The following is a 69,295-nucleotide window of genomic DNA, read 5'->3' on the forward strand; positions in this document are numbered from 1 at the left end:
AAGTTTTTTTGTTCTTACTGATCTCACCCAACAAAGATTCCCAGAAACTAATGTGTTAATGTCTCGCAGCACTGTTTGCAGATATCTCCTTTGGTTGACACACAAAATCACTGCCTGTTCACTAAGCTTAGATTTGGAAACAAAATCTAATTTTGACTATTCCAACGCTAAGTTGTGGTTTATTAACACTGAATCACACAGAAACGTGGGGTTTTAGAAAGTTCAGACTCGTTGTATTGCATTTATTAACGATAAACCAACGCAAACAAGAAAACAGCCTCATAAAATTTAAAATATCACAACAAGTACTGGTTCATGAAAAAAACGAGTAATTCATTTATCGCAATTCTCACAGTTCAAAGAAAAACAACATTAATAAACAATACATACACGTATAAGTTAGACTAATATATGTATGTAATAATACTGGTTGAGGTTTTAGATACACATAGAACTGTTGAAAAGATGCAACCATACACCCGTCACTGCCACCAATTCATTGTATATACGTAGTTAAAACATCAAAATGGAACATGAAGTTAGAACGCACCGTGTCAAGTGTTCCTGTATTGTTGTACAATAAATGAGTCAAAATCCACGTTTGTTTTCGTTTAAATATTTTAATAGTTCCCGAGTTGGTTTGGTTTTTCCATAGTTATGTTTAGTAAAGGGTCATGCCAGAACGAGGCCGCTCGTCCTTCGGAAAACCCCTGCGTTATCTATTAACGTCATTAAACCATCGCCGGTCTGATTTCGTATTGTTTACAAATAGGAATGCAGTGGAATTGAAATTATTCGATTGTTTTGGTTCAAAATATATTGCCTTTTGTTGGGGTGGGAAATTTCAGAGGCTAAGTTTTGGAAGAATCAGGATCGGTCGCGTGTACCGGCTACGTCAAAGAAGGGTATAAAGGCCCTGGCTATAGTTATAGCGAACGACGATAGTTTACTACATCAAGTTCTTAAAAGATTCATTTTGGTTATCGAATATTCGAATAATAGAATATTAATTTTGCCATTCGTTTGCATCCCTACTTAATTTCCTTGTAAACAAAACATAATTTAAACCTTATATTTTAATGTCACTACATCCCTATCATAATGCACTCAATGACGGATCTGGCAACTCTTCAACTTCGTCTGGTGCAGCTGGGGTCGGTGGTATTGGAACAACGGTAGACATCCCAAGGACAGGCTCAGTTGTCATGCTGAATTGCTGACGAATTAATTGTATTCTCTGTTGCCTTGAATGTTGAGTTTGGCCAATGTCCTGTATATGTATACCCTCGACATGACCAAGATCCATCGTAAATAATCCAAAATCAGATGCCAAATGTCATTACCAGGTATAAATCATGACTGCAACATTAAACACAACATTAACTACAAAAGTTATGAAACTATTTACAAGTTTCCTTGTTGCTTGCTGTTGCACTGGTTGAATGAATAATCGGAATAATTATGATATTTCCACAGTCGGTGAAATCTTGCAGCTCGTTCCATCTCTGACAGATCTTTTGAAGAAACTGGGCTTCTTAAACTTGAAGCAATGACCTCTTCGTCGTTGACTGACCAGTTGAAATAGTGTGTATCACTTGTCTAATTAGTTTGAAAGTTTGTATAGCATCAGCTCGTATTCACATATTACTTATAGAAGGTAATTTCAGTTCAGCCAATCTTTCATTGTAATGAAAATCTTTGATACAAGGAACTAGTTTGTGTTTTCGGTTCTGTAGTCTTTTAATAGAGGCAATAGTGTATGTTTCTCAAGTATATTTGGTCTGATTTTGGAAGAACTTGCGGCTGCCCCTTGTTTTACTGACACTCTTCTGGCTAAAATTCTATGAACAATGCCTAAATCTAAATGAGAGATTAATCAGTCATTTTCCGATCAACAAAACTGGCGCGTTTTCTTCCATGTCACGTGCTACAATAATCAAACAGCAGCAGTCAATTGCTTATCCCCTTAAAACCTCTCGCAGTGATCAGTTACTTCCCTCCACGTAAAACTAGAATCAATTCCCGTATACCAGAGCGATTATGATATGCGTACAACATAGATTTATCACACACCTCTGATGAATGAAAATGGCTAGAATTTAGGTAATTTCTAAGAAAAATTCAAAGGTTCAAAGTCGTCTGAATCGTAGGCTCAGGCGCCGCATCCCATAACAGTATCAGACGGTGTAATAAGTCAGCGTGTTACTAATGGAGCACGTGGTTTTGAATAGAGAAGTACAGAAAAATGTGCTCTGACATAGAGCTCTACCTCAATTGCTTGCTTTTCGAATTATTATTCCGTTGACATTTTTTGGCAAAATCGCATACTATGCGCTTTTCAAAGGAAATTATCGTTTTATGACGTCGCTCTGTTTGTTCGGCTTTTTATATACTTCATCTAGTATGTTGTTGTTCTTACTAGTCTCACCCCCTTAGATTCCCATGAAGTAATGTTTTGAAGTCTCACAACACTTTTTGCAAATAGTTCCCTTCATTGTCACACATAATTACAAGTCCACATGAACCATTATTCTGGCGATGGTTGTTTTAAGCTTACCTAAGCACGTATCGCTCATTGTAAGCTTTTCCAAACGTTCGCCGTCCGGCTTCCGTCAGACGATGTATGGCGCCCGTCCATCTGGAGTCCGTCTGACGACGACCGGCATCCGTCCGTCCGGCGTCCGTCCGTCAACAATTGCTTCAAACGCAATCTCCTCCTAAAACTTCTAGCAAATCGAGATTAGACTTCACCTGGTCCTGTGTCCTTTCTAAATTGTTCAAAGAAAATATTTCAATGCATAACTCTGGTTGCCATGACAAACGTAAGGAAAAACATATCTCGACAAAAATTGGCCCACAGGTTAGATAGTTGATGTGTTACATTGTCTAGTGGTCCCTTGACAAGTATGTTCAAATTATGCCCCTGTGATAAAAACTTGCCCCGCATCGGGGGTCACAAGCTCTTACATATTTATACAGGGAAACCTTTGAAAATCTTCTTGGACTAAACTGCTATGTCCAGACCCTTGATAATTCGTGTGTAGCATCATATAATAGTTCTTTATCAAGTTTGTTCAAATCGTACCCCTGGGGTCAAAATTTGCACCGCCGCGGTTCCCATTGTCTTTCTTAAAAAGGTAAATCTTTGAAAACCTAATTTTCTCGAACCACATCGCCAATATCTTCGATATTTGTTACGTAGCATCATCTGATGTTATTATTACAAAGGGTGTTATAATTATTTCCCCGGGGTCAAAGCTGGCCCCACCCCTTTTGACGTACTTTTTTTTTGAAGCTACAGCAATGACATTTGGACCATGTGTACAGTTCTGAAAACAAATATCAATCTTGTCATTGGATGACATGGACTGTGAACTTTTGACATACTTTCTTAATTTTGAAGTTTCTGCAATGACATTTGGACCATGTGTACAGTTTAGAAAACAAATATCAATGTTGTGCTTGGATGACCTTCTCCTTTTGATCTACTTTCTTATTCCTGAAATAACAGCAATGAAATTTGGACCATGTGTGTTGTTATGAAAACAACCTTTTCAATGATCAACAACATTCTGATCATTCTTATTGTTCAGTTAATGTAAATAAGTTAAAAATTGTTAGTCTGAATGTATGTGGTCTTTCTTCTAAACTAAAATATCCAGACTTTGATGATTTTATTAAGAAGTATGACATTATTTGCTTGAATGAAACAAAATTAGATGAGTTTGATAATATTGATGTACAAGGTTACAAATTCTTTGGAATTAATAGAAAACAGTTTGTTAAAAAAATCTGGTGGTGTGGGGTATTGGTATGTAATAGGCATTGGAGTATAATTAGCTTTTTTGAAAATTAAAATGAAAACTGTATTTGGTTTCAAATTGATGAATCTATTCTTGATGCTAAATGTGTGTTTGAAGCAATTTACATCCCTCCTGAGGGTTCACCTTATTCAAGTATTGAAATATTTGATCAAATTGAATCTGATATTGTTGATTTTCGATCTGAAGGTCTTTTAGTCTGTATGATAGAAGATTTCAATGCTCGTTCTGGTTTATTGTCTGATTTTATTTCTGTTGATCAACATATTTCGGATGAGTAACTTGATATTGAAACTGAAATACTATTGAATAAGAATAATCTTGATGTTCTAGGTTTTCCTTCAGAAAGATATTCTGAAGATTATACTTGTAATAAATATGGTCGTAGATTTATTGATCTATGTAAATCACTTGATGTGCATATTGCCAATGGCAAATTGTTTAAAGATGCCTTTATTGGTAATTTTACCTGTAAAAATGCAAGTGTTGTTGATTATGTTGTATTATCTCCAGAACTGTTTCCTTGTATTAGAAATTTCGCAATTTTGTCTTTTGATCCTTCATTGTCAGATGTCCATAATCCTGTTTACATAACTGTTGGGGCGGCTCCATTACCTGTTGTTGAATATATTTCCAATGATATTAGCGATGACGCCAATAATGTCAAACCTACTTGGAATCCTGATAGTTTTAATGATTTTATAAATTGTATAGATCAAGAAAGTGTTGAACAACTGTCTTTGTTTATTGTTAGGATTCAAGTAGACGGTCCTTGTACATCAGATTTGATTAATGATATCACTGTAAAAACAGGAAAAATACTTACTGATGCAGCTGATAAATGTAAATTGTTCAAAGTTAAAAAGAAACAAAATAGTTTTAGACTAAGCCATGTTTGATATTGAATCAAAACAAAAATATAGACGTTTTCGCTCACATAATAATTTTCTAAGCTTGAAAAATCATATTAAAGCTTATAAAAAGGTTTTGAATTCTAAATTTAAAGATTACCATGATTGTATAGCTCAGAAATTGAAAAATCTTAGTACTATTGATCATATTTTTCCATGAAAATGTTGATTGATTTTTATTTGGCTAAACGTAAGAGATTGTACTGTGCTTTTGTTGATTATAGAAAAGCTTTTGATAGCATCGATAAAACTGCACTTTGGAGGAAATTGTTAAGCCGTTATATTGATGGTAATGTTCTAAGAGTAATATACAATATTTATGCAAAAGCTAAGTCATGTGTTAAAGTTAATAATGTTTTATCTGATACATTTTGTAGTGTCATAGGTGTCCGGCAAGGGGAAATCTTTCCCCAATATTGTTTTCTATATTTCTGAATGATTTAGTCTCGTATATGTCTAGTCAGTGTGAAGGTCTTAACTTCCTTTCCTTTGCATGTTAATACTGATAAGACTAAAGTTGAATTTTTTCACGAGGTAAATTGAGAAATAAGCCTGTTTTCTACTTTAACAATGCTCTATTAGAGGCAGTAGATGATTTTAGTTATCTTGGTGTAAAGTTCCATTATAATGGTAAGTTTGGCAAAACTAAGAAACATTTGACTGATCAAGCACGTAAAGCTATGTTTAGTGTTATGACTAAAGTTAAGAAACTTTGTTTACCTGTTGATATTCAACTACAGTTATTTGATAGTATGTTAAGTCCTATTTTATTATATGGGTCTGAGGTTTGGGGATATGAGAATATTGCTATTATATCTCAATTTCAACTCAAATTTTACAAATATATGTTAAAATTAAAAATGTCAACTCCCACCTTTATGGTGTTGGGTGAGTTGGGAGCTTGTCCTATTGAAAACAAAGTTTATTCCAGTATGTTGAATTTTTGGAGTACATTAGTCAATGGTAATCAAGATAGAATTAGTTCAATTTTGTATCGAACTATGTATAATTTACATGAAAAGGGTATTCTACATTGTGAATGGATTGTCAAAATTAAAAATAGTCTAGATAACATTGGATGTTCAGAGTATTGGATTATGCAGAGTATACCTAATTTAAAATTATTTTAAGAATAAAGTGAATTCTGCATTGTATGATCAATATCTACAAAATTGGCATAGCAGTGTTTATGATTCTCCTAAACTATAGGATTTATAAAATTGAAATGAAACTGGAGAATTATCTGCAATGTTTGCCAAAAAACTTGGCCATTGATCTTTGTAGATTTAGATGCCTTAATTTTAATTTACCTATAGAAAAGGGTCGTTTCTATCGCATTGAAAGAGGAAAAAGGCTTTGTACACTGTGTGATAGACAAGAATTAGGAGACGAATTTCATTATATTTTTAATTGTAATCACTTTATTTATGAAAGACGTAAATATGTTAATCATAACTTCTATAAATATCCAAACATTTTGAACTATAAAAAGTTATTGTGTAGTACTGATCAAAAATACATTGATAAAGCTAGCACTCTTTGCAAATATAATAATGCTGAATTTTATTTGAATCATCTTCCTTAATTTTATTCTAAAAATTCTTTTCATGATATGCTGATATGTTTTTTTGTTGTTTTTTTTTTTTTTGCTGTTCATTTTCATATTTCTATTTTTTTTGCTGTTTTATGTTTTTGATACCTCTCATGCCCATGTGGGCCAAGAGTATGAATAAAACTTTAAACTTGACGATTTCTATTTGCTACTTAATTGGCGCTGGGTTAGTATAGAAACTTTAGATTTGGCTTTTATTGGTCACAATTGTATTTTAGGGCACCTAAGTTGCAACGGGTTTGATAAGGTTACTTAATTGGCATAATTGGGTGTTTGGGAATGAAATTGTTAGAAATGATAATCATGGTTTTATTGGCCATTGATGGATATTGCCAATATAAAAATGATGGTATGTGACTGTGTGTGCTCTGAAACAACACCTGGATTTACGGGACACTTCGGGAAGCTGTGAATGCAATAGTTAGACATTGTTTTGCATTGAATGGGCAACATCCAGTTTAGAGAGGGTAAATTGGTATGTCTGTAAAGGGCATAGCTGCATTTTTTTCTATGAGTCTGCAACATTCGCGTCAAAGAAGGATTTATTGAACTCTTAAAGAACTTGGATGAAGCTGTTCTGAGGAGGGGATGTATTTGCCACTGACTAGGCTACATTTGAACATAGATTAAATAAATTAAGCAATGTATGGTAGACTCAAACCTTTTTCTGGTTTGTTTTGCACTTTAAAGGCACGATACTGTAGCCACAATGGAGCTGAGTCAGGCTTGGATGGAGCTATCTTGTGGTGTACATGTGTATTTTGTTATAGAAGGATTTTAATAAAAAAACTAATGCATAAGAAAGATATTGAGATTTCTTACGGCAAGCCCATTCATGATTTGAAGTCTACTTTAAACACTTTCATGGTTGCTTTATTTGAAACAAAAGCACGTTGATGTTCTGATTGTATTACACTTAAGGGCCTTCCACTGTGCAAACGTGGGTGGGGGAGGCCAAAAATTAAAACGTTTCAAAAGTTCATGTTTTATTTAGTTTTAAGGAACAAACGGTTTAGGGAGTAAAACATATATCCTTTGCCACAAGGTTTTGGGTTATAAGGATTTGAACAAATTTTACGAAATATTATTTTCAGATTATTCTTTTTTGCATTTGCATTCTTTTTTTTTGGAAAAAAATTGTCGATAATATAACTGTTTTCGAGTTAAATGCCTTGAACTACCTCATGAACATTGTCTTGTGAGTTCTTGATGCTATCTTTATAACTAAGACAGAAAATCATTAAAATAATGCAAAAATAGTGGATGAAAAATCATTTCCTTGTTACAAAATGCAAATATCTGTCTTAAAATAGCTGCAATCAACACAAAGACTCAATATGTTGTTGATTGAATAGTACTGATTATTTTGACACAGTTCATGTTGTATAAAGACATTTCCCATTTCCATAAAAATGCAAATGCTTTTTAATTAGAAATCCAATAAAATCTTTTCGTAAAAAATGCTCAACTCCTAATTCTAGCTATGCATATTCCAACGGATATATGTATTATGATTGCTATATATTGAACCACAAAACTAAATAAAAAAAAGGATTATTATATTATTATAAACATTTTATATATTGGTCTTTCAAACGACTTTTGGACTATGGGATGGCCTTTAATAATTGTGACAAGGAAGGGAAGTAACTGCTGTGACATTTAATCAGCATTGTGAGGTTAAACCATCGACTGCTGTGGTATGACTAAAATACGAAAATAGGTTATTCACAGTTTTCCTTAGACTGGTACCCTATGTTACTTTTTGGTGAAAATCTAACGTCTCTTTTTGGAGAAAAGAGAATGAGGGTACCAGTCTAGCTTCCCTCACATATTGAAGATGAAAAGTAAAAACGCTTTATTGGTCCGTTTAGCAACCACTAATAATTCTTGTAAATATTTTTAAAAGTTAAACCGACCATGAATTACATATGCACAGTAAGTTATTAAACGTTTCATAAATGCGCCAACCATCTTAAAAAATCTGGATGGATCATTATGGACGCAAACCGCAACCGTGAGAACAGCAAGAATGCTCACTGTGATGTGTATTTAAAATATTGAAGAAAGCCATCAAGTTCAGTGTTAAAAAGTAACAAATCCTTAATATATTGTATTATTTTCAAAATTTTATTTCATTGATCTAAACGCTTTCTTATGCCTTATTTAATAAAATTGACCCCCCGCATCCCCCCACCTCAAAAACAAACGCACCCTAATAAAATTATTCATTTTTCTATTCATCTCCAGCTCAACTTTCTTATATTTTAAATGTAAAACAAAATAATAAATGTCATAACTCTTTAATACCTATTTTTTTGCCTATTTTCGCTCATACACTAACACTCCTATTGTCGCCACTTAAAAAAAAACTGAAAAAAATATTATTAAAATATCAGCATACAGTAATATATATTTATTTTTTTAATAACAAAGAAATCTTTTTCATAACTAACTTTTATCTAAAATCCTATTTTCGCGAAAATAAGCCTCATTTAGTTTATGTTGGCTCTAAAATATCTTGAATTATGTGGATGAACGTTACCGTTGTTTCTTCGCCGATTTGTTTAGTTTTTCTTTATTTTTATTTTGGAACTACTTTCTTCGTAGAGTAACAAGTTTTGATTGGTTAATATTGTTGTTTTTATGTTTAGCGCGAACTCAAATTTTCTTCGTGTTTTTTTTCTTTACTTATCTTCATTCTGTATTTGGTTTAAAAGCGGATCGCATCGTTAATTGGAGAAAAATATAAAATTTTCCCTCCATACCATCCCTTTTCTTTTTTCTTCATAAATTCAGGTTTAAATTTTATTTTTTATTATGTGATTTATACATTAATTGTGTTATGATTAATATTATAAAATCATTACATGTTTGATTTAGATTGTGTTTGTGCGAATTATATTTTGTGTTTATATATATGTGACTTAGCATGTTTATGTTTGTATGTTATGATATGTTTGTCGCATGATATTATTTTTTTTCACATTTAGTTTTGCTGGCTTCAGTTATGTTTATCAATGTTGATTGATATCAATTTGTGTGTTATTTACTGTTTGCTTGCTAAATGTTTTGTTGCTAAATGTTCTGTAACCTGTACTGCCTATATCTTGAATAATATTTCTATTAATCTGTCAGACTTGTTTTCCTTTATCTTATAAACTTGTGATTACACATAATTTTCGTATTTAAGGAAAAAATCTTATTTTCGCGAAAATAACCTGTTTTCGTATTTTAGTCATTGTACACACATCGGAACACCTCGGTCTATCTCGAAGTTTGCCGGAGATGGCCGAGTTGTTACATGGTTAGCGCTAAAGATCATACCAATACCCATTCGGGGATCAAGACAAATCGGCCCCTTACCAAATCGGCCTACTACCAAATCGGCCCCTAAGACGTTTCGGCCCTGCCATTTCGTCCCCTTAATTAAAATGACTCGAGATGTTTCGGCCCCTTAGTGATTTTCAACAGAGACATTTCGGCCCCTTAATTTTATTTTATTTTTTATCTTGAATATAAAGAAAAACATTGTAGGTCGTCTCAGGAAGTTTTCTGCCGGTCGGTCAACCCTGCAGTTTTACGTTTTGCTGAGTCTGCTGCTGAGGGAATCCAAAATGGTGAAGGTAAAACATCAACTGGTGTCGGAGGCAGTCCTTGGCCGTCAGCGTCGAGAGCGCTACAGAGACATCGACGCCAGGATCATGGATGAGTGGGACTCATACGATTCGCATGAGGTCACCTGCGAAGAGTTCCTGAAAAATGTTGGTGCCATCTACGGCGGCCGATAGGTGTTTGGTCAAGACTGATGTTAGACAATGGACATGTCATTATACATATTATTAGCAACATAGTTATGTATAACATTTAAAGATTATTTAAAAAAAATAAGTTTAAACATTTCTTCTTCAACTCTATTTCGTTTTATAAAAATATCTCCGAGATTCTCGTGAATAAATCTTTTCAAGTGTACAGATATTTTCTTTAAATCTATTTTTATCCATACCTTTGTATGCAATGCATGTATACAGTATAGCTTTGTCTTTTATTAAAATAAAAAAAATGAAATTACATGTTTTTTTACTAATATTTAGAAATAAAAAAAATAAAATAAAAATAAGGGCCGAAACGTCTCGGTAATCTGGGGCCGAAACGTCTACGTGATGGGGACGATTTGGTAAGGGGCCGAAAAGGCAACCGTTTGAGCTAGGGGCCGATTTGGTAAGGGGCCGATTTGTCTGGTAGCCCCCATTCGGAACTCCTCGGCCATTTTTTTCAAAAACAACCTCGTTGTTTTCGATAAAATGGCCGAGGAGCTCCGAATGACCAATACCGAATCGACACAAGCAAAGATCATACAGATGGAAATACAATTTAAATTGTTGTCTGCCACCATAAATCTAAACATGTACGAAAAATGTTTCTTTTCATTCCTTGGATGTGCAAGAAAATCTTTTATGTATCAGGTAAGTTTAACAAATAAGATACTGAGTAACTGGATTACATGTTTTGTTTTTTAACTTGTCAGCAAGGTTACCAAGTATTGGAAATTACTAGACTTTTAAATTAAATACTGTAGCTATTTTTTAGTTCTGAGTGATGATCAAAAGTCAATTTACCACCTGTTATACTATTTTTTGTCTACAGTCTAAGTGATGATCAATCGCTAGTCAATAATTGTATTTTTTGTCGTTAGTGACTTTTACGTTCTGAGTGGATAGTGGATATCACTATTTTTCTGTCTTTTCCTACTTTTACGTTCTAAGTGATGATCAATAGCTAGTTAATATTACTATTTTTCTGTCGTTTCCTTCTTTTACGTTATGAGTGATGATCAATAGCTAGTTAATATTACTATTTTTCTGTCGTTTCCTACTTTTACATTCTAAGTGATGATCAATAGCCAGTTAATATTACTATTTTTCTGTCGTTTCCTTCTTTTATGTTTTGAGTGATGATCAATAGCAGTCGATATTACTATTTTTCTGTCGTTTCCTTCTTTTACGTTCTGAGTGATGATCATTAGCCGGTCAATATTACTATTTTTCTGTCTTTTCCTACTTTTACGTTCTGAGTGATGATCAATAGCCGGTCGATATTACTATTTTTTGTCGTTTTTGACTTTTAAATTCTGAGTGATGATCAATAGCCAGTTAATATTACTATTTTTTGTCGTTTTTGACTTTCTCGTTCTGAGTGATGATCATTAGCCAATTAATATTACTATTTTTTGTCGTTTTTGACTTTAACGTTCTGAATGATGATCAATAGCTGGTTAATATTACTATATTTTGTCGTTTTTTGACTTTTACGTTCTGAGTGATGATCAATAGCCAGTCGATATTACTATTTTTTGTCGTTTCTGACTTTTACGTTCTGAGTGATGATCATTGGCCAGTCGATATTACTATTTTTTGTCGTTTCTGACTTTTACGTTCTGAGTGATGATCATTAGCCAGTCGATATTACTAATTTTTGTCGTTTTTGACTTTTACGTTCTGAGTGATGATCATTAGCCAGTCGATATTACTATTTTTTGTTGTTTCTGACTTTTACGTTCTGAGTGATGATCATTAGCCAGTCAATAATGAATATTACTATTTTTTGTTGTTTTTTACTTTAACTTTCTGAGTTATAAACAAAAGCCAGTCATTAATGATGTTTTTTTGTTATTTATGAATTTTACGTTCTGAGTGATGATCATTAGCCGGTCAATAATACTATTTTTCTGTATTTTTCTTACTTTTATGTTCTGAATGGTGATATATTTAAGTGCAATATTTGATTTAATTGATTTTATTACAGATTGTATAGTTCCTAGTAATGAGAAATGGCTAGATGTTATACAATATCATACTTCATGATGTCACCAACAATGTCATGTTCTGAGTATTGGGAAATAGTTGGAGACTCAGCAGTGCAGAAACTAGTTTACTCAGGTATGTTAAATGGCTGCTAGGTTGCTGTTTGAAAAAATAGTATGCAGATGTGCAAGTGACATTGTGCAACTTTGGGCGTTGGAGATAATTGTTACAATTTTTGAAGATTTAATACTTTAACTATTCTTATGTTTCTATAGCAACCATGGCTCTCATCCTTAAAGCATTGCAATTGGCTTTTTAAAAAGACCTGATTGTTTGATAATACCTTAATGCATCATTAACTTTTTCTTTATTTATGTTCCATAAAGATTCTATTATCAAAATTAATATTACTAGCTTTAATAATTATTGACATTTCATTTGACTTTTGACATGTCTTTTGAGTGCTTCCTTAGTCATTAATGTGTAATCATTCAGGGCCCTTATCGCATTCTGTAATGGCTCATTCGTCTACAGTATGGCCAAAGGTTTATACTATTCATCCATGTATTTGTAAAAGAAATGTTTGCATTTTAAAGAGTGTCAGTCAAAAAATAAATGAGCATAATAACCTTGAAGTGATCAGTTACAAAAGTTGTTATCTTCCAAGCATGGAATATAGCCACATGCAAGTCATGTTCTGCTCTATATTTACAGAATGTTTGTTCCAACTCACGGATGATATTGTCAGATAAGAGCACATTGGCAAGTTGCAGACGTTGACTTTCTGAATTACAGAAAATAGTTTCAGTCAGGTATTGTACATCATGATTGGCATATATATTAAAAATTTAGTTTTGAACAAAAATTAGCAAAAATGTTTTTTGATAGAGAAATTACAGTGCTTTTCAAGAACATTTTCATTAACAAATTAGACATAAATCTCATTGAGATTTTATTTTACATGTTGCAATGCAAAAACAACCAAAATGGACAGTATATACTTAAGTATACATGAATGGACCAAAACTGCCAAACTAATGGAAATTTGTAGTATTTTTCTTTATATCTTCTTTTGTTTGTGTTTCAGGATACCAGAAAGCATCAGGACTTCCAGGGCATGGCTATAGCTCCTCCTGAAAGAACATTAGAAACACTTGATTATTTGTGTGAAATACTTTGAAATAAAAAAAGACTCTTTCTGCATGATTTAATTCCTAAAGAAAATCAATAAACCTGAAGAATGATTTATATATATATTTATATACCGGTATATGTAAAAATATGTTCCAATAAAAGTGTCAATTATTACATTTATCTTTTTAATTTGAATTGCTATGTCAGTATGGATTAAAACCTCTGAAAAATAAAGACAATGGAAATATTAACAGAATCTGGATTTAAACTAGAGATTTTTTTATAGTCAAGTTAAATGTCCATCCTGGTCACCTTATTTCCATACTTATGTAGCAGATACTTCATTTGCTATGTTTGTATCAGAAACATGAATTTCTGATGCTTCTGAAATTTTAACTTTATTAAACAAAAAAATAACAATTCAAGAGAAATATGTATCATGTATGTGAAATGAAATGATGGCTGCTATTTCTCAGTAGTTAAACATTTATCTGAAAATACAATATTATGTATGTATGTTGGTTTTAAAACAAATCATTATAAAACAGAATATTTCTGAAAAGTATCAAATGATATGAAGCATAATCAAGCATACCAATGTATCATTATCAATTACAAATGAAAAGAAGATCATAGAAAAAACTGTTACCCAAAATTGTTTTCTATAAAATTCAAAATTTGTTTTTTCTTATTCTAAATGTGGGGAACAGTATACAATCACAAACAGTTGAAGCAATAATTTGAAACATGAATAGAAGGTGTACAAAGAAATGTTGTTGAGCCTGCTCCTCATATGAGTGAAGTTGGGAAAATATCCGGCTAATAATACATTTTACCTCTCACAATATGTGATTACGATACCATACATGTAAGGTAGCAAGGACATCTGAACAACGAAGCTAGTGTGAATACTTCTATTTGAATTATATTGTTTAATTCCATTCCTTTGTTGTTATTTTCCTCTTCATCCACTTCATCGAGCTTCACAGTTTCTTGTCTGGTGAATCATCAATGCAGATAGTACATTACATAATTGGTAGGAAAACTAATTTTCACTGCCAACATGATTACTACCGACATCAACATAAAATTCCTGTCAAAGCTGTAACCTTTTATTTATACCTTCCATTCTATCATTTTCTTTGTAAATTTGTTATTATCGATATATTGTCCTTTGTTTGACAAATTTCATTTCCAGTTTCTTTCTAGCATATGTTTCTACATTCTCCAGATCATTAGGCGACTGGTCCATGTTCTTTCTAGCCCTTAGAAGGTGGTTTCGAATGTTTCTGCTGTTCAGAAAAAACTTTTGTTGGCCACACTTATGCCAGGCAGACAAAGTGTCCTGACATTCTCCTTTAGGTGTTTCTTCACACTCCCAGTGTATGTTATGCATCAGACAATTGTAACCACGCCGCCCCCCAGGTCCGGGGAATAGCGGGGACTGACTTTCGGTCCAGCCAACCCTGGGTGCAAATCCCCGTCCTGTGGGGATGAACTGATGGTAAAATCCCCGCCAAATGCCCCCAACCCTGGGGACGCTAGGTAAGGCCCATTCGCCACTATGTTTAGCGCGAAGACAAAACCACGGCATTCACCCTGGCACTGCAGGGCCACCTGGAAGATAAAAACACGGCCCATTTCGAATAGCTTATAAATCTTTGCAAAGACCCTTTCATCCATGGGCTCAGATAGTCCAGCAGCATTTGCAAGGCAATGTCATTTATAACTTTGTATATGATTTCATAGAAGTCTATATTTACCATTTGCCGATATTTGAGGACTAATAATAAAATTAAAATCAATCAGCATGTTTGCACTTGACCCCATCTGTAACATTTACATTTGTTTATTTAAAACTTTTAACCAACAAAATCCTTTACCTTTATATTATTACGAGAGTAAGTTATTTCAATGTATATACATATTTTGTATAAACATGTTGATTATATAGTGTTACTTTCAATATAAACTATCTTTATCATTAACTTCAGTGAAATCCCCGCCCCGCACCCCTATGACCCTAGGATAGGCCAAATTCCACCTTTTATGGCGCAGACAAAACCACTGCATTCCTCCGGCACTGCGGGGCCACATAGAAGTAAAAACATGGCCCATTTCCAGTATACCACCTGACCTGGTGGGGCTGTGGATACAACTGACTGGTGCATAACACATTCACTTGGCACTGCGGAGCTACCTTGAAAGTTAAAACACGGCCAATTTCCAGACTATCCCCAGACCTGGGGGGACCGTGGTTACAACTGACTGATCAAATAATGCATAGATCCTTCCCATAGTACTTTAAAACACTTCCCATACAGACAAGCAAACAAACCCGCTCTCATCACAATTAAGTGATAATAATTTTCTTCCGAGTGGCAGTTATCATAAATTTGGGCTTTTAAATGCTGTTAAAACGTATATGGTTATCTAAAGCATTAGTCTTTTTTAACATCACTCAATGACAGTCTGTCACAACAAAATAATTATAAATGGTGAGCTCAAACATTGAGCTTGACATTCTTGAACCACTGTACAGGCTATTTTTCATCGCCCAGAACTAATCTTTCAGTGAAATCACCATATGGTTGGCTAAAACATTAGCAAAAGCAAGAATGCTTGAATCAAAGTATTGAAATCTTCATATGCCTGAATGTTGGAGTTGATTTTCCGCAACATTGTCAACACTGTAAGCAGCCATGAACGTCGTTTGTAACCTCCTCTTCTAAGAGTTCAAGCTGCAGACAACAGTTTATAAACATTATGATCTTTTGAGCGAATAATGTTATGATCATTAGTGTTTACGTTGTTTACACGTGTGGGAAGGAAAGAGAAAAAGCGCGTTTGTTTACATCCTGGAAACCTAAAGATATCTTAAACAGTGGTAAAATCTTAGTTAACTGTCATTCATATATTTATATAGGATTAAATGAGCGAACTGTCACAATAATTCAATTATTTTAAAGACTGTAAAACCTGTCGATTTCTTGTGAAACACTAACATGATACATCTATTTACCGCCAAATTCTGAAGTAGAGTATACTTATGCACCAGTCAATTGTAACTACGCCCCAACCCCCAAGGTTCGGGGAATAGCGGCGCCTTTGACTTTCGGTCCAGCCAAGCACAGGTAAAATCCCCGCCGTGGGGCGATGGCCTGCTGGTAAAATCGCTGTCAAATGCCCCCGCACCCCAGGTAAGGCCAATTTCCCGCTATTTTTGGCGTGAAGACAAAACCACCACATTCACCTGGCACTGTAGAGCCACCTGGAAGGTAAAAACACAGCTCATTTCCGCAGCTTTCCCCGGTTTATCCCCGACCAAAACAAAAGTTTCCTCGGTCAAAATGGAAATGTATCTGACATGTCCGACTGTCCGACGGACATTCGCATTGACTGCATAAGGCCCAAAAAAAAAATGTTTGGTTAACTTAGGGTTACATCCTTTTCAAAAATAGGTTGGGTATACGTAGGTAGGCTTTTTTTATTTATTTTTTATAAGGCTTTATATAAGAATACATGCAAGCCTGCCACGCAGAGGGTCAGAATTTTCGATCCGTACCGGAAACACATGATTGATATTTTTTTGCATATCTAAAATTATCAATTTATGGAAAAATTGACGTAGAAAACGCACTTGTACATTTCACCAAAAAGCGCATGCGACGTTGTTCACTGACGTCATAAAGCGCAGTAATTTTAAATCACTATTGACGTCAAATAGTTCCTCTAAAAATCACGTTTTTACTAATATTTATTGTCAATTTTATTCAAAAGCTTTGCATACTTATATATTTGATTGTGCTTTATTGAAATGGCATAATTTACTTTTCATAAACCATACAAAAAAAGAAATCAGAAGTGACGCGTTGTTGCGCGTGACTCATCTTACATGGGGGGTAAGACGGGTTTTTCTAGCACTGGTCACATGACCGAAAACACACGTCTGGTATGTAAGAATGTCATTTTCATCATTGGATAATGGTGTTAAAGTAATCTTCTGTCTTAACTGACTATAAAAACGGAAGGGTTGGGGCCTATTCCGTAGGTAGGGTCAGGTAACCCGAACAAAATGTACTTTTTTAGGCCTAAGCATGACGACCAGGAAGTGATCATTCTCCGCTTTACGTTGCGTCCCCGCTTTATGTTGGGTGAAAACATACTCACGTTCAGCAATAGGCCTGTCATCAAGACTAAACAACCTAATGGGGCTGAACAGGTGCCCCCCATATATTTTGGGATCAGTGGGACAAAGGTTGAGGTCCTGGTGACATTGAGCTATTAAAAAATCTGATCAATAATTGAAGGACAATTGGGTCAAGGAAACTCAGCTTTGTAGGCAGTTTGATCATGATTAGCAGATGAACCCTAATAGTTTGGTATCAGTGGGTCAAAGGTAAAGGCTGTGGTGACCTAGAGCTGCAAATTCCTTTCTGATCAATTACTTATGAATGCTTAGGCACAGGACCTCAAACTTTGTAAGCAGGTTTGTCATGATTATCAGATTAAACCTTATTGATTTTATGTCAGTGGGTCAAAGGCCAGTGACCTTGAGCTGAAAATTCCTTTCCGATCAATAACTTGTGAATGCTTAGGCACAGGGACCTCAAACTTGGAAGACAGGTTTGTTATGATTAGCAGATTAAACCCTATGATTTTTTATGGAAGTAGGTCAAAGGTTAAGGTTGTGGTGACATTGAGCTGATAATCTGTCTCTTATCAATAACTGAGAACGTTAGACCCCGTTATCTCAAACTTGGTACACGCAGGTTATTCATGACCAGCAGTTGAACCCTAATGATTAAAGGTCAGTTGGTGAAAGGTGAAGGTGATCTTGGGCTGATAATCTGTTTCCGATCAATAATTAAAGAATGCTCGGTCCCTGTGACCTCTAAGTTTGTAGGCAGGTTAATCATAACCAGTAGATGACCCCTATTTTCTTAGGTCAGGTTGTCAAAGATCAAGTTAATGAACCTCTTGAGTTGAAAATTTGTTTCTGATCAATGACTAACAGTAGAATGCTTGGGCCCAGAGACCTCAAACTTGGTGGGATGATTGGTCTTGACCAACAGATTAAATCTAGAGATTTTGAAGTCTGAGAGGGAAAGGTAAGGTTAAAAACTGATGACACTTGAATCCTGGCAAAATTTTCTCAAACATTATGGCACAATCCTTGACATTTTGTTAATATTTCATTAATTTAAGCATCATTTTTTAAGGGAAAAGCATACTTACCATATAAACAATATTAAGATTATATTTCCTTTGTTAGTTTGGAAATAATTAAACAAATGATAAGAAGTTGTGCGTCAGGCTTGTCCTTGAAACTGCTCTTATATTTACATTTTTTGAGAACAGGTATGGCAAGGCCAGTGTGAAGGTTGCATGTAGCTTCCATTTTCAATTAATCTATCATTAACAATTTGACCAAAGTCACATAATATGTAATCCATCAGTAACCTTATAACTAATATTGGTCCAGCAGGAAGTGGGTATTGATTAGTACCAGATATACTATCTGATAAATGTTATTGGGTATATATTAGTAAGTGTATGATAGTCTGATACTTGCTAATACATGTTGTTTACAATGTAGTTAGTGAAGGTCACCTGCTATGTTATTCAATGGTAAAACCTGCTATGGAATATATTGATATATTGAGGATTAATAATATATTATATAGAGTTCTCTTAGAGCTACAAAATGTCACTGTGTGATGATGCAACCGCAAGTAAATTGGTTTTGGATTATTGGAGAAACTTGCCAACCACTGTGACAGTTTCAGGTCAGACTGTACATGTACGAATGTATTAATGCTGGATTGTTTACATTGGTAGGTTGTTTTGTTTGTTTTCTTTTTATGTAGGTCACTTTCTTGATAAATATTGACTTTCAAGTGTTTCAATATGTTTTTTATATGTCAGGGTTAGGTGTTCCCTGGTGTAAATAATGAGGTGATTTATTTTGAGGTTGTAAGTGTAAACATACATGTGTTGTGATGCTTTCATTTTGTTCTATATATAAATGTGTTAAGCAGATAACTGTGTTACTATTTAAGTGTTGTATGTAAATCTGTTCTGTCCGTCCAGAATGTTTTTCTCTTCTTTTAAAGCTGCACTCTCACAGATATACCATTTGTACAACTTATTTATTTTTTGTCTTAGAAAGAGCAAGTTTTTGCATAAATATCTGCAAACCATATAAGATTGCTGACTAAAAATCAGATCGTAGATTTTCATATTTCGGTTCGAAAATGAATGTTTTATGGCTTAAACCGTTACTAATGGTTTAAGAAAAATGCATAAAACATCAATTTTTGAACTTATATATAAAAATCTGCGATCTAATTTTTTTCAGCAGTCATATTTAACTGGTTTCCATGGATTTTTGCAAAAATTGGCTCGTTCCAAGACAAAAAATAAAAAAGTTGTCAAAACATCCAATCTGTGAGAGTGCAGCTTTAATGGAATGGTGGCAGGCCCCTTTGATAGGGAAAAGTTAGTGTTGTTTTGGCCTACATACCCTACCTATTTTTGAAAAGGATGTTATCTTAACCAAACAATTTGTTTTAGGCCCTATCATGATTCTTAAAATGTTCAGCTTGTTTTCAAACTGTTTTTTTCATGAACCTATTAGGGACATATTCATGAATGGCACTTAATTGCTACAATTGCTAAATGTTAAGGGGGAAAATATATACCTTTTCAGGAGGGGAATCGGGCCGAATTTTGTCCCCAAAAAAGGACAGAAATATAACACTGACCTCGAAATATAATGTAACATAATAGAAGCAATCAACAATGTGGGAGGCTGTTGAAATGCCTCATTGTCAAATCAATACATGACAGCCATTCAGTGTCACTGTAGATATCTGGGCCCATTTGTTCTGCAATTAATGTAAAACTTGTAATTGGCTGAGATTTTCCACATTTAATTTACATCTAATTTATGTAATTTAACTTGTAACAAGTTGAATATATTACCATTCACTTGATTCAGTCTTTGACCAAATTGGCAACAAGCCCATGTAATTTCGTTTTTGACCGTATTTTGTCTGATGGGGAATACATTTTGTTTACATTGCCAGATAAGACCTTGAAGCCTTCATGTCAAGGTTAAAATTGTTATTCCAAAATATTAATTAATAATTTTGAAGGCTGTGCTAATGATCAGAATTTGGATTTAAACATAAGTGTCTGTCAATTAGCTGACCATGTATACATGCTGGGGACAATCGTTCTGATTATAAACTCTTTTAGTAGGCACATGATTTTGTAAATCGCATGAAGGAGAATTTGTCTGATGTTGCTATGATGAAACTCATTAAGCCCATGGTCTTAAGTTTGCTGTTCCAATGGTCTTAAGTTTGCTATTTCCGTGGTCTTAAGTTTGCTATTTCAATGGTCTTAAGTTTGCTATTTCCATGGTCTTAAGTTTGCTATTTCAATGGTCTTAAGTTTGCTATTTCCATGGTCTTAAGTTCGCTATTTCCATGGTCTTAAGTTTACTGTTCCAATGTTCTTAAGTTTGCTATTTCCATTGTCTTAAGTTTGCTGTTCTAATGTTCTTAAGTTTGCTATTTCCATGGTCTTAAGTTTGCTACTTTAATTGTCTTAAGTTTGCTATTTCCATTGTCTTAAATTTGCTATTTCCATGGTCTTAAGTTTGCTACTTCCATGGTCTTAAGTTTGCTATTTTCATTGTCTTAAGTTTGCTATTTCCATGTTCTTAAGTTTGCTACTTCCATGGTTTTAAGTTTACTACTTCCATGGTCTTAAGTTTGCTGTTTCCACGGCCTTGAGTTTGCTATTTCCATTGTCTTAAGTTTGCTACTTCCATGGCCTTAAGTTTGCTGTTTCCATGGCCTTAAGTTTGCTATTTCCATTGTCTTAAGTTTGCTACTTCCATGGTCTTAAGTTTGCTGTTTCCATGGCCTTAAGTTTGCTGTTTCCATGGCCTTAAGTTTGCTATTTCCATTGTCTTAAGTTTGCTACTTCCATGGTCTTTAGTTTGCTGTTTCCATGGCCTTAAGTTTGCTGTTTCCATGGCCTTAAGTTTGCTACTTCCATGGTCTTAAGTTTGCTATTTCCATGGTCTTAAGTTTGCTACTTCCATGATCTTAAGTTTGCTACGTCCATGGTCTTAAGTTTGCTGTTTCCATGGCCTTGAGTTTGCTATTTCCATGGTCTTAAGTTTGCTACTTCCATGGTCTTAAGTTTGCTGTTCCAATGTTCTTAAGTTTGCTATTTACATGGTCTTAAGTTTGCTACTTCCATTGTCTTAAGTTTGCTGTTCCAATGTTCTTAAGTTTGCTATTTCCATGGTCTTAAGTTTGCTATTTTCATTGTCTTAAGTTTGCTATTTCCATGTTCTTAAGTTTGCTACTTCCATGGTTTTAAGTTTACTACTTCCATGGTCTTAAGTTTGCTATTTCCATTGTCTTAAGTTTGCTACTTCCATGATCTTAAGTTTGCTACTTCCATGGCCTTAAGTTTGCTGTTTCCATGGCCTTGAGTTTGCTATTTCCATGGTCTTAAGTTTGCTACTTCCATGGTCTTAAGTTTGCTGTTTCCATGGTCTTAAGTTTGCTACTTCCATTGTCTGAAGTTTGCTGTTTCCATTGTCTTAAGTTTGCTATTTCCATGGTTTTAAGTTTGCTATTTCCATGGTCTTACGTTTGCTATTTCCATGGTCTTAAGTTTGCTATTTCCTTAAGTTTGCTATTTCCATGTTCTTATGTTAACTGTTTGCTACTTCCATGTTCTTAAGTTTGCTACTTCCATGTTCTTAAGTTTGCTATGACAATGGTCGTACGTTTGCTATTTCCATGGTCTAAAGTTTGCTATTTCTATGTTCTTAAGTTTGCTATGACAATGGTGGTATGTTTGCTATGACAATGGTGGTATGTTTGCTATTTCCATAGTTGCTATTTCCATGTTCTTAAGTTTGCTATGTTTTTAAGTTTGCTATGTTCTTTAGTTTGCTATGTTCTTGAGTTTGATTTGGTCTTAAGTTTGCTATGTTCTTTAGTTTGCTATGTTCTTAAGTTTGCCATGTTGTTTAGCTTGCTATGTTCTTAAGTTTGCCATGTTTTTTAGTTTGATATGTTCTTAAGTTTGCCATGTTGTTTAGCTTGCTATGTTCTTAAGTTTGCCATGTTTTTTAGTTTGATATGTTCTTAAGTTTGCTAGGTTGTTTAGCTTGCTATGTTCTTAAGTTTGCCATGTTTTTTAGTTTGATATGTTCTTAAGTTTGCTATGTTGTTAAGTTTGCTATGTTCTTAAATTCACTATGTTCTTAAGTTTGCTGTGTTGTTTAGTTTGCTATGTTCTTAAGTTTGCTATGTTCTTAAGTTTGCTATGTTCTTAAATTCACTATGTTCTTAAGTTTGCTGTGTTCTCAAGTTTGCTGTGACCATGGTCTAAGGTTTGTGATGCCATTGAAATTAACCTGAAAAATCAAGTCTTAACTTGATTACTCATAGAACAGAAACAACATTTTCATTTTTGAAAATGGTGAACTAAATGTATATACATGATATTAATAGTTACCTCCTGCAGTATGTCAGGTTCAAATGTATTCACTGGCCAACTTGATAGCACATTCATTGAAAGGTCAGTGAGCTTATACATGGAGATATGATGAGATTTACCCTGAGGTAATTTATGTTATATAAATACAAACAATTGATTTGCGCCCGGAGGGTGGGGGGGGTGTATTTTGATTAAGGCAGCCGAGGGTTTCATTGTAATTAGTTGACAAAGTAAAAAAGAAAATTGTTATAAAAACAATTTTATTTATTCTATTAAACTTTTTTTGATATTTCTTGGCATTCTGTTTCTACAAAGGACAAACATGTTTAAATACCATGTTTATGTATGGTTGAACTCTTCTCATTCAAATTTGGCTATTTGGTCTTTGAGACTTTTTTATGCTATAAAAATGGAATGCTAAAAATTTGCTGTTTCCATGGCCTTGAGTTTGCTATTTCCATTGTCTTAAGTTTGCTGTTCCAATGTTCTTAAGTTTGCTATTTCCATGGTCTTAAGTTTGCTATTTCCATTGTCTTAAGTTTGCTATTTCCATGTTCTTAAGTTTGCTACTTCCATGGTTTTAAATTTACTACTTCCATGTTCTTAAGTTTGCTATTTCCATTGTCTAAAGTTTGCTACTTCCATGATCTTAAGTTTGCTACTTCCATGGCCTTGAGTTTGCTATTTCCATGGCCTTAAGTTTGCTGTTTCCATGGCCTTAAGTTTGCTATTTCCACGGTCTTAAGTTTGCTGTTTCCATGGTCTTAAGTTTGCTACTTCCATGGTCTTAAGTTTGCTACTTCCATGGTCTTAAGTTTGCTGTTTCCATGGCCTTGAGTTTGCTGTTTCCATGGCCTTAAGTTTGCTATTTCCATGGTCTTAAGTTTGCTACTTCCATGGTCTTAAGTTTGCTGTTCTAATATTCTTAAGTTTGCTATTTCCATGGTCTTAAGTTTGCTACTTCCATGGTCTTAAGTTTGCTGTTTCCATGGTCTTAAGTTTGCTACTTCCATGGTCTTAAGTTTGCTACTTCCATTGTCTTAAGTTTGCTGTTTTCATTGTCTTAAGTTTGCTATTTCCATGGTCTTAAGTTTGCTATTTCCATGTTCTTAAGTTAACTGTTTGCTACTTCCATGTTCTTAAGTTTGCTACTTCCATGTTCTTAAGTTTGCTATGACAATGGTCGTACGTTTGCTATTTCCATGGTCTAAAGTTTGCTATTTCTATGTTCTTAAGTTTGCTATTTCTATGTTCTTAAGTTTGCTATGACAATGGTGGTATGTTTGCTATTTCCATAGTTGCTATTTCCATGTTCTTAAGTTTGCTATGTTTTTAAGTTTGCTATGTTCTTTAGTTTGCTATGTTCTTGAGTTTGATTTGTTCTTAAGTTTGCTATGTTCTTTAGTTTGCTATGTTTTTAAGTTTGCCATGTTGTTTAGCTTGCTATGTTCTTAAGTTTGCCATGTTTTTTAGTTTGATATGTTCTTAAGTTTGCCATGTTGTTTAGCTTGCTATGTTCTTAAGTTTGCCATGTTTTTTAGTTTGATATGTTCTTAAGTTTGCTAGGTTGTTTAGCTTGCTATGTTCTTAAGTTTGCCATGTTTTTTAGTTTGATATGTTCTTAAGTTTGCTATGTTGTTAAGTTTGCTATGTTCTTAAATTCACTATTTTTATAAGTTTGCTGTGTTGTTTGGTTTGCTATGTTCTTAAGTTTGCTATGTTCTTAAGTTTGCTATGTTGTTTAGTTTGCTATGTTCTTAAGTTTGCTATGTTGTTAAGTTTGCTATGTTCTTAAATTCACTATGTTCTTAAGTTTGCTGTGTTCTCAAGTTTGCTGTGTTCTCAAGTTTGCTTTGTGATGCCATTGAAATTAACCTGAAAAATCAAGTCTTAACTTGTTTACTCATAGAACAGAAACAACATTTTCATTTTTGAAAATGGTGAACTAAATGTATATACATGATATTAATAGTTACCTCCTGCAGTATGTCAGGTTCAAATGTATTCACTGGCCAACTTGATAGCACATTCATTGAAAGGTCAGTGAGCTTATACATGGAGATATGATGAGATTTACCCTGAGGTATTTTATGTTATATAAATACAAACAATTGATTTGCGCCCAGAGGGTGGGGGGGGGGTGTATTTTGATTAAGGCAGCCGAGGGTTTCATTGTAATTAGTTGACAAAGTAAAAAAGAAAATTGTTATAAAAACAATTTTATTTATTCTATTAAACTTTTTTTGATATTTCTTGGCATTCTGTTTCTACAAAGGACAAACATGTTTAAATACCATGTTTATGTATGGTTGAACTCTTCTCATTCAAATTTGGCTATTTGGTCTTTGAGACTTTTTTATGCTATAAAAATGGAATGCTAAACCTTTAAATACACTTAAAAGCTATAATCACACTCCTATTTTAGCTCATATACTTTTGTATTTAACTGTTTAAAACACATTGTTTTTAGAAATAATAGATACTGTTTGCATATTTTTCCTCATTATTTTCCTTAAAATAATGCAACATAGTTTAGTTTAAACTTATTTGTTTTACAGTGATTGTGAAACAAGTTAATACATCAATGTGCAAAATTATCTTTGTACCCTGGTAGCCAATGGGGCTACAGACTGAGATTTCTGTAGCCCCAGCCAGATTTCCGTAGCCATTTAGTTTACAGAAAAAATGAGTACTTTATATGGTTATAGACAAGGAATAATATGAATACTGTACATTATCTTATATCATTCAGTTAAAGATGCAATATGGCAGTGGGGTGGTACTGTTAACCTGTGTCGCCAGGGGCTGGGCATGATGGTGTTGGTTTGTTTGGAGGGGGGGGGGGGCTTGTCATCCTGTGTTGCAAGTGGGTTGAGGGGGACCTGAAATGGCTGAAATATCTGTGAATGTACATATCTATTGCCATACATCATGATAATAAATATTGCATATTGATCTGTAAATGTTATGCAAACCAGCCTGTTTTGGATTCAATAATCCCCAAACCTTTACATCAAACAATTCATTTAGATGTTGAAGAACAATTTCTTCAGACTATCATGGAAAACATGATATGATTTGCAAGGGGAATGGATCCAATAGTCGGACCAATGGGAACTAGAGAGAAAAGCTGCTGTCAACATATGCTGCTTGTGGTATAGCAGAGCTTTTTCTGCCCATTTTGGGAAAAAGACCCTAGACATTTTGGGATATTTTGCGTTGTGAAAATGCCGAAATTGGGAAATTTTACAGTTAAAAGGAAAAGCTGTCTAGTCTCCTGCAAATTAGGAAATGATTTAATATTAGTTTATTTTCTCTTTAAAAAGACCCAAATTGGCTGAAATATCAATCCTTGGGGTGTAAATATCTATTGCAATAAATCATGACAGATAATATTTCATACTGATACCAGGAGGAAACCCACTTGTCTGGCTTGGTGACCACAAACCAATCTCACATGCTCTCTGGCCGGGAATCAAACCTGGGTCGCCTAGGTGAGAAGCGATCGCAACATAATATTGCTCCATAAAGAAGAGTGGTTTTGAAAACAGGTATTTATATCATATGTTAGTGATATTAGTTTCATCATTATTTCAATGTACTTTTCAACACAAACTAGTGGCATTTTATCAAAACAAACTTTTTTCTTAGTTGCAATATAAACTCATCCCAAAAATACCCCTGGTGCAATTTCCCATGTGGGTATATTTGACCCTCTGGCAAATGTTTGGAATGTAAACACAACATAATACTACAAAAAAATATTAAACTTTCTTAGAAGGCCACTATATCAAATGTGAATTGAATACTCAAAATTCTTGGAAAAGTTGCTGATGAAATATTTAAGTGCATTGCATAGATCTGTAAATCTCATCAAGACCCTTGTTGGTAAATGTAGAACATATAATTACACTTTAAAAGTACATATTACTTAGTTTATTCATTCATTTATACAACATATATCAACAGTCACACAGTATCATTGCATTTGCACAATAATAAACATGATATATTGATATGGTTAATGTGAAATCAGAGCTTAGGCATTAAATAAATAATACATTTGGTTCGGTTTACACGACCCTACCTACAAAATAGGTGCGGGCCGTACTGTTTTTATAGTCATTTGAAATTATTTATTTTTTTCAAGTGTGTTTTTATATGTAGTTAAAAACCTGTAAAGCTTTATTCAGAATATTATACTTTAACACAATTCTAAAAAGATGACAATAACATTCCCATATGAATCCTATTAAAAAAAAATGAAAAAAAAGGACTTGTTTTGGAAAGGATCCTTATCAAACCATTTTTTTTTTTGGCCTTAAAGTTATAATGTTTCTATACATGGTACATTTTTTGGGGTGCAAACTGTGGTTCTAGTTGTCTTTTGCAATTGATAATATAAATAAATTAGTATATTAAAGTTTATAATTGGTGAGGCATGCCAGTTTGCAACGATAAATTCTAAAAAAGTTTTCTGGCCTTGCCAGGGTTGTAAGAAATGTGTTGGCGTTTGCAGTTTTGTGTCGGTGTAACAGGCCAAATTTAACGTTGCTTTTAAGAGCAATTTTGATATCACTAGGTACATATTCGAAAGATAACCTATTTCTTAACAGCTCACATTTGGTGTACTATTTGGATTTGATAGATTTGGATTTATTTCATGGCAAGTAGTATGAATTTATCACAATTTAAAGTAGGTGAATGTTAATAAAAAAATAAATCTTCATATACAATCATTATTGTTTATTTTGTCAGAAAAAAATCTGTCTCAAGTTTGTTGCTAAATTTCTTCATCATCTTTGTTGGTATTTGTTTAGCTTGCATTTATTTACAAAATCATATCTCATCCAGTACAAATGGTCAGGGTTTTTGTTAAGTAACTGGTAATGATACTTATTTTGATTCCTTACACACCAGTCAATTGTTAACACGGCTCCCCCAGGTCCGGGGAATAGCCGGGACTTTGACTTTCGGTCCAGCCAAGCCCGGGTAAAATCCTTGCCCTGCGGGGACGAACTGCTGGTAAAATCCCTGCCAAATGCCCCCACACCCCAGGGACCCTAAGTAAGGACCATTCCCCGCTATTTTTGGCGCAAAGACAAAACCACCGCATTCTCCCGGCACTGCGGGGCCACCTGAAAGGTAAAAACACGGCTATTTCCCCCGCTATCCCCGGTATACCCCCGGACTGGGGGGGGGGGGGCGTGGTTACAATTTACTGGTGCATTACGCTAGGGTTTTAAACAGGACAGAGTGCTGGGGCCTGTTTCAACAACAGTCTTTGTCGTAAAGTGAAATTTTCTGTTATATTTATATTTGTTTATAAATCTGAACTTAAAGTAGTGTTTATGTTGCAAACACACAAGTTAAAACAAAATCAGTTGATATGTTGTCACTTTTGACGTTTCTACAGATTTGAGATTCTTTAAGTTACGACTGGAATCTTTTTAATACTTAAACAGGCCTCTGCGGAGAAGAGGATCAGGATGCTAAGGGGAAGAGAGCATATTGTGTTTGTAGCGCTGATGAGAGCTTAAACAGAATATGTTTGGGATTGTGTTTAATTTGAGAAATATTAGGTTTCAACTGCCAAATTTTGAAGAAATAAAAATAGAATCGCATTATAAGTTTTAATCAAAACCAAAGAAATATTTCAGTCGCATTTCATTCAATGAAGGCAAAATGGTGCTCATGCTGGTCGTAATGAGGGCAGATGGGTGCTGTCAAAAAGGACAGGGTGCAGAACTCTTGAGCTAAAACGCTACTTATGCAATAATTAGCATTTTTGATTTTAAGGATTTTATCACATACTTTGTATGGTGGAAGTCATTATAAATCTGTTTTGTATTTTGTGAAAGATTTTGCTAATTTTAGACTGCACTATCTGTTAAGGGTCGTCTGGTAAAGACAAAACAAGAGCGTGACCATGAAAAGCTGAACTCTTACAAATTTACTGTTATGACATCTTTTTTGTTTTGGAATGGGCCAATTTTCCAAGTGATATAAGACTGCTGACAAACAATCAGATCGCAGTTTTTTAATATTTCCATTTAAAAACTGATGTTTTATGGCTAAAAACATAACTAGCGCTTAAAGTAAAATTAATAAAACATCAGTTTTTGAACATAAGTATAAAAACCTACAAATAAGTATAAAAACCTGCAATCTGCTTTTTTTGTCAGCAGTCTAATATCACTGGTTTCCATGCATTTCACAAAAATTGGCTCGTTCCAAGACAAAAAGTAAAAAGGTTGTCAAACTTTGAATCTGTTAAAGTGCAGATAAAAGGGTCATGCTCTTGTTTTCTCTTCAGTATAACCTTGTTGACTTGTATTTGTCCGAGTAATTTGTTAAGGAACGTGTTGCCCATTTTCCATCCAATGAAAACGCTCCATTCCAGTAAATTAATTCTGTTGTCTTATTGTTTCTTGCTATGGTAAACCGATCAATGCTTGTCTGGCTTGCAGACAGTCGTATCAGAAAGTGCAAAATATGTTGTGATTTCTGCCGTTGTCTCCACATTTGGAAATTGTGAAAGATGATGTAATACTCGTTGGAACGAAATTCAAGAGCATCACTCAGTTGTTATGAAAATAGTGTAATAGTTACAAGGAGTTTATGGATTTTGATATAAATGAATAATGGATTTGGTGGTTGAAAGTTAAGTCAAGCGAAAATTGTTTTTGAAGAAGTGATTCATTGGAAGAATATGATTCATCTTTAGTTAGAAAGTAGCCTTCTCCGAGGGGATTCAGACTTCATTTATAGTAAATAATAATATAAGTGCATAACTGTTATCAACTCAAGCCTTGATTGTTTTTTAATTAACCTAAAAGAGGAGGTAAAAGCAGACTTTTCGAAGGGTGAGGTTGGGTTCATTTTATCTGATTAACCACCCAAGTGAACTGCTGTTTATACTGACGGCTCCAAAACTGACCCTTCCAAGGCAGTTACCCGACATTTATTGGTAATATTTTTTAAGTAATGTCGCTCATAGAGTCTATGTAATCGTGACTTTTATCTTGTGACCTTGTGTCTATCATTGCGTGTCTATTAGGCCTAGAGCCTTGTGCTTATAAACATTGTCATAGTTAAACCTCACTAGCCAATTGTATGAAACTGGATAATTTATCCACAGGTTCTGTTTTGGTTACTTTGCACATACAAGCAATTTGATTGGTCAGCAGTAATTTTTTGATAAATATTGACCAATCATTGAATATTTTGGCTAGCTTTGACCAAACCAGTTATACAAATATTTTCACCTCAACTTCCATTCGTAAAATGAAAAGGCCTTTGGCAATTGTGAATATTTTCAATGAATGCAACATCTTCGGACACCACACACTTTAACCAGCCCAACTGTGTTCATACCCTGATAATGATATCAATCACGCAACTTCATTCCTTAATTGGCTGCTGGTTACTAGGCTTATCCCTGGAGGTTTTATTGTATCATTTTGGCTTTTAGCCAGTTTTTGAAAAAGACTAGGTGCTGCAGAAAAGGGACAAATGGTCAGGGTGAAAAGGGAACATTGTATCAGGCTGTAAAGAACTTAGATGTTATAGATTTGACCAAAAAAACATTTGTTTAATTGAATAGTTTTAGGGTGCAACAGCCAGATATTATATTAATCTGGTATGAATTTATAATCATACAAAAAGCTTTTGAACAAAACAAAAGAAGATTTTGATTTAATACCTAAAGCATTCAATTATATGAAGGCAGCAGGTTGCACATTCTCGCCTCCATGATAGCAGAAGGGTGCTTCCAAAAACATATACCTATAACTCTTTAAATAAAGCCTTAGCCTTAAAAATAATTGTTTCTGGTGACCAAATTGACCCTATTAATTTGCTACCAATTTTGTTGCCAAAAATAAATTCTTATTTTTTTACATTCATTATTCTATATTATAATGAAATTTCCCCTTTGAATAATTTAACACGCTTTATAAAAACAACTATGTACCAACCAATATCTTTTTGGGCATGTGACCAGAAATTACATCTAAATGGCTGTCACCAAGTCTTTTGGCGATTTATTTACTTTGGCAGATTTGAAACAGGGATACATAAGAAATGTTGAAATAATAAAAAAAGTCCCATATTTCTGATTGTTCAGTATTGTAGCTGGTATCCACAGATTCAAACCATTTTTTAGGCCCTATCATTAATGCTTTACTGTTCACTCATGCGCATGTTTTCTTTGTTTGTTTCAGTATTAAACACCAATGAAGTAACCCATACAGACAGAGCTTCTTAAAGACAGAATATTATCGCCATGACAAGTAACCATGACAACAGCTACACGCCCACAAAACCGGCTAATGGGACAATGGAAGATGGTGTCCAACTCCTGTCCTTCACCCCGAGTAACGGCAACCCCTCCCCTGCCAAAAGACGGAACGGTAACCTTGCTAATACTCCTTATGACCCTCTTTTAATTAAGTACGCGATTTGATTTGAATAGTACTGAACTATCAAAGAGACAGTTTACGATATTGATGGAATGCCTGGAAAATGTATCCCAGACATACAACTTAAGTGCTTTTTGAGAGTTTTTTCATACTTTTAGGTTTTGTTACTCTGATTATGGTATGAATTCATAGTCTCTTAAAGGGACTGTAAACCAGATTGGCACCAAAAAAAGTTTTTTCTGTAACGAATCTCAGGACAATTATTTAATTAAATGTTTTACTCTTTGATATCATAATTGTAAAAAAACATACAAAATGTAAAACAAAAATCAAAGACCGGATTTGAACCGGTGTTGCCAATATTGCAGCCCAGTGCTGTATCCACTGTGCTATGAAGGCTTACTCTTCACAGTTGGATTATTTAAGCTATATACCTAACATGGTCATATCATGTGATAACATCGACTAGTCAATCACGCATAAGGAATGAATTCTACTAGGTACACATACCTAGTAATATTTTTTAATGAAAAAATACGAAACAACTGTGAAAAATAAATTATTTGTAAAATATGTGGTACTTCAGTAAGAAAATTCCAATGCATTGAACATATTGATACCAAGTTTGTGTTTTCCACAATTTTCTTTTTTTTGGCTGTTTTATCATAGGGAGTACAGTCCCTTTAAAGCTGCAGATTTGAGTCATAAGTTATATAAAACTGAAGACTTTATCTTTGAAATGAGAAAAAGATTTTCACCAATGTCATATATTGTGTGGAGCTAATGCGATGAACATTTATAGGTAAAGCAGAGATAGTTTCTCATCCCCTATTTTGGCATTTATTGTTTGGAATGGCTGAGATAACTTGAAATGCCAGCATGACTTAGTGAGAAGTTCATGAAATATTGAAGAGCTAGCCCACAAAATGGTCATAAATTGATTCCCACCATTTTGAGACATGGACATGGGCCTTTCTGATTGAAAATAATTGGTAATTTTACTTAAATTGGGAATTCTGATTTACCTTAGACGTAAAAGTATGCTTTAGAAAATAGACAGGAAAGATAGAAGAATGTGATAAAGTTTATACTCTTTAATATATCAATTAATTCATACAAAAAACAGTTAGGGGAGCCTTTTTTTATGAAATATTATTTGGTGTGTTTTTTAACAGAAATTGTGAATTTGATATGCACTTTAGGGAAATAGACTTGAAGATATGATAATAATAAATTATTATTGTCTTGAGGAAGCGGCATTGTTGGCGTCTGTCAGTGCTCCCGAGCCTTGTACACTTCCGATTTAGGTTTCCCCGTTTACAGATTTTTGTAAACGTGTACACCGGACATAAAAAACAAAATTAATTCATTTACTAAACGTTATATAAATACTGTCTCTACACGCTGTATATAATCATGTGACCGTTTCGGTTAAACGGTCTACAATTTTGTTTACGTTGTTTGCGGCCGAAAAATGTCACAAGGCCGTTTTCACATGTAAGTGTGGTATCCTTACTTCTAATCACTTCATCCATTGCTGTTTTCATGTGTTAAATAGTATCTTCTAACTGAATACATTCTTTGTTTCAGGCCCAGCCAGTGAAGAAGAAAAAGAGAAGCTGGTAAACTCCACACCGGTGAAGCTGGACCCAGGAATGGACTCCCTTGATTACAGGGCGGCCGATATATCGATGGCCGAGACTCAAAAACCTCCTGAAACCCCTCCTGATAGGTTTGTAGTTGGATTTGGGTATTTTAAAGTTGGAAAGACTCCATTTGGATTCGATCCCTACCTGGGGAACTTCATCTTTACATCTCAAAAAGAACAATAGTACTTGTTTCTACTCAGGGAATGGACTTTTATTATTCATATCAGCTTCCCACTGTTTTCACAATCATGCTATAAGTAATTAGTATAAGCTAAACCAAGTATATGATAAAAACATATTCTTAGTTGCAATTTAAGGTTACAATTCTTTGATTGTTTTGTTTTTCCAGTTTATAGTGTGTATAATTAGCATGCGAAAGTCATGTGATAAGTTCAATTACATATACCGATACTACTTTTAAATCAACTGGTATTTATGTGTAAATTTCGAATTTAAAAATAAGCAAAAACTAGGCAAGATACATGTGTCATTACTGATGTGATATGTGATACATCAGTAAGTAAGATTCAATGTGTTCTACATAACAATACTTTTTTATGTAATAATTTTTGATAATTGTCTTTTTTCTTGTCATCTGGGGTCTAGTCCCTTTAAACTATGCTTTTCTTGGATTTAAAATTCAAATCATGTATCTGATGCAGAAAAAGGAGGCATCGTGCAATTAGCTTGTTTCTATTATGTGAAATGTGTATGTTTATATTTCAGATACCGAATGGTGTTTATTATATTCCTTATTCACGGGGTGGGCATTCTTATGCCGTGGAACATGTTTATTACAGCCAAATCTGTAAGTCACTTAGCCATAGTCATTTACCTTTAAAGTGTTAAATTTATTTCTGTGTCCAAAAAATTCAAATCTGCTAAAGCAAGCTATGTGATTGAACTGGGACTAATATCTTGTAAAATCTGAAATTTACTAGATCTAAATTTGTAAAACAGTTCAGCTGAAAAGTCTTATATAAACCAAATAATCATGGTAATATTGAGGTTTTCTGCAAATTCACTCCGAATAAACATAAACTTTCCCCATAAAGTGGTAAATGGTAAATATGTCTCGTATGTTGTCCATATTCTAAAGTTGTGGTTGTCTTTAATTTAATTCATACAATGCGACTTCTTATTAATTTAGCCACATTTGTATATATCACCTCTGATAAAATATTAAGCTACTAGGTGTATTTCCCATTGAGTGGTATCTTAGCTGTAGAAAACAAATATATCAGATGATAAAAGCTTGACCAGATGGTCTGTGACCTAATTTAATATATATGGAGGGGAAACACATTCAATTCTGATATCAGGAAAATCATGGCATTGAGATGTGATCTTTTGTAAATGTCAGTATAAACATATTTTATTTTGGATAAATACAAATCACACCATGTATTTCAGTGGTGTCAATAAGTTCAACCCTCCAAGCATTGCATTGGTTAAATACTTTCAGGGCTTGCGCTCAAATTCTAGATTTTCTGAAGCAGGCCTTTTCTAAGCATTTTTCTGATGTAAGAATTTGGGTTTGTTCAGAAAGTCTTTTCTCAATGACTTCTGTTTTGATACAAATAAATAAGAATTTGATATAAAGCTGAGATCAGCTTTGTTGGCATCAAAGAGGTACAGTGATTTTTTTTTGGAATTGTTTTTACTGCCTGCACCTTGCAAATTGGGAAAAAAGTTGACTTTGGGAAAAATACAAATCAGGCCAAAATAGCTAATATAATGGTAAATATACATGTTCTAACTTTTTTATGCATACATTATGCTGTGAAAGAGTAAGAATTGTCAAGATTTTGTTTATTTTTCAAGAAATTAATTGCTTTTTTATTCATTAATGTAATCTACATTAATCAAATTGAGAACAAAATATAAAAAATTGGGAAAAATGGACATTTTTTCGCAAGGGGAACAGCCTTTAGAAGGCAGTAAATTGCACCAAAATTTTTTACTGAAGTATATTTATGATTTGTCAGTTGGAACGTTGAAGATGGCACTGTTTGAGTACCTGACTTGATGCATGTTGGTATGTGTATCTGCATGTATGCTCAAGTTGTTACACGTACATACAAAGTAATTGTTCATGTTGTGTTTCGCAATGAGTCTCAGGAGTTGAGGGTTAAATTACACCAATTTAGAAGAGACTAGTCGGTGTTACATGTGTTTTTTTTGTCTTTTCATTAACACATGACAGTGAATCAAAGCATGAACATTTATTTAGATGTCTATTACCTAAAAAACTTCCCCTTGCACCATAGAGACTGATCCAGTTAAAGGACAATTCATGACATTCATTGTTTTAATCTAAAGATCATCTGATAAATAAGTCATGTATCAAAGATCAAATGGTATCAAGTACATGGTGAGTTATGAATGTTATGTGAGTTCATTTGGGTCATGTGAATTCTTCGCTCGCGACTGGAGTACTGTTATCTAGTATATTGTTAAAGTTAAGATGAGATCATTTATAGGGAAATTTATAACAACTGGTAAAAAATACAATAAAAAAAATACATGTCATGCAATGTTTTCTTGGATAGTGCGGGGGGGGGGGGGTCGGTTTAATGAACTTTAAATATTGTTGCCGAATCCCGCTCCTGTTGTAAAATTCAGCTAAAATGTTCAAGGTACAAAATATAAATGAAATGTGAAGCCAAGCCAATTCTATATCTTTATTGTGGTCTGACCAAGGAAATCTTGATTATTGAGAAACAATCGCTGTTCAAAGTCCCTATCATGTTTGCCATCCCCACGTTTAGGCAAAACTTTGAGTGCATCTGTAATCTTCTTACTGCATTAAGATTAAATAAGAATTTGTAGGGCCATTGTCCTGGTTGATATAAGAATTTACTGTACATTCGTCAACTTAAGAACTTGTTTAAATTTCAGAATAATCAGTACCAATAATGCACTTCTGCATTCCAGTATTTCCAAGATTACAAGTTAAACACAGAGGAGAGCAAGGACTCGGTGTATCGCTCGGAGTTCATGTTTTACCTGGGAATTGTCTCGCAGGTCTCCAACGCTATCATTTCCTTTATCAACACATTCTTCCAGTTTGGCGGGTAGGTTTGCTTATGACAGGCAATGCATGTCAGGGCTTTTTCTATAGTACCCCCACACATAAAATCATTTTTTAATTGGCAGGAGACTAGCTTTTTCTTTTAACTGTAAAATTTTCCAATTCTGGCATTTTGATGACGCAAAATTTCCCAAAATGTCTAGGTTTTTTTTTCCAAATTGTGCAGAAAAAGCCCTGCATGTATTCCCATCCTTCCCTTTGTCAATTACCCCATGTTTTCCAGCACGGCTGAATTGACCAGAAATGCCTATTTGGTTTGCTAGAATATAGTTTCCGAACAGCTTATTGTAGTATTTAAGGAAAAAATGAGTTGCGTGATTGATGTCATTATCAGGGATATAATGCCTATACTTTAATCAGCCTTTCTGTGTTTATACCCTGATAATTACATCAATCACACAATTCATTCTGCAATTATTTCTTGAACATAAATTACGAAAAATTTGATGATTCATAATGATTGTTGTATTTTAACCCATTTGGCTGTTTTAAACACAGACTATGAATGCATTCAAAATAAGTTGGGACCAAATCTGTAGTTGCTATGGAAACATGAGTAAACTAATGGTCATAAATCGTCAAAAAAGTGATGAGCTAATGACAATCCCTCAAAAGAAAGGAGTTTAAAAGAAAATTATGTACTTGAAAACATAGTGAAATTTAATCTTTTTTTATATAAATAATTATTATGCCCCCTTCCAAGGATAGAGGTATATTGCTTAGTACATGTCAGTAGGTCAGTGAATCAAAGCTTTTCTGAGTGATAACTCAACAATACCTCGACCTATGGCCCTCAATCTTGACTTGGAGGTTAGCCCTAACCAGTAATTACCCCCTATGGATTTTGATGTCATCGGCTCAAAGGTCAAGGTCACCAAGAAGTTGTTTTTTTCTTTTCCTTGGCTAGTTGATCACTAAAGTAAATACAAAGCAATGTGCAAACATTTAATAAAAGTTATTTACATCAGTACAATTTGCAAGTCTGCCCTGAAATCCCACATAAAGTCTGAAAAAACATAGGACAACTAAATGTTTCACATGCTACAATGTCTTAAATTTGAGTTATTTTTAAGCTTTGGAAGTGCACCTGCACTAAGATAAGTATGGCCATTTACATGTACTATGTTTCATTATAAAATAATGAGTTCAACTAAACATAAAAAAGAACTGGGAATACTTTTTATTCTAAGAATAAATAATCTTTATATGCATAACAATCTTCATTGCTTCAAAATCTTGACATCATTGATTTGCATGCATAAGTCTTTGATATTGTGGTGTGTATCATTGTCATCGTCTTTGTGGTGAAATGTGAGTGTGAACTAAATCATTGCTATATCAGGGTTCAATTTGTTCAAATTTCTTACTGTACTTCTCTTACATGTACATAAGGCAATTTGGGGTGAGGAGGCAGAGAGGGTGAGGGGCTGGGGGAGTTTTGAAGGGTGAACTAAATGTCCCTTATTATCAAGTGCTATAAATCTGGAGACTTTGTAATTAAAAACAGATGGGAAATGAGAATATTCACTGCGCATTTGGACTCTGACACTTATACACCGACTTGTCACATAAACTGAAATTCAGGACGAAGCACTACAAGACGTTATACCAAATTACAGTTGAATGTAATTAGTTGATATAAAATTACATACCTATGTTCTCTGTATTTTATGTCGATTTCTGATTATCGTTAGAAACTTTCAAGAAAAATTGCCTTGTGATATTTGGCACATTGTCTGTTTGATTCAAATCTGTTCTGTTAATAGCTTTGAAAAACATGATGCTGTGTCATTTATAGCTTTATTTAATGCTTACAAAAACGTGTGAAAGTTTAACTTACTGTAGTAACTTAAGTACTGATATTTTGCGGAAAAAACAACAACACAAATTCAATTTTAGTTTAGTTTAACACACATAGTAATTAAGAAAAAGATATATATAAAAAATGCCGATGGTTTGTACAGATATCAGACAGGAGTATAAAGCGGTGGATATGTGTATGGGATGTTGATGATATATGCTGTATGTTTTCAGGCAAGCGTCCACCCGGCGTATCGCCATAGCCCTGTTCATGATGGTCATCATTTTCATCTTTACCGTGATTCTTGCCATGATTGATACTAGCGCCAGTGAGTAACCATGATTTTGTGTGTATCTAGGGAAAACATTTGTTAATATATAATTCTATTTGTAGTTGTTTTCAACATATCAAAATTATTTGATATAGACATAAAAAACATATAATAATGACATTTATGCTCTCGTATTTCTAAAAATAAAGCCCCTTACGAAGTGCGCTTCCGAGATAAAATAAAATAATAAAAAGAGCATGTTTGATATTTTCAGTACCATTGACCTTCTTCATCCTCACCATGGTCTCTGCTTCTCTTCTCAACTGTAAGTATTGTGCCTTTATGCACTCTCTTGTGACTTAAAAGTTTTACCTGAAGCGGTGAGCAGCATCCAGTATGTTGTCAGAACAACAACTTAAGAAGTATTTTTCCACTCATCGACAAATTTTGTCAGAATGTGTATGGACAAGGTCGTTCTGTACAAAAAAAAATGGTCTTAGTGGACTTATTGTGAGTAACATTTTGCTATCAAATCTGTTGGAGTGATTGTGACGGTATGGGTATGGCCCCGGTTTCTGACTCTGGTTGTAAAATAAACATGAACATGCGGTTCAGTCTATATCCATTTCCGCTTTTCTTGGACAAGTTTGATAGCCAGTCATATCCCTCGAGTCACTCGAGAGTTATAACCTTTTTATCATAAAAATTACCTAAAATGGGTCTTGTTTAATCAATAAATTTATAAGCCTTTGTCCAATTATCACCAAATTTGGTCCAGATGTGAATGGGCATAATGTATTGTTAATTATAAATATTTGACATCGCTGGCTGAAAGTTAAGAGTTACTGCACCAAAAGCTATTAAAGTTGTATACATATACTTAACTCCTTTAACATACCTTTGTGTTAAATGGCAACTTATGGACGATCATAATTATATATATCTAAGATTTGTATTTTTATTAACAAAAAATATTGAAAGAACACAAAGTTAACAAAGTAAAAAGTTCAAACACTTTTGTAGGTTAACAATAACTGTTTGAAAGGTTTGGAATATATATTCTGTAGTTAATTGACCAATTTGCATGCATAATAACACTCATTGCAAGTGTTTCACTTACACCATCTATTAGGGAAAGGAAGTTCCACTTGTGTACCGAAGATTAAACAGCGTGAGAATAAAAGTTTGTTTCTTATGAGAAAAAATAAAAACAGTTGAACGTAACGACTATGGATTCAATATAGTGACCAAATCGGTTGTAGGAGTACAAACAAAGTGGTCAGTTGTCTGAGATGGTGATAACATCTTACTTTGATTCACTGTCATTTATTAACAAAACCACTTGTGAAACACTTAGTAGGCATTTCTGAATTGGTATAATTTGCTCTCCATATTTCCCCAAACCAACCCTACCTACGAAATTCCCTCTGACCCCACCGTTTTTAGTCAGTTGGTAAAGAAAAAAAAATGAGAATTTTTGAGTGTGTTTTAATATGCAGTTTAAGCCCCCCTGACATTTTGAAATATGTAATTCTCGGCTCTGAGGGAGGGGCAGTTGTCAAAAGGTTGTTGTCCTAAGTTACGTCCCCTCTAATATCAATTCCTTGATCTGCCTCTATAGTGTACAGTGATCAAATAATGACTGGAGCAGCTATTTGACAAAACATATTTGCTAATAACTGAAATAACAGTTGGTCTTTTTATGTGCAGGTTGTGCAGGCGTGTATCAGAACAGTACTTTCGGCCAGGCTGCCATTCTCCCCATGAAGTACATCAACGCCATTGTCCTAGGAACGGTATGTGGCCTGGTTTTATATAAGTTTAGTTCCTTCAATCAAGTCTGTTTTTTAGATGGCACCAATACAATTGCAGATAATGAGAGCACAATGCCAACTTACTTACACTGAAAGTAAAATTTTCTCACCAATTTCAGAAAATCTGATGTAGAATTAATCCTGCTTTGTCATGTTAAACAGTTAGTTTTACACAAGATTTTCTACTTTCAGAATCTCAGTGGGATTTTTACATCTGTGATCAATGTACTTTCCATAGCAAGTAAGTGGTCTTGTACAAGTCTTCAAGATGTTCTTTAGTTCAGAAACTATTTAGATCTTTTACATGAATACTTGGACACTTGCATCTTAAACAGTGGAAAGTACTCTGAAATGGTTATATAACACGCTAGGGTCTCAGACAATACCTTGAAATGAATATATGTATCACACTGTAAACAAACAAAAGGGGTCTTTGCCACCTAACTTTGCTTTGAGTAAGAATCCATCATGCTCAACATCTGCGGCTATTTTTCAGGATTGACAACTATCAGCTGTTAGAACACCTGACTTACCATATAATGTTGGTAGATAGTCAAAATAATATTTTTTTTCAAAATGGCCCCAAAGATGGCTGCCAAATGTACCCCATTTAGGTGCCAGACTATTATTTCTTGTTGTTCACCCTACCTTAAGATTGTAAGGCTTATCATTTAAAGGTATTCTACAATAAGGTATGGTGAATAATGATGGAAATTTGGTACATGTTGAAACGAATGAAAACAATTTTTGCTTTATTCCAGGCTCGCCCAACCCTCGCACTGCTGCTGTGTACTACTTCATTGTAGCCATTGTAACTCTACTTGTAGCCTTTGACTGCTACTTTCTTCTTCCACTGACAGTAGGTTTGCTTTTGAAATACAGACGGCCTGATCCCCAAAAAAACACAGTATTGTGTGATACTTAGTAAATATCGTGTGTGAGAGTAAGTGATACTTAGTAAATATCGTGTGTGAGAGTAAGTGATACTTAGCAAGTATCGTGTGTGAGAGTAAGTGATACTTAGCAAGTATCGTGTGTGAGAGTAAGTGATACTTAGTAAGTATCGTGTGTGAGAGTAAGTGATACTTAGTAAGTATCGTGTGTGAGAGTAAGTGATACTTAGTAAGTATCGTGTGTGAGAGTAAGTGATACTTAGCAAGTATCGTGTGTGAGAGTAAGTGATACTTAGCAAGTATCGTGTGTGAGAGTAAGTGATACTTTGTAAGTATCGTGTGTGAGAGTAAGTGATACTTAGTAAGTATCGTGTGTGAGAGTAAGTGATACTTAGCAAGTATCGTGTGTGAGAGTAAGTGATACTTAGCAAGTATCGTGACTTAGTAACTATTGTGTGTGAGAGTAAGTGATACTTAGTAACTATTGTGTGTGAGAGTAAGTGATACTTAGTAAGTATTGTGTGTGAGAGTAAGTGATGCTTAGTAAGTATCGTGTGTGAGAGTAAGTGATGCTTAGTAAGTATCGTGTGTGAGAGTAAGTGATGCTTAGCAAGTATCGTGTGTGAGAGTAAGTGATGCTTAGCAAGTATCGTGTGTGAGAGTAAGTGATGCTTAGCAAGTATCGTGTGTGAGAGTAAGTGATGCTTAGCAAGTATCGTGTGTGAGAGTAAGTGATGCTTAGCAAGTATCGTGTGTGAGAGTAAGTGATGCTTAGCAAGTATCGTGTGTGAGAGTAAGTGATGCTTAGCAAGTATCGTGTGTGAGAGTAAGTGATGCTTAGCAAGTATCGTGTGTGAGAGTAAGTGATGCTTAGCAAGTATCGTGTGTGAGAGTAAGTGATGCTTAGCAAGTATCGTGTGTGAGAGTAAGTGATGCTTAGCAATTATCGTGTGTGAGAGTAAGTGATACTTAGTAAGTATCGTGTGTGAGAGTAAGTGATACTTAGCAAGTATCGTGTGTGAGAGTAAGTGATACTTAGCAAGTATCGTGTGTGAGAGTAAGTGATACTTAGCAAGTATCGTGTGTGAGAGTAAGTGATACTTAGCAAGTATCGTGTGTGAGAGTAAGTGATACTTAGCAAGTATCGTGTGTGAGAGTAAGTGATACTTAGCAAGTATCGTGTGTGAGAGTAAGTGATACTTAGCAAGTATCGTGTGTGAGAGTAAGTGATACTTAGCAAGTATCGTGTGTGAGAGTAAGTGATACTTAGCAAGTATCGTGTGTGAGAGTAAGTGATACTTAGCAAGTATCGTGTGTGAGAGTAAGTGATACTTAGTAAGTATCGTGTGTGAGAGTAAGTGATACTTAGTAAGTATCGTGTGTGAGAGTAAGTGATACTTAGCAAGTATCGTGTGTGAGAGTAAGTGATACTTAGTAAGTAAAGAGTAAAAGTATTTAATTTGTTGAACCATGCTAGGCTGTAAAGTAATAAAATGAGTTAGTTTTTGAGGAATTACTTAGTATTTTTGAGAAACTGGGGCCTGCAAGTAGCGTTAGAACTACAAACACATTTTGAATGGTCTGTAAATAAAATGTTATTTATGATAATCTGTTTATTATCCAAGTGTTAACGGCACTTTGAGGCCAGTTACTATAAACGCTTCCATCCACCTTCAGAAAGTGGGGCCAGTTTCAGTAAAAGATCTTACTGGTGACTACAATAATCTTAAGTCTGTTTAAACTTCAGAATTTTCAAGCAGTGGTTTAGTTTATAACTCATTAACTTTGTGTTCATTTTTAATGAGGGCTGAAGAAAAATTCACGCATAAGTAGCAAAATATCAAAACTAAAACACAAAGCGAAATTCAATTTACGACCACGATAAACTCATATGTTCATTAAAACATGCCCCTGGCTGACGCCTATATTTTTGATGCATGAGAACCAAATTATTATACCCCCACAAACGAAGTTTGAGGGGGTATATAGGAGTGAGCTTGTCGGTCTGTCTGTCGGTCAGTCTGTCGGTCGGTCGGTTGGTTTTCATGGTTTCCGGACAATAACTCATGAAAGGCTAGACAGTTTTGAAAAAATTTTGGTACACAGGTGTAACATCAGAAGATACAGGTCAAGTTCGATTTTTGGGCTGGTGGGGTCAAGGTCACTGTTACTAAAAATAGAAAAATGGTTTCCGGACGATAACTCATGAAAGGCTTGACAGATTTGAAAATATTTTGGTACACAGGTGTAACATCAGAAGATACAGGTCAAGTTCGATATTGAGGCTGGTGGGGCCAAGGTCACTGTTACTAAAAAAAGAAAAACGGTTTCCGGACGATAACTCATGAAAGGCTAGACGGATTTGAACAATTTTTGGTACACAGGTGTAACATCAAAAGATACAGATCAAGTTAGTGAGCTTGTCGGTCGGTCGGTCTGTCGGTCGGTTTTCATGGTTTCCGGACGATAACTCATGAAAAGCCAGACAGATTTAAAAAAAAATTGGTACACAGGTGTAACATCAGAAGATACAGGTCAAGTTCGATATTGGGGCCAAAGTCAAGGTCACTGTTACTAAAAATAGAAAAACGGTTTCTGGACGATAACTCGTGAAAGGCTTGACAGATTTGAAAAAAATTTGGTACACAGGTGTAACATCAGAAGATACAGGTCAAGTTCGATATTGGGGCTGGTGGGGGCCAAGGTCAAGGTCACTGTTACTAAAAAAAGAAAAAACGTTTCCGGACAATAACTCATGAAAGGCTAAACGGATTTGAACAATTTTTGGTACACAGGTGTAACATCAGAAGATACAGATCAAGTTCGATATTGGGGCTGGTGGGGTCAAGGTCACTGTTGCTAAAAATAGAAAAATGGTTTCCGGACGATAACTCATGAAAGGCTCGACAGATTTGAACATTTTTTGGCAGTAACCTTGGAGTTATGGCCTCTTTTCAAAGGAATGGTTTGCCATTCCTGTGTCCAGGCGGCATTTGGGGGTATTCGTCACTCCTGTGACAGCTCTAGTTTATCACATATGTTGTATTTATCCAATTTACAGAAGTTTTACCAGCATCATGTCCGGTCGGTGAAGGATTCCCACCCGCCACAGAAGGCGGACATGAAGATGGCTGACTACTATAATGGCTTCATCCTGTCCACTAAGACGTACTGGACAGTGATTAAGAAGGTGAGTAGGACAGCTTGTACTGATTTGTTATGCTTTGATAGCGGGCTATTGAATAAGATGGTGTGGTGCATTTTAATTAAGTTATCTCCCCTTCAACATTTTTTCATAGAAAATGGGCGTATGGGGAGCATCCATTGCTTCCGGCGATGTTGTTGTTTACCTTCCTTGTGTGAAGAAAAAGGAATAAGCTTTGCTGATGTTTTGCTCAGTTAATGGAAGAGACCACCATCAATAATTACCAACTCTGTTTAATAAAAGTATACATTCAAGCCAAGTCCTCGTGCTTATACTTGAATTTTAGGCTGCTGGATGAAAAGTTCTTAAATTCGCAAACAACTACTTAAAACTACTTTAATTTTTATTTTGCCTTGAAAACTGCCTGTTCTGCTATAATTTAAGGGTTTTTGAAAATATGTTTTACTTTTATAGTTTCTTATTTTAAATAAATCAAACAAAGTTCCTTGGAAGCTCTTGAAGATTTTTTTGCCGGTCTTACTGTATGAACCTTTGAAAAATAAATCTCTTCATTGGTTCTCAGTTATGGATATTTATATCCGGATGGTTTGGCTTCATACAGCCATAAGCTGATAATAATTAAATATTAACTGACCTTGAGTCTGTTTACTGTGTAGAAATCAGGAAACATATTCAATGACTTCTTGAGTCTGCGTTTCAGAAAAAACATAATTTTTAAATGTTTTCAAAATATCCATAACAGAAATATTTTGACTGAGATGTGTGCCGGATTCTAGAGCTGACCATTTGTAACATATATGGTAATTGTAACCATATTTGCTACAGTAATAGCATTGTACGGTAACTTTTCTTCTAGTTGAGTATTTATGATGAAATTTATTAGATGTTCTTACTGTTTGTAGCCGACTTTTATTTTTGTAAACCAAATGGAATAAAGACCTTTGTTAATTAATAAAATTGCTTTTCTCAGTCTGAGTGTGAGTCTGAACTCAGACTTAAGACTGTTCATCATCACGGCCCCAGGCCCAGTACTGATATCTTTTTGGAGGTCAAGAGCATGCGACTCTGAAAGTGTTTGAACTGTTGAGATTCAGTGTGAGAGCCATACATCCTTGTTGAATCATACCAGTTTGTTTTCTTGTTTACATTCTTTTTTTATGCCGCCTGCATTGCATGGCAGACCTTTACCAAACTTGTTAATTAGTATAACATCAAATGTGACACACAGTTTTAGGCCTTCACTGTACACTTGTTTTTATTTTTTCATTATCCTAAGTTTTGCTTCAATTCGCTGAATTTTAGTTACTTAGTTTAACTGCCTTACTCATACTTCAGTTAAACTTTTTTAGCACTTTGTATATATATCATAAACCCCGATTAATTCCTTCTGCAGGTGGAAAAGGGTTGGCTACCATAAAAAGTAAAAACTGAATCTCTCTTTATAGAAGGTTGGCTTACGAGGTATTATCAGCTGCTTTTATTAATGAGTTATGTGACAGTCTTAAAATAATGACTTTGTAAAACGCTTGCAATCATTAACAATTGCTGAAGTAATCTGAATTTAGAACAATAGATGTGTTTCTTTAAATGGATTTTGTTCTAATTAAAGAGTTTGTTTATAATTTATAACGTGTAATTCATTTAAATCACTCTTTTTGGGCATCACAGACACGAGCAAAAACATTTGACATTCTTGATATAATTAAGGATTGTAAGAGGATTTTCAAATAATATGCATTATTAGAAGAGGATGAGCATTCAATAAATCTCTCTTTGGAGTGGAACAAACGCTCCAAAAATAACAATCAAAATTCTGTTTCTAAATTTGCCCCCCATTTTGTTTCTTCGATTTCGAGCAATGTCATGAATCATTTCCAATTTTCTGGGGGAAATCTGGCCTAAAGCTGTACTCTCACAGATTTACCGTTTTTTTCAACTTCTTTATTTTTTGTCTTGGAATTAGCAAATCTTTGCGTAAATATCTGTAAACCAGTGATAATAGACTGCTGACAAAAGATCACATCGCAGATTTTCCTATTTCCATTCAAAATTTAATGTTTAGCAGAAATATGAAAATTTGCGATCTGATCTTTTGTCATCAGTCTTTTATCCTTGGTTTCCAGCTATTTAAGCAAACATTTGCCAATTCCAAGACAAAAAATAAAAAAAGTTGTCAAAATGTTCAATCTGTGAGAGTGCAGCTTTAAGCTTTTTGATGATATAATGTCTTGACAATGTTTGAATTTGTTTCAGCTATCTAGAAAGTTGTAAAAATTGGTAGGATAAGGACTGAAGAATCGTTAGATATAGCCCTGGTGTCATTAGCATCTTTGTGCAAAAACATAATCATTTTGGACATAAAATGGAAACCATTCTAGATTATAATAGAAACCTATTATAACGAGCACATGTTTAGAAATTTAAATCACTCTGATTTAAGAATTTTTAGCTGTGTGTCTTCATTTAAGGAAAACTAACAAGCATGTGATATTTGCTAGTTGAATTTGTGGTGATTTAATAACCAACAAGTCTGTAAATATTTTATTGTATGATTCCATTGACAATTAAATATATAAAAAACAAAACAATTATGTGAATTTAAAAAAATATCTATTATTCTCCTGTTGTTACACCATGATACAGTTTTCAGTTTTGATTGTATCTTAATCAAATTTAAACATTAGTCAGATATCTATGAGATATAAACGGGCCAGATTGGCCTATGCATGACTGTATTATGGCCGTTGAAATGCTGCAACCCCACAAAAGTATTAAGTAAGGGAGACAATTTTGTACTGATCATTGTGTATTATTGAAGTGGTCCTTTCCCTTTCAGGGAGACATCTTTCTTTCTCTTTGCCCTTGGTAAAGGTATGATAGCTACCCTTAGAATGTAAGTTCAGTATATTACCAAAAAAAGTGCTAGAAAAGCATAGGCATTCATGGGCCTCTTGTTAGATCATAAAATTAAATATTTTACAATAACTTATTATGATTACATCTGTGTTACTTCTATGTTCAGATCTGGCTGCAGCTGTTTGGTGTATTCATGACGTTCACCGTCTCCTTGATTCTGTTTCCCGCCATCCAGAGTAACGTGAGAATGACGAGAGAAACCTTCACCCATGACAACGGGACAAATGAAGAGCGGACAGTCACATTCTCAGAGGATTTTGGTGGGTGGACTGGACTCAAATTTACCAAAAAAAAATTGGCGGGAAAATTTAAGCCCCTTCTGCAATGTTTAAACCGTCGTGTACATACACCTGGTTTTTTCTCTATAGCTGTAAAAATAACTGTTCAGGATTAACACAGACTTGAAATGTACTTGAATTTTAGGTTGCTGGAAGAAAAGTCATTAAATTTGCTAACAACTCCTAATATCTACTTGAATTTTTATTTTGCCTCGAAAAGTGCTTTGTATTTTAGGAAATAGTCTTCAAATTTCCCTGTTCTGCTTAAAATGAAGTGTCTGAGCAAAAAGGTTCATATTTACAAAAAAAGTTTTATCTAAGTGGATTTGATAATAACTAGTATTCTCATAGTTACCTATTACTGATAGTTTTTGAAAATATGTGTTATTTTCACAGTTTCTAAATTTAAATCCAGACACAACTGTTAGGCCCAATTTTCTCAAAAATCTTAACAAGCTTGAGTATGTTATTTCAATTTGCCTGATTACTTGCATCTATTTATGTACATTTCCCCAACTTATTTGCATGAAGTTTATTACAATATAACTTAAAAAACAAAAATAGTGCAAATATGTGGAGGCAATGCACACAATGGGTTTTATAAAAAAAATATTTGATTAAGATTGTCATAGATATAACTTTCTTTCAAAGTCTCAGAACAATTCAAAATGAGAATATTACTCACTTTATACCTAACAAAACATAGTTTGCTCAGCTTAATCCTGTAATAAGGGACTTAAAATTCGTTGTTCAAGAAATTGGGACATGTGGTATTATTAAAGATTTTATTTATAGATTTAAATGATATATATTCATTATATTATTCATATATTCATTATTTTGGTGAACTTAACTTACAGAAAGATGGTATTTAAAATGAACACATAGTTGAGGGGGAAAAAATGAATTTGTAACAATTCTGTGACATTTATGAAGATTTATGATCACCAAAGTTACAACCAAGGTTTTTCAATGTTTTTCAGTTTCTGAAAAGGCTAGATTACAGACAGGCAGTTAACAAAATATATTTGTTATTACAGAGACTAAGGGCTACTGGACATCCATTTTCTGTTTTTTGAGCTTCAACCTGTTTGCTTTCCTGGGTAACCTGGCTTCCGAGTGGATTAAATGGGCAAGTAAACAGCGATAGACACTAAGATGTCATCTTATCATTTTGCATACCGTTCGAGCAAATTTCCAAATTGATATTCCTAAATAATTAGAACATCTATTTCCGAGCTGATAGCTTAAATGGTCAGTTTTAGCAGTGTTTATTTGTTTTTGCAAGTAAAACTGTCAATATAGTTGGTGACTTTGATTCTTATTGAACTGAAATTCCCGAAGTTATGATATTTTGTTGTAAGCGTGTTGAAAAGAAGGTCCGTAACTTTTATAGGTTTGCTGTCTGTTGGACTTTCTACACACAAGTGTTAGGTGTCTGAGTCAAAATTCACATTTTAAGATAAAATTCAATGGCAAGGAAAGGAGAAATGAAGCTATTTAAATTAAAATCTATTACCGAGTTTGAAGTTTGAATGTGAAAAATCCAGATACTGACAAGAATACAGTACAGTGGAAACTCACTAAACCGGACAAGGTCCAGACTGGTCAAAATTTCCAGTTTAGTGAGGATTCCGGTTTAGTGAGAATTTGATGTACGGAGTAAGTTTACTCAAAATATTAACTGAGTTAACCTTTAAAGGCTTTTGTCCTCTAGGGACAGTTCAATTCTCCGACGTTTAGACGGAGGTTGAGACATGATTAAAGCACTTGCAAAAGTGATAAGCATAATTAAACATTTCTGCGTTTTTATAATCATCTTTTTTCCAAGTCTTGAAATAAAACAACTCGCGTAATTTAATGCTTGTTTAGTATGTTTGATAGTTTAATTAACGCGCCACTCTAATTTGATTCAATCATAGAAGTCTTTAGATAAAACAACCCTCCAAAATGATCACTAAATAACCGTTTCTAGTTCTTTATTTTCTGCAACAAACAAATTAATGTTTCAATCAATTTTCTTTTCACAAGTTTGATTATCATTTGATTATCGCGCGACAGTCAATCGACAGCGCAATTATCATTATCGATTATCGAGTTAACACAACATCACAGGTGTAATATTTAACGACGCACAGGCTGTCAAAACAAAGTGACACGCGATTCGCGAATTCCTACTACACAAAATTATTTTGACATGTTTGAACAAATAAACGTCCGGTTTTGTGAGTTACAATTACGTTGACAACTAACAAATTTGTATTCGATTTTTTTGTTCGGTATCCGGAATTTCGGGGTTCCGGTTTTGTAGGGATTTTTTTACATTGAAAATAGAAGGGGAAAACCGGGACTCTGAAAAAAGTCCACATTGAAGGGGCTCCTTCTGTTGATAATAATGGTTCTATTATGGTCAAAGCAAAACATTCATTATGAAATTCATATTGGGTAATTTATTAATTCTGTATGTTACAGCCAGGACCGAAGCGTGTTTGGATTCCTATAGTTGGACGGGCTGTTGTGCTTATCCCAATCTACCTGCTATGTAACTACAAGCCCACAGGCTTTGAGCGATATTTCCCTGTCTACATCCACAGCGACATTGTTTTCATTATTGCGGGCATTGTCATGGCGTTTACGAGCGGCTATTACAGCTCCCTCAGTATGATGTATGGACCAAAGTAAGTCATCAATGTGGGTTTATTTTGAGGAGGGTGGGATATATTTATCAGAACGTCAGTCTTACCTGCCACCCAGCTAGCTCTACTAGCCAAATGACCAGAATGGCTTATACCATGGCCTGGTGTCCATCATCTGTATCCTGTAAACAACTGTTTGTGAATGGGATAAAGTTTCCAGTTTTTATGATATCTTTATCAAACTTATACAGAAGTAAGATTTCCTTGAGAGCACACTTTTATTTAAACCAACCAGATTTGTCCATGCATGACTGGATGATGACCCCTGAAATACTGCATGCCTTGCAAGTGTATACTCTAAGGGAGACAACTTGTACAGAGAGTTGGTTTAAACATATTTTATTGAGCAAAATTAATCAACATTTCAATACAGATACATAATCAAATTTCAGGATTGGAACAGTAGAAATAAACTAATAGAGTTCCTGTCCTTGCTATGATAAATTACAATTGGCAGAAGATATAAGGAATGAAGTAATAATTATAGTCATGAGCAGTGTGTGTATACAGTCATAAAGGCCTCATTGGAATGTAATATTTTGCTTCGAATAATGACTTTAAACAAAGATAACTTCACAATTTCTTCACCATTTTAAATGAACCATAGCTCAGTCTATGTCGCTGACAGAGGCCCGCATTCTGTCGTTTACCGGTCAGTTTAATTGAGAGTCTACTTTCTTATAACACTTCGACAAACCTTTTCTCATTATGGCAGTCTTTGTTTAAAGTCTTCATTTGAAGCAAAATGTTGCCTACCGATGTAGCATATATGATGTAATTTATCACATGGTATACACACACTGGTAATATACCGGCTCATATTAGATCATGTTTTAAAAAACAGATGATTGAATGAGAGACATTAAATGCAATTACCTATATTAAATAAAACTATCTTTATAATACATTAGTCAACTGTATTATTGTAGAAAAAAAGAGAAATATGTGAAAAGTTGGAAGAAGAAAAAGGAGGTAAAGTAAAAGATGTTTGAGTGTTGGTGGATTGAGTCGATCACTGGATTTCAATGTTTGAGTGTTGGTGGATTGAGTCAATCACTGGCTTTCAATGTTTGAGTGTTGGTGGATTGAGTCGATCACTGGCTTTCAATGTTTGAGTGTTGGTGGATTGAGTCGATCACTGGATTTCAATGTTTGAGTGTTGGTGGATTGAGTCGATCACTGGCTTTCAATGTTTGAGTGTTGGTGGATTGAGTCGATCACTGGCTTTCAATGTTTGAGTGTTGGTGGATTGAGTCGATCACTGGCTTTCAATGTTTGAGTGTTGGTGGATTGAGTCGATCACTGGATTTCAATGTTTGAGTGTTGGTGGATTGAGTCGATCACTGGATTTCAATGTTTGAGTGTTGGTGGACTGAGTCGATCACTGGCTTTCAATGTTTGAGTGTTGGTGGACTGAGTCGATCACTGGCTTTCAATGTTTGAGTGTGGTGGACTGAGTCGATCACTGGATTTCAATGTTTGAGTGTTGGTGGACTGAGTCGATCACTGGATTTCAATGTTTGAGTGTTGGTGGATTGAGTCGATCACTGGATTTCAATGTTTGAGTGTTGGTGGATTGAGTCGATCACTGGCTTTCAATGTTTGAGTGTTGGTGAATTTAGTCGATCACTGGATTTCAATGTTTGAGTGTTGGTGGATTGAGTCGATCAATGGCTTTCAAATCTTTTTCATGAATGGATAAAACGATGAAATGCATCAAACATAGTACTAATTTGCTCTTCAGTCAGTGTGTCATCACCATATAGTAAAGAATGGAGTGTAAACTCACAATATTTTTAACATAGAGATGCTGATTCAGGGAACTACAACCGTTGCAGGGAGTTTTGTTTAATTGTAATGATTCTCTTCCTTTGCTCTTTTAACATATGCTTTACTGATGGTTTCCCTTTGAATGTGGGTTCAGTATTTTGCCTATAACTAGTATGAACGTGCTTTGGATAAAAAAAATACGAAATAGGTATGCCAGGAGAGAAAATGCTATGGTGTGTCTCTCAGTCTGGTTGGTCATTTAGACTAATTTTGATAACATTTACCTGATTTTCAATTTTTTATTTGTTTGATCTTGATGCCAATTTAATTTTTCGGTGAAGGTGTTAAATGGTATGACAATTAATGGTGTAAGAAACCACATAAAGCTTATCATAAGCTTTGGCAAGCTTTTTTAAAAACAACAATTAACCCTGTGAAAATAAGCAGGCTATTTTTAACTGATAATGTTTTGTCCTTTAAATACATCAGTGTATGTCTGAATACTGTGAATATCTTCAAGCCTGCCATACTGACATTGACGCTGTTATTACAGGGAGGTGGAGCCAGCATTGATGGGCCGGGCGGGAATGATGATGGCCTTCTTCCTCGTGTTGGGTATTACAGCGGGCGTCAACCTCTCCCTCGTTATAGGCAGACTTGTCACCTACCCCGCCGTGTCGTGATATCTGGACTGATGGTTAGCTGCCGACTACTGGATCCTTGCTTGGCATATATTATTTTTTGTCCTTTAAAATGCTGGTTGCATTTTTGAATTGATTTAAATTGAGTTGTAATGAAGTTCAACCATTTTCTTATACAAGTATTATATATTTTGTTTTTGAATTGTATTAGATTTTGAATGAATGTATACTTCAGTGTATATTTTAATGATATCAATCAAACTGCATTGATGCATGATTGTTGAAATCTTACCAACATTCCTTAAGTAACATTGAAAATGGAAGTCATTAGCAAGCAAGCCCTGCGCTGGTAAGATGTCTTCCTGGCTTGCTCAAATTCTGCATTTTATGTAGCAGGGCTTGTTCAAAAATTTGATGCCAAACTATAGTATATGAATTCAGGCTTGTTCATCCAAAAGTCTTTCAATGACTGCATTAGAGAGTACTCTTATGAAACAAATTTCACATGTAAAAGACGATCCTTCTTTGCCTCAAGTTAAGCAGAACGACCATTGCCACAAAACCTGAAAATTCTACATCACCACGGTTCTTGTAGACTGGTCATTGTCTCAAGTTTAACACACTTAGTAAATTGTTTATTGCCACAAATTTTTGCTCAATTTTGGCCAGATAGTTCATAATCACAGATAAGACATTTTTCACTGTCACAAAATCTAGTCGAAACCAGCTGAAGATCTCTGTAGAGAATGAAAATGAACAATTAAAGAAGAAATTTACTCGAGAAAAACATAAAACAGTGAGGTTGGTTTTGGGTTAAAAGTTATTTTCTGAAGAGAAGTGGCAGAACAAGTTTGGATAAAAATGGTAATGTATATATTAATAGAAATAAAAAATGGATCAACTTTGCTGACTCAATAAAATGCCTTGGATCAATCCATCTTTACAAGTCATAATATATAAAACATGCCACATTTCAATTTGAACTGTCCCTGTGTACTGTACCATATTTAACTTATAAATGGCTCATCACAAAACCTGTGCTTGTAAGGTCAAAAACACAGATGCTCATATCGAACATGTACCTCAAACAAAACCATCACCCCTTTGTGTTTACACTTAGCCAGTGACTGAAACACTGAAACATATCCTTGCTCAATGGAACAATCAACTTTAAACTAATTCTTGCCATGCATTTTATGCAAGTCTGATTTAGGTGTTCATGAATAAAGGGATTCAAATCTTCAAAGTTTGCTGCTATGCTTAATCCAGTTTGTTTGTAGCCATGGGACTTTGTGTTTTAAAATAACCATTCAATACATACCAAGTAGAATTTCTAAGTAAACCACTTGATACATACCATGTAGAATGCTTTCCATGTATTAACACTTAACATGTTGGTAAATGTACTCTTACACTTTACTGTATAATTGTTATTATTAAGTATTTGTTTGATATAACTTGATTGCCATGCGGCACTTAACTGCTCTGATGACATTTATTTGTTGTTTAAATTTACCAAATGATGTGTACTTTGAACTACGCTATGTTCAGTGATTTGTGTTCTGTGGATATACTACAAGCCAGTTACATAAGGCATATGTTTGCACTGGTGACCAATAATATCTTACAAGGCTGTTTACTGTAAATGTGTTGACTCATACGTACCATTTGAGTCGAAATTCACCTTCCACTAGATATAGTAAGGTATAAGGTGAAGGTCAACTACGTAATTCAGAGGTACAAAAATTACTCCTTAGGTTAATATTCCATCAACCGATGGGGGCAAAACTACCCCTTTTTTGGGGGGTGGGGATTTGACAGGGTCAGGCCATAATGCCATTATTATAGGGTGTGGGCAGACTTTTATAAACTTAACAACACATTCAGAGGTGCAGGTCTAAATATAGAGATGCATGTTTATTTTAATAAATACAATGAAAACTACAGGGAGAACCGTAATTATACATACCACACACCTGTCGAAATAGCTTTACCAATTATTAATGGGATAACTGCCTTGAAGCGGTTGTACCATAAAATTGAGTTGTATGGCTAAATATAGTATAGAACCTCTATTTCATAAATAGATATATGATGCATTTAGATCTGCACTTCTATTGTTGGCTCGAAGCAAATTATTTCCCAAATACAATTGTCATAGTTTTCTGTATGGAACTAAAGGCAGTCATCTTTACCTTTAGGTTTAAGGGGAAAACTAGTGATGTTGGCGAGAAAATAATGCTGCGCTATTGTAAAAAATTTGTCTCAACATTTTTATATAGCATGACATATTGATTATGGATTTATCGATGTTTATAACATATGCTGTTTAATGTGGATTTTTAGCTCGACTATTCGAAGAATAAGGAGAGCTATACTACTCACCCTGGCGTCGGCGGTGGCGCCGGCGGCATTGGCGTCACACCTTGGTTAAGGTTTTGCATGTAAGCACCTTTACGTCATTATCTCAGTAAATACATCAGTTATTGCATTGAAACTTTAGATATGTATTGCCAACTATCTAACATACTAAATTAATGAAGTTAGATAACAATTATTTAAATATAATGCAAATACTAGGCCTTTATTATTCGACTTAGAAATAAGCACACATAGGTTAATATCTCAGCAACTACTTGAGGTATTGCATTGATACTTGATACAATGGTACTCAACCATCCAACCTACTAAATTAACCAAGTTAGATAACTCTAGTTTGCATTTATTGCAAATAATTGCCCTCTATTATTTGACTTAGAAATTCTGGTTAAGGTTTTGCATGTAAGCACATGTAGGTTAATATCTCAGTAATTACTGGATGGATTGCATTGAGACTTTATACAATGGTACTCAACCATCCAATCTACTTAAATAACCAAGTAAGATAACTCCAGTTTGCATTAAATTAAAATAATGGCCCCTTTTTTATTCGACATAGAAATTCTGGTTAAGGTTTTGCATGTGACAACTTTTAAGTCAATACCTCAGCAAATACATCATGTATTGCATTGAAACTGTTCATTTGATCTGGGGATGTAGTTATAAAGCATCTCAGTAAGTTGGTATGACTTCTAAAAAAAAAACCTTAAATTTTTACAACTTATTTTCAATCCCCTCTACTTTTCATGAACTGTTGTCATATGAATTTACAAATCATGCCATTTTCCTGCATATTTTTGTTGTACAAACATTTTTGGATTTCTTCAAGTTCAGCTTAGAAAAGGGGCATTACTTTCAAAACCTTTTTCAGAACCAATATTGAAATTACTTTGAAGTTACAATTGATACTTCTGCCCTGTTAAATTAGGTCAATTATCCTATCACATAACCTATACGATAATTTATTTCCTGCTTCTGTCTTTTAAATATTTTTTTAAGTAATATTTAATTGTTTATGCATTTTTGTTCTCACAAATGAGGTTTAGTGTTCACTGAAATGTTTTTGCTTGTATTTATTCGCCAGGCAGCTTATTGCATTAACTCATAAGATAACTTTCGTGCGTGCTTGTGTGGGTGTGTGTTTGTTACATGCCATATTTCTGGAATGCTTCCTAGGGGATTTTGTCTATAACTCGGGATTTTCATTAATTGTCATTAATTGCACCAACATGGGCATTTTTGATGTGTTTTACTTTAAACTAAAAAGTACTTTATTGTCAAGTTCAGTATATGTTGTGAATCAACGAACAGTGTATTGTATAAAGCAATCTAGTCTTCATATTTTCCATTACCACTCACAACTATCTTGTTGTTTATATTTCCATTTTGGGTGGTATTCCCCTTCTTCAGAGAAGCAAAATCCTTTCTATATGGCATATACATGTATGCTATGTATGTGTGTGTGCATGATTGTAAATTTACAAAATATTGTTATTTTTAAATATATCAAAAATGTTACTTGAACAATGCAAAGAAATTGTATTCATGTTGAAAGATTATTATGTAAAAACCATGAAATTATTAGAATTGTACAGGTGAATATAAAAAGTGAACATTTTGAACATACATTTTGGGTTTGAAATGTTAGTGGCAGAAAAATCATTTCTGGTACAAATCGGGAACTGGATACCATCATATTCATTCATCACTGTGTGGTGTTTGGGATCATGCATTTTAACTGATAACAAAAAATGGTGTGTTTATGTATAGTTGTTCATACAGAATATCTGTTGCTTTATTCTGTTCATATATTTGTTTAATGGTTGTTTTGACATATAACCAACCATCAACATTATCACATTCATGACATGTACATGTTTCACTAGTTTTTAGTCGTTGATGTGTCAAACATTTGTCTCATGTAAATGCCTTTTGTATTGGCTATTTTATGAACATGTAAAGAATATTTCGCTAATTGATGTTTATGATAAAACATTTCTACATTTTTGACCCTGTGTATATATAAATATTTGTATGGATCCTTTGCGAGTGTTTGAGCCTGCCCCTAAGTTGTCAGTTCCACGTTGATAAGTAAAAAAAAGTTCCACGTTATTATGTAAAAAAAAACAACGCACAATTGCTGAAAGCGGCAGACGGCTTTCTCTGTTGTGTGAAGTTGATTGACAGGCAAAAGGTGTTGTACTCGATACGAAATTCATTTGGTGTATTTGGGCAGAGCAGAAGCTATAATCATTTTAATACTCCACCACCTTAAAATGCTAAGTACATTTGCAAACCGTTGTACATATATATGCTGTGTATTGTTGTTTGTCAGAGGAGATTGTCAGTTATGTAATGCCTAGAAATTGTACAGACATTTGAACTGCGGTGTGAGAGATTGTTTTTGTAAATACAGGTAATAAGTGCTCATGGAATTATTAATTAATTAAAAATGTTCAATGTTTTATTTTTTTAATCTTTTATTACAAATTATTAGTAATCAACTCGTTTTAGCTCAGTTCTATGTCATTATATTGTATACAATAATTGTTCAGCTGGTGTTCGTTAATATTATTTTTATTTAACTTAAGAAATTCTTCTTGGACGACTTTGTGTTCATTTAAAGATTTTTTTTACTTCAGTAGGTGCTTTTATGTTTAGATTTTTTTTTACCTTTTAAGCTTTGTGTTCGTTCTAAATAAGTTTAACTTCTATATACTCTGAGAAAGTTTTTATTTAACAGCCAGTTTCATTTACAAAATAATGAAAAATATCCAACCTGTGTTCAGGCTTGTATTAGAGTTACTTCCCTTTGCTCATTGACCGAGTTGTCTCATTCATTCAGTTTTTAATTGAAGGTGTTCCATTATATTCGTTAGTTTTACAGAATTGTATTAGAATTAAATGTAGTTCAGTAAGCCTTTTATTGTGTTATTATTAACTGCCTATTTAAATTTATAGTCTTCAAATTGATTTTTAAAAATATGACTTTAATTGTTATATCCATCAAGTGCTCTTTTTCTGTTATTTTTGAAATCCGTTTTTACACTCTGTGACAAAGTTTTATACAAAGCTTTTTAACTGTTAATTTTTTATGATGTTTACCATTAAGCAGAATTTTAGGAAACAAAATATGCTCAGTGCATTTAAGAAGGCAAAATTTCCAAAATGTTCAGTTAAATACTTCAACTCCCTCGCTTATGTTTCATGAGCTCAAAAATTAATTTCATGTGTTATGTTAAAAATATGTTGTTCAACTTAAAGCTCTTTTATTACTTAGTATTTAGAAACCTGACATTATGTGAGATTATTTCAGTGCTGGCATAACAACTAAATGAAATAATGAATAAACAAAAACAGATAAATAAACACAGATGATACTTGACTGGTATGACCTTCCTAGTTTGTGGTTTTTCCTGCAACACGAGACCACACTCTCTGGTTATCATGTTCCAACGAGAGTGATTAATATTATGTAGTAATTGTTTTTTGTCAATCATTGTAAAATAAGCAAGTTGAAATTAAAGATTATGATTTTTATGGGTTGAAACATTACCTTTAACCAATAGAAAGGTTCTTTGGTTAAGAAACTCGTTATTGAAACTTCGTTAAAGAAACATGTTATTGAAACTTATGCTATTTATTTTGCATTTTAAATGTGCTAAGCATATAATCATATTTTTCACGTATTTTGTGTGTGTGTGTGTATTGTGCCTTGTTGTTTTAGTTTTCATATATATGTGAATATGAGTGTCAGTAAAATAAATATCATAAAATTAAAATTGTGTTGTCGTCTGCTTCATTTTAGATAATACATTTCGAAATGCTCGTCCCAAGGTGTAGTGTTTTAAATAACTCAAGGCCAGCCTGTGGTCTTCAGCCATTTCCCTTCCTGAAATTTGAAGTCATGTCAACATCCCATTTGTCATATAAAAGTCTTTATTAGATATGGTTATTTGAACTTTCGTGCCAATCCTCGTATGAATCTCGGATTACACCAATTAACTACGTGTACTGTATGAGAAGAACTAATTACTTACGGTGCTTTGCGGACGCAGGTCAAACACGATATCACAATACACCTGGGTGGATACGGGGAAATGAATACAATGAACGCTTATGGCAGAAGGAAATACAAGAACTAAGTAGTGTACATTTTCTTGGAAACCTCACCTGTTGTCAATGTTAGTGATGAAATGGCTGATTGGTGCACGGAATAACCCCTGTATACACTAGGAGACTTTGACAGGTGCAGCATTTCCATGAAATAAGATTTTATGAAAACAGTTATGTGTAAAATTTCTTAACCATAAATGGCACTAGCATCGTCATGATCGTATGCCCAGTGCGTCCTCGATAACTCGGTGATTTTAAGATCTTTTGCGCATGCGTTAATGCCATGGTGATTTTAAATAGAAAGAGAACATCGTATGCTTTGGTTAATTCCTGAATTAAGGTTGAGGGTAGGGGTAGTCCCCACCCCCGCTCGGATAATCCTTTTGAAACTTAACACAGAAGTACTGTACGTATTTCTAGCGCTACATGGATTTCGGGATTGTATGTTAAGGCAAAGGTTATTTTGACGGTACACATTACAGTCCATGTTCGCTTTTTTACTGATAGGGTAATTTATGAGGAGTATAACAATACCTTGTCTGTTCTGTAACCCGCACGGTCCTCATCTAAACTTAATAATCTTGCGTAGAAACCTACAATCTGATACCAATAACAAACCCAACTCCCAGCTACAATAGCACATTATTTGAGTATATATTGGATGCAAGATCATTGCTGTAGCGTAGGAAATAAACTTACACTTAGCGGCGGAAGGTTAGTTTTTGTGTTGTGTACACGTCACACCTGGGACCAATAACAAATCTTTCTTCCAGGAAACACTCTAGGATCAATGGTTACTTTTCTGCATGGCTGTTCCCTGTCATACGTATGGGTCAAAGGTTATTTCCCATTTGGTACAATGGTCCAACAACGAGAACGCCTAATGCAGCCATTTTAGTTCAAAGACAATGCCAAATTTCTGTAAAGTCGGTCAGGTAGCAGCCATCAAGGCCGATGCCACACTCAACGGTCAGGCAGCAGTCATCTTAGATCGAGGCCGATGACACACTTCGGCGTCAACGGTCAGGTAGCAGTCATCTTAGATCGAGGCCGATGACACACTTCGACGTCAACGGTCATGTAGCAGTCATCTTAGATCGAGGCCGATGACACACTTCGGCGTCAACGGTCATGTAGCAGTCATCTTAGATCGAGGCCGATGACACACTTCGGCGTCAACGGTCATGTAACAGTCATCTTAGATCGAGGCCGATGACACACTTCGGCGTCAACAGTCATGTAGCAGTCTTCTTAGATCGAGGCCGATGACACACTTCGGCGTCAACGGTCAGGTAGCAGTCATCTTAGATCGTGGCCGACGCCACACTTCGGCGTCAATGGTCAGGTAGCAGCCATCTCAGTCCAAGGCAAATGACACAATTCGGCGTCAACGGTCAGGTAGCAGTCATCTTAGATCGAGGCCGACGCCACACTCCGGCGTCAATGGTCAGGTAGCAGCCATCTCAGTCCAAGGCAAATGACACAATTCGGCGTCAACGGTCAGGTAGCAGTCATCTTAGATCGAGGCCGACGCCACACTTCGGCGTCAATGGTCAGGTAGCAGCCATCTTAGTCCAAGGCAAATGACACACTTCGGCGTCAACGGTCAGGTAGCAGCCATCTTAGTCCGAGGCCGATGACACACTTCGGCGTCAACGGTCAGGAAGCAGTCATCTTAGATCGAGGCCGACGCCACACTTCGGCGTCAATGGTCAGGTAGCAGCCATCTTAGTCCAAGGCAAATGACACACTTCGGCGTCAACGGTCAGGTAGCAGCCATCTTAGTCCGAGGCCGATGACACACTTCGGCGTCAACGGTCAGGAAGCAGTCATCTTAGATCGAGGCCGATGACACACTTCGGCGTCAATGGTCAGGTAGCAGCCATCTCAGTCCAAGGCAAATGACACAATTCGGCGTCAACGGTCAGGTAGCAGTCATCTTAGATCGAGGCCGACGCCACACTTCGGCGTCAATGGTCAGGTAGCAGCCATCTCAGTCCAAGGCAAATGACACAATTCGGCGTCAACGGTCAGGTAGCAGTCATCTTAGATCGAGGCCGATGACACACTTCGGCGTCAATGGTCAGGTAGCAGCCATCTCAGTCCAAGGCAAATGACACATTCGGCGTCAACGGTCAGGTAGCAGCCATCTTAGTCCGAGGCCGATGACACATTTTAGCGTCAACGGTCAGGTAGCAGTCATCTTAGATCGAGGCCGACGCCACACTTCGGCGTCAACGGTCAGGTAGCAGCCATCTCAGTCCAAGGCAAATGACACACTTCGGCGTCAACGGTCAGGCAGCAGCCATCTCAGTCCAAGGCAAATGACACACTTCGGCGTCAACGGTCAGGCAGCAGCCATCTCAGTCCAAGGCAAATGACACAATTCGGCGTCAACAGTCAGGTAGCAGTCATCTTAGATCGAGGCCGACGCCACACTTCGGCGTCAATGGTCAGGTAGCAGCCATCTCAGTCCAAGGCAAATGACACACTTCGGCGTCAACGGTCAGGTAGCAGCCATCTTAGTCCGAGGCCGATGACACATTTTAGCGTCAACGGTCAGGTAGCAGTCATCTTAATTCGAGACCGACGCCACACTTTGGCGTCAATGGTCAGGTAGCAGCCATCTTAGTCCGAGGCCAATGCCGCACTTCGGCGTCAACGGTCAGGCAGCAGCCATCTTAGTCCGAGGCCAATGCCACACTTCGGCATCAACGGTCAGGTAGCTGTCATCTTAGATCGAGGCCGACGCCACACTTCGGCGTCAATGGTCAGGTAGCAGCCATCTTAGTCCGAGGCCAATGCCACACTTCGGCGTCAACGGTCAGGCAGCAGCCATCTTAGTCCGAGGCCAATGCCACACTTCGGCGTCAATGGTCAGGTAGCAGTCATCTTAGATCGAGGCCGACGCCACACTTCGGCGTCAATGGTCAGGTAGCAGCCATCTTAGTCTGAGGCCAATGCCACACTTCGGCGTCAACGGTCAGGCAGCAGCCATCTTAGTCCGAGGCCAATGCCACACTTCGGCGTCAACGGTCAGGTAGCAGACATCTCAGTCTGAGGCCAACGCCACACTTCAGCGCCAACGGTCAGATAGCTGTCATCTCAGTCCGAGGCCAATGCCACACTTCGGCGTCAACGGTCAGGTAGCAGCCATCTTAGTCCGAGGCCTATCTAACACTTCGGCGTTAACCGGCAGGTAGCAGCCATCTAAATCGGAAGTTAACGCCACACTTCGGCGTCAAATATCAGGTAGCAGCCATCTAAATTCAAAGTCAACGCCACACTTCGGCGTAAACCGGCAGGTAGCAGCCATCTTAATCGGAAGTCAACGCCACACTTCGGCGTAAACCGTCAAGTGGCAGCCATCTAAATCGGAAGTCAGCGCCACACTTCGGCGTCAACGGTCAGGTAGCAGCCATCTAAATCCGAAGTCAACGCCACACTTCGGCGTTAACCGTCAGGTAGCAGCCATCTAAATCGGAAGTCAACGCCACACTTCGGCGACAACGGTCAGATGGCAGCCATCTAAATCGGAAGTCAGCGCCACACTTCGGCGTCAACGGTCAGGTAGCAACCATCTTAATCCGAAGTCAACGCCACAATACGGCGTCAACGGTCAGGTGGCAGCCATCTAAATCGGAAGTCAGCGCCACACTTCGGCGTCAACGGTCAGGTAGCAACCATCTAAATCCGAAGTCAACGCCACATTACGGCGTCAACGGTCAGGTAGCAGCCATCTAAATCCGAAATAAACGCCACACTTCGGCGTCAACGGTCAGGTAGCAGCCATCTCAGTCCGAGGTCAATGATACACATGTTTGCCCCCCCCCCCCCCCCCCCCACACACACACACACACAATACTTCATTGTAGGGTCAGTTATTTTAACCGTTTGTTCTTTTTAACTTTATTTTAAGCTCAATGTAACCATTTGTCTCTTTTTCTATAACTTCGGTTTAAGCGTTTAAAATAAAAACTGAGAACATATTAGCTCGAATCCTGGCTTATTCTTGTTTTACACAGATATTCCAGTGCCGTGTGATTTTATTACAAGTACATTTATATTCGTTGTTTATATTGGACATACATACCCCAATCCCCCCCCCCCAAATCAAAACAACAACAATAATAATATACTGCTAATGACCAATGTAGACATTATATACACACTTTGTATTTATGTAAAACCAATTGTCGGCCGTTGAGAGAAAATTAATGTAGATACATGGCTATTTAATTCAGTTTTGCTTCTCTTGCTAATAGTTGACGTCATAAAGTCCATTTAAATTTGCTCTTTTCAGTTTTTACATTCCCTTCCATGAACACAAGTACAATAAAGATGAGTATATATATATATATATATGTTTCTGAAAATATATGTTTTTGTTTATTTGGAGGTCTCAATATATATTAAACATGCAAGTTTGCACAGATAGGCGAATTTTCAGAAACACCTTGAAATAAACTATACCGTATACTTATACTGGTTTGAATCATATTTTTTTCTGACAAGGCACACTCCTTTTAATCGAACTTGGTCGAAAGGAGCGTTCCTTTTAATGTTTTTTTTATAAAAGAATTGTTGTTTCTGGTTTATTCATGTTTTACCTAGATACTCATTTCAATAAATGTTGAATATACCCCTATCCCCCTAAAGGTAAAACCATTGAAATACGAGTGTCTTAGGCACTGGTCTGCATTATCACAACAAGAATAATAAACTGCTATTGGCCAGCTGTGTGAGGCTAAACATACGACATTCGATGTTAGACTTCGTTCTAAGAATGTCGTGCTGGTACTAGGCATTCAAAACACTGGACACTGGACATTCAAAACATGAATGTCAAGCAAGCATTACATTCATTTCTTGAATTTCCAATGGCCAGCCGTATGAAGTTAGCTAAGCCTACGACATTCGACGATAGACTTTCTAAAGATGAATGTCCTGCTGGCACGGCATTAGACTCTTGACATTCAAACATACATTGTACATTCGAAACATGAACGTCGTGCAAGCATGCCATTTTTTGCATGTCCAATGCGACGACATTTAATTTTTAAATGTCCAATATGTTTTATAAAGACATCTACCAAATTTTACCGTATATATTGTTTGAAATCACATTTGTTTACTGACAAGGCACGCTTCTTTCGAACGAAAATGTTTCCGCCTTTACCGCTGAAATATGTATACCTAAGAAACTGGGGCAAAAATATTACGTGTAGGTTGTATATTTTGTCTTTTCAACATGCATGGAAGATGGGATTTTCAGTGTCGTCATTAATTTTGTTTTAAAAAATATTTCTGTGTCATAAAACAAAAGCTTTTATTCGATTTTCATGACACTTGGTCAGAATATTTGTCAGCATGTTTTTTTAAGACCAGAGTGTCTTTGGGTCATTTCTGGTCATTTACTAGGTTACGAGGTCAAATTTCAAGATATAGTTAATATAGTTTAAGCTTCTTATTTCTTCCACAAATTCACCAGTACTCATCCACTCTTGGGAAACCCATTCAGAATATATCTCAGCATTCTATATAGGACCAGTGTGAATATGGGTCATCATTATTTTGAAATAACACAAAATCTCACACATTCCATTCATGTTAAATCAAGGTCATGGTTGAACTCAACAGTTAAAGAACTATTAATAGAAAATATTTGGTACATACATGTATGTTTCAAACAACAATCGGTATCAGCTATGCATTGTACAGATTGCAACCATCTCACTTGAGGGTCAAGGTCATTTTTAGGTACCAAAATTTAGATGGGACCTAGGTAGCAGAAGTTTTTTGTTAACACATTCGTGAGCCTTCTTGCTGTATCGGTCGTTGGTCAGGTAACCATATCGGTCCTGGGTCAGGTAACTATATCGGTCGTTGGTCAGGTAATTGCATCGGTCCAAGGTCAGGTAACCATATCGGTCCTGGGCCAGGTAACCATATCGGTCCAATGTCAGCTAACCATATCGGTCCAATGTCAGGTAACCATATCGGTCCTAGGTCAGGTAATTGCATTGGTCCCGTGTCAAAAAAACATACCGGAACTAGGTTAGGTAATCATTATATGACATAGGTCAGGTTACTGTATCGGTCCTAGGTCAGGTAACCATATCGGTCCTAGGTAGGGTAACCATATCGGTCCTTGGTCAGGTAATTGCATCGGTCCTGTGTCAAAAAACATATCGGACCTTGGTCAGGTAATCATTGTATGACATTGGTCAGGTTACTGTATCGTTCCTAGGTCATGTAACCATACTGGTCCTGAGTCAGGTAACCATATCGGTCCTAGGTCAGGTAACCATATCGGTCCAATGTCAGCTAACCATATCGGTCCTGGGTCAGGTAACCATATCGGTCCAATGTCAGGTAACCATACTGGTTCTGGGTCAGGTAACCATACTGGTCCTGGGTCAGGTAACCATATCGGTCCTAGGTCAGGTAACCATATCTGTCCTAGGTCAGGTAACCATATCGGTCCTAGGTCAGCTAACCATATCGGTCCAATGTCAGATAACCATATCGGTCCTAGGTCAGGTAATTGCATCGGTCCTGTGTCAAAAAACATACCTGACCTAGGCCAGGTAATCATTATATGACATTGGTCAGGTTACTGTATCGGTCCTAGGTCATGTAACCATATCGGTCCTGGGTCAGGTAACCATATCGGTCCTGGGTCAGGTAACCATATCGGTCTAATGTCAGGTAACCATATCGGTCCTGGGTCAGGTAACCATATCGGTCCTGGGTCAGGTAACCATATTGGTCAAAGGTCAGGTAACCAGTTCGGTCCGGGGTCAGGTAACCATATCGGTCCTGGGTCAGGTAACCATATTGGTCAAAGGTCAGGTAACCAGTTCGGTCCGGGGTCAGGTAACCATATCGGTCCTGGGTCAGGTAACCATATCGGTCCTGGGTCAGGTAACCATATCGGTTCTGGGTCAGTTAACCATATCGGTCCTGGGTCAGGTAACCATATCGGTCCTGGGTCAGGTAATTGTATCGGTCCAAGTTCAGGTAACCATATCGGTCTTGGGTCAGGTTACCATATTGGTCCAAGGTCAGGTAACCATATCGGCCCTGGGCCAGGTAAATGCATCGGTCCAAGGTCAGGTAACCAAATCGGTTCTAGGTCAGGTAATTGCATCGGTCCAAGGTCAGGTATCCATATCGGTCCAAGGTTAGGTAACCATATCGGTCCTAGGCCAGGTAATTACATCGGTCTAAGGTCAGGTAACCATACTGGTCCTGAGTCAAGTAACCATATCGGTCCTGAGTCAAGTAATCATTTACATTTTAAGTCAAAATATGAATTGAATATAAACTAAGCACAATTCTTCCTCAGCAATTTCTTATTTTTTTTCTGGCATATTCTGTTTAACCCAGATAATCCTTGCCGTATTATGATACCCCACCTCCAACGAATAGCCAGACATTGAGGAACTGTTCCCCCTATTAACACTGGTCTGTTTAATCATAACAACAATACTATACCGCTAATGACCAACGCAAATATAATATGAACTGTTAATAAGAGCAACAATGCCGAAATTTCTTAACAACATCAGCACGCCGTTTATTGATTTCCATATTGTTATTAGGCACGGCCTTGTTTATCATAATATTAAAAGTATTATGACCTACTAAGTATAATAATAAAGACATACATTGAATTGATGGGAAAACCGATTTACTTTTAGGAGATAAAAGATACACACACATGAATTTGGAAGTTGATACACTTTGTTATTTTGCGTAGGGAAGTTTTTTTTAAGTAAAAACAATCATTGTTGTACTGTTTAGTTGTTGTCATCAGAGTAAGGAGGTTCAAGGGGCAGGTAAACAAAGAACATCAATGAAACGCCGATTCTTAAATAAACTGCAATGACCATGAAGAACGTCAACGTGGCCGTTGACTAGGTTTCTTACAACGAAGTCAGTAGCATGGTTGGGAAACACGACATTTACGTGTACTTGTAGATACACGTACGTGTAACAGCTGAGTTTAGAATACCTTTGGGAACGTGCACGTGTAGGCTCGCTGAATCTCGTATAAATCATTTTCCTCGTGCTATTGTAAATGTCGTTCTGAACTAGTATATATATACACGTTGTGCACGCAATTTAGTCTGGGTGACGTAGTGCTCACAAGGTGGCATGGATGACGTAGGGCACACAATATAGCCCGAATAACGTAGTGAACAAAAAAATGTAGCATGGGTGACGCTGTGCATAGAATGTAGCCTGGGTGACGTAGTGCACACAATGTAGCCTTGATGACGTTGTGCACACAATGTAGCCTGGATGACGTAGTGCACAAAATGGAGCCTGGATGACGTAGTGAACACAATGTAGCTTGGATGACGTAGTGCACACAATGTAGCCTGGATAACGTAGTGCACACGATGTAGCCTGGATGCCGAAGTGCGCACGATGTAAGCTGGATGACGTAATGCACACAAATTAGCCTGGATAACGTTGTGCTCACAAGGAAGCCTGGATGACGTTATGCACAAAATGTAGCCTGGATGACGAAGTGCGCACGATGTAGTCTGGATGACGTAGGGCACACTATGTAGCCTGGATGACGTAGGGCACACTATGTAGCCTTGATGACGTAGTGCACAAAATGTAGCCTGGTTGACGTAGTACACAACATGTAGCCTATATGCTTTGTGCCAGTGTATACAGTCAAACCTTGTTGGCTCGAACTCGCTTGGCTCGATTTCCTCGTTGGCTCGAACTCGATAAAAAAAGACCAATTGTTTCTTACTAATTGAAAGCGTTCCCGCTTGGCTCGATTTTCGCGAGGCTTGGGGTATTTTCCTTGGAGTATGTGTCAACGGGGTCGGACTGTGGTTCCAAATACGAGGAAAGTTGGTTATGTGACAGTTTTGTACAATTTGTCAAGCACAGCGTTCAATAACTGACGTGCATATAAATGAATAGCGTGGTAATTTATCCGCACGTTAATTATTTCATGGTTTAGCTTCGCCTATTTGATACAGGTCTGATATTGAACTTCATGCATAGACGAAAATAACCAAAAAGGTTCTCTGTTTCAGACGCAGTTCAACATGATACAACTAAAGACCCCGAACGACTCGGATATAACGAATCCTGCCATGTCCTTCGTCAAAAGCACATGTACTGAAGCACCCGTTCGTAATACAATAGGTCTCCAGTTCTATTAAGACTTTGAAAAATATGTTTGAATGAATTTTTTTAATCAGTTGGTGAAAAACGTCAATGTCGATTTTGTCATAATTGTGCCGCTTCTAGTAGCCGGAGGGAAACCTGTGTGCACAGAAATACGTCAAAGAAAGGCGATGTTACTACATTTAGTCACATATTTGGGCCGCTTTCAATAGCCGGAAGGAATTCTGTGTGCGTTGAAATACGTCAAAGAAACGAGATGTTATTACATTTTGCTTAATGTAAAAACATATCAAACGATCCCCATATCCGCTTTCAATTACATATACGTACAATAATGCTTCGATTTTAAACTGGATAAATATGCTTATTTGTAAAGGAAATTACCACTTTACTTGAATGGCGTAGACATAATTGCAACAAGAGATATCAAGGTCTAATTTCGGATGGCTAAAAAATCATTTATTCATCATATAATCTATATATAATAGAAATATGGTTATTCAAGAATTTGTTTAAAATCCCATTTACCATAACAAACGTCTTCAAAAGTTTTTTTTATAAATATGTGAAAATTGATTCACTTAAAGTTGTGTTCTTTGCAGGAAGTATTTAAAACACACGCCCATACACTTAGGCCTGTGTTCATGACAGGAAGTATTTAAAACACACGCACATACACTTAGGCCTGTGTTCATGACAGGAAGTATTTAAAACACACGCCCATACACTTAGGCCTGTGTTCATGACAGGAAGTATTTAAAACACACGCACATACACTTAGGCCTGTGTTCATGACAGGAAGTATTTAAAACACAAGCCCATTTGCTTAGAGTGTGTGAATTGCAGGAAGTATTTAAAACATATGCTCATTCGCTTAGGGCTGTGTTCATTGAAGGAAGTATTTAAAACACGTGCCCATTCGCCTACGGGTGGTGTTCATGGCAGGAAGTATTTAAAACACACGTCCATTCGCCTACGGGTGGTGTTCATGGCAGGAAGTTTTTAAAACACACGTCCATTCGCCTAGGGGTGGTGTTCATGGCAGGAAGTTTTTAAAACACACGCCCAATCGCCTAGGGGTGGTGTTCATGGCAGGAAGTTTTTAAAACACACGCCCATTCGCCTAGGGGTGGTGTTCATGGCAGGAAGTTTTTAAAACACACGCCCAATCGCCTAGGGGTGGTGTTCCTGGCAGGAAGTTTCTAAAACACACGCCCAATCGCCTAGGGGTGGTGTTCATGGCAGGAAGTTTTTTAAAACACACGCCCATTCGCCGAGGGTGGTGTTCCTGGCAAGAAGTTTTTAAAACACACGCCCATTCGCCTAGGGGTGGTGTTCATGGCAGGAAGTTTTTTAAAACACACGCCCATTCGCCGAGGGTGGTGTTCCTGGCAGGAAGTTTTT

At 35.7% G+C, this 69,295-nt stretch overlaps 1 protein-coding gene and 1 long non-coding RNA gene across 2 annotated transcripts; both read left to right on the forward strand.

Annotated features, from left to right (window-relative positions):
• Window positions 1-10,653: 10,653 nt before the first annotated feature.
• LOC128212536 (uncharacterized) lies at window positions 10,654-13,456 on the forward strand. Its single transcript, XR_008257474.1, has 4 exons — window positions 10,654-10,810; window positions 12,150-12,283; window positions 12,863-12,960; window positions 13,236-13,456. It is a non-coding gene; the product is annotated as an uncharacterized LOC128212536 (long non-coding RNA).
• Window positions 13,457-18,869: 5,413 nt separating this feature from the next.
• On the forward strand, window positions 18,870-58,392 carry LOC128211414 (equilibrative nucleoside transporter 1-like). Its single transcript, XM_052916179.1, has 15 exons — window positions 18,870-19,119; window positions 31,045-31,233; window positions 32,833-32,974; window positions 33,618-33,699; window positions 35,829-35,968; window positions 38,020-38,114; window positions 38,332-38,382; window positions 39,768-39,853; window positions 40,064-40,112; window positions 40,633-40,730; window positions 43,826-43,954; window positions 46,953-47,106; window positions 48,165-48,256; window positions 49,597-49,802; window positions 52,144-58,392. The coding sequence occupies exons 2-15, from the start codon at window positions 31,107-31,109 to the stop codon at window positions 52,271-52,273; spliced, it is 1,581 nt and encodes a 526-aa protein (XP_052772139.1). The 5' UTR covers window positions 18,870-19,119; window positions 31,045-31,106; the 3' UTR covers window positions 52,274-58,392.
• The last annotated feature ends 10,903 nt before the right edge of the window (window positions 58,393-69,295 follow it).

Source organism: Mya arenaria, chromosome 12 (assembly GCF_026914265.1).
Source record: "Mya arenaria isolate MELC-2E11 chromosome 12, ASM2691426v1".
NCBI lineage: Eukaryota > Metazoa > Mollusca > Bivalvia > Myida > Myidae > Mya > Mya arenaria.

What these genes read in the sequence shown, in the direction of transcription:
- LOC128211414 (XM_052916179.1), top strand. Translation starts at nt 31,107, where the DNA reads ATGACAAGTAACCATGACAACAGCTACACGCCCACAAAACCGGCTAAT. An exon ending in CCCTGCCAAAAGACGGAACG is followed by an intron (nt 31,234 to 32,832) that starts GTAACCTTGCTA and finishes TCTTTGTTTCAG; the next exon opens with GCCCAGCCAGTGAAGAAGAA. An exon ending in CATGATTGATACTAGCGCCA is followed by an intron (nt 38,115 to 38,331) that starts GTGAGTAACCAT and finishes TGATATTTTCAG; the next exon opens with TACCATTGACCTTCTTCATC.